Genomic DNA, 70,292 nt, shown 5'->3' with positions numbered 1-70,292 from the left:
AGATGACGTTGTCAGCTGATCAGAGATCACGCTGTCAGCTGATTACAGATCCCAGCTGATCACAGATCCCAGCTGATCACAGATCTCTTTGCCAGCTGATTACAGATCCTAGCTGATCACAGATCCCAGCTGATCACAGATCTCTTTGCCAGCTGATCACAGATCATGCTGTCAGCTGATCACAGATCCCAGCTGATCACAGATCACGTTGCCAGCTGATCACAGATCCCAGCTGATCACAGATCCCAGCTGATCACAGATCCCAGCTGATCACAGATCACAGATCCCAGCTGATCACAGATCACGTTGCCAGCTGACCACAGATCCCAGCTGATCACAGATCACGCTGTCAGTTGATCACAGATCACGCTGTCAGTTGATCACAAATCACATTGCCGGCTGATCATAGTTCACGCTGCTAGCTGCTGCTGAAACTAAATCTGGACCAGTCCTGTCTGTGTACCCCCCCCACCCCCCCCAATATGCTGATAAAAGACGTAATCTGCAAGGCCCATTTTTATATTTGAAAGTGGAGAAATTGAATTCTAGCCTGCTGATTTCATTAACACCTTCTAAATATACGCGTACCGGCGAAGCACGGTGGCGCAGCGGTTTGGCACACAGCTGCGCCATGAACCCGGCGTTGTGACCTCAACCCCAGGGTCACGGATAAACATCGGTGGGTGAGTGATCTCTCCCCTCGCTCCCCCCCAATTCCACCAACCCACGCTGACCAGCGTGCTGAAGGATGGTCAAACAAACCCCGTGACATGACTTCATCCTGGAATTGAATTGACAAGGGCCTCTGATTAATTTGTGTGTGCTCAGTGATGCGGCAGTGGGGGGCGATAGCGGTGCCACTTCCCCTAGGTCGACTCAGCCTCGAGTGAGTGTACCCGGCGCGGTATGTAAACATCGCCACTAAGCGAGACGGAGGCGGCCGGGCGTGGTGACGTTGGCCACACCACCGCCTCCGTGTGCCGGTGTCGTCGGCATTCATTGGTACGGTACACGCTGATGGGCGGCGCTTTGCCCCCTACGGTCTGTTAAGGCTATCCGGGGGATCTTTGTCTTTGTGCTGGGAGAACTGAATTTTCTGAGCGAACCTCCGTGGTGCTAACGAGAAGATGACTTAAAACAATCCATCGAGGGGGTCGGGAAGTCCCTTGCCATCCATGCTGTGAGCACGCGGCAGTCCTGCTGACCGGATGCATCAGGGATATGGTAACCTCTGTGGACGTAATCCATCAACCCTGGCTTGCCTCCACCAGGCCTGCATCGATAGCCAATTAATTGTAACGATAATAACAGCATTCGCTCGCACTCGGTGTACGTTATCACACTGCGATGTGTGTTTATAAAGAGGAGCTGGTGCAATGGAGATGGAGCGATGAATTCGGTTAGTGCGCTAGATGGAGTGTTACAATGCAGCTTTTGGGGGCGCATTCATCCAGCAGTGGATTGACCACGGCTGATGATGACGACGAGGCGTGGAATGACGAGTAACTTCCCTCGAGCGATCATAAATTGTCGGTAATCAATTCAAGAATTGGTATTTTTTTTTTCGTGAGGCCGCGTTAAATGTAGCAGCCTCCAGTTGCGCTGGAGGATTACGTTAACCCATCACAGATACCACATTATCGCCCATGATCGAACCACCGCTGGTTGATGGGCAGCGGAGGATCGGTGTCGCAATTCATCTGGCACCTACGCACGAGCCGATCTCAACGTTCCATCTCCACGGCGGACGTCGCCCGCGGGCGGAATATGCCACCTTTTCATGCGGCGTACATTCTCACACGCGTGCTTGGACACACACATTGCAATCTCGGGGAATCGATATATCATTACATCGCTAAGAGGCTCCCCCGCAATTACGGGACTCGCTCGCTCCACTGCTGTTAGAAGGGTCTCCACTGGAGGGAGATCTATGTAGAGAGAAACGCACCCCTCCTCCTCCTCCTCCTCCACACCGGCCAGACGTCTTGGACCAGGTGGGAGTAGTCACACTTTACCCCACCACACTTGACCTGCCGATCGACTCTCTTGTGGGCGTAGACAGCGGGAGGGTGGTGGCGGAGGGTTGGGAGGAGATTCAAGAACTTTGCACCGCTGTTGCTACTGCCGCGCCAGGAGATCGAACTGGACCGGCGATCTGCGGAGACTGCAAGTCGAGTGCATTCCAGGGCAGCGTCCCTTCCCCCTGTGAACACCCATCACCAAGACAAGCGGTTCTTAACCTTTACTGCAGCCTTTTCAATTTCAGTTTTATTTATTAGGTATAACCCTGCAGAGCCATGTGGCTCTTGACTCGGGTGCAACAGCAACAAACAAAAACATGAACAAGAAACATCTTGAAGTGACTACACGCAACAGAAAAATCGTGGAAACAACAGCAACGTCTTCCAGAAAAAACACCGTATTTCAACGCTGTGTGCAAAAATCCCAGTGGGATGCAAGTCAAACAACAACAACCATAAGACAATGTAACATTAAAGTTATCAGGCTAACTCTGTACTACAACAAACAAACATGGCTAAACCAAAACGTTTTCAAAATCACCAAAACATTTATTTTTACGATGTTAATAAATACGTAGGGTTTGACGAGACAAAGTCGTGCTTACGATGCCCGTGCTTAATTTGTGTTTCGATTATTTACCTTCTTAAAACAAAAATCTGGCAATGTCTCGCACTCCCCGGGGGCGCGTGCACTCCAGGTGAAGAACCACTGATCAAGAGTATAAGTACGATCTTCTAAATGTGACTTTAGTCACGCAACATCGCTCCACACACTCTGTCCTTATAACAACAACCACTGCCGTGTACCACTAAGTGGCAGTGACGGCACCACGGTGCTCGTGCCAGGCTAGGTGCACCTTTTAGGCCACGTGAAAGTGTCCAAGGCTCAGCTGGTAAGGTCGGTCACAGAACACACCCCAGGTGCCGTGGGTTGAGCGACTCAGATGACTGGCAGATGCACCAAATCACAGAAAACAACGAACACCATTCACCACTAAGTGGCCGTGACATCACGGCGCTTGTGCCAGGCTAGGTGCACTTTAGGGCCACGTGAAGTGTCGAACGCCCGCTGGCAGGAGGTCACGGGACAGACCCAGGTGCCATGGGTTGACAGACTGAGATGACTGGCCGATGCACCAACTGTGCCCCCTTTCTATGCCAACTTGCCGTGTTTTAGCCGCTCGTTGTTGTGAGCGTCGCTCCAAATCACAGGCGCGCACACACACACAATTGTACAACGAATTTTGAGAATTTTTCGTAAAAAGATTGGATATATGTCCTATCTATCAATGTACAATTGATAGGACCAATATGTGATTTAATTTAGTTGTTTTCATTATTTTATTTATTTTATTTGTGATATAATTTAGTTTTCATTTTTATTATTTTTAACCTACGTGACTTTACCGAAAAAACCAAAGAGTATGGATCCTTGCAGTCACGAAAACTTCAAATCTAGGATTTGAATATAATTCTGTACTCCTCGATAATGGGCATATGATAGGCATGCAACGTCACCCGATCCCTATGCAGTGCGATGACTCAAGCTGTGTTCGCTCGGGACACTAATCGCTCACGACGTATTGCATTGTCGAAACTTTCCTCTCATTTCATAAGAGTACGTCAAACATAAGTAGACGAGACAGGCCTGGTATTAAAGGCATGACCCAGAAGGCCACGAGGGTCTGGAGAACAATAACAAAAGGACCGAACCGAATGCCATTCCGATTTGGCTCCTTCGCAGGAGTGCAGTGTAAAAATGTCACGTCGCAAGTTAAACGATATTAGTGTCACGGGCTATAATCTCGCGTGCCCGTGACAACCCCGAGAAATCCAGGCCTACTGCACATCCTGACTGGCAACTCAAATCAACTATTGTGTTGCAGTATCAGGCAAGTATAGATTATGAACCATTTTTTTTTTTTACCAGCTAAAGCAACCTGGCCACAAATGATAGCTCAACGAAGCGGCTTATCACGTGGTAATGCATAGCAGCCAAACGCTCTAAATGCATGTTTCTAAATGTGGAGGGGCAAAAAGGAGGACCTGAAGAAAAATGCACGCGACCACGGGGAGAGAGACACGCAAACTACAAATATACAGCAGCAGGCGTCAGGGTCGGGATCGAACCCACGACCTCCTGTATACCAGGCGAGGTAGTTAACATCTCTTAGCCACCGTGATCATGGTGAGAGAGAGACACGCAAACTCCATGTATACAGCAGGCGTCAGGGTCGGGATTGAGCCCACGACCTCCTGTATACCAGGCGAGGTAGTTAACATCGCGCCACGGTGCATAAGAGATTCCTAACCTGCACCAGGTTGAGTCAACATTGCATTTTACACACAGGACCTGCCCATTGACTAACCACGATGTACCCACTCGTTCTGCAGGGTGGACAGAAGAGGAGGAAGGGATTCAAGAAGGCTGCGCCATCGTTTCCAGTATTTTGCTGCTGTAAATGTCCACGTGATAAGCCACTTCGTGACGCAATCGTTTGTGGTCAGGGACCGTCCATAAATGACGTCACGCACCTAGGGGGGGGGGGGTCTGACTTTTTGTGACGCCGTGTGACGAGGGGGGGGTAAACAATCGTCCAAAGTCACGTGACGTCATTTATGGACGACCCCTTAGCGCGGGGCCCATAGCTACTGTTGCTATTAGGATAATCCGGCACTGCTACAAGTCGAGGCTTATTATGACCTGAATAAAACACATGACCCTGATAAAAAAAATAAAGTTACTCTCCCGTGTCATTTTATAAAAGCCAGCCAATGTGTGCCTCGTCAGTATTCACGACACGAGTACACAACTTACACAATGACCGGTGGTGCGCGTTCATTTAACTTGAAATCGTTGAAGTGTAATTGAATTAGTAATTTTTTTTTAGCTATTACTCATGTCACATTTACCGCACTGTAATTGCCATTGGAGGCTTGAGTGGTAAAGCAAGCGGCTTCTGCAGTCGGTTGAAGCGATTGACTCAGCCCATCATCATCTCCGAGTGAGATAAAATTAGCACCACTTTGTGTGGTGGTCAACAGTTGGCAGAGGTCGCAAACGGGTTTTGATTCCTTACCCGGCCGCACCAGGGTCGCAAATGGGTACCCGTACCCGGCCGGGTACGGGTAGCCGGGTATCGGGTAGGGTACGGGTATCGGGTACTCGGTTGCGACCTCTGGCAGTTGGTTGTCCTATGTGTAGACTCGCCCTCGCCATAGGAACGTGGAATTGCCACCAGTGGCTATAGCGGGGCTGTAAATTAGGAGATCGAACACCAACCAATGGAAATGACTTCGATGCTACACAACAACAACATGATGAGTGTCCCGTGTGCTCCCAAACGGGGGCTATTGAACGCGCAACCACTTGTTTGATTTACAAGCCGATCAATATACTGCTGTGCCACCTAGCAGGAACACTCAACCATGATAATAACTGTGGCCACGAGAACACGAACTCTCTCTCTCTCTCTTGCAGTGCTAAGCTGTAGAAGCACCGAATTCAGCGTTAAAAAAAACACGTTTTCAAAACACGCTTTAATGAAATGTACCGTACTAGTAATGGAAGAACTCCATGACTCCAGGACGTGGCCCTGAAACTTGCCACAACGCAAGGGACCGTGGTCATTTATAGCCAACGTCAGTTTACCGTGGACAATTAGAGCCAAGCCGAAACATAACATATAAAAAAGAATGTTTTAAAATATATGTTTTTATTTTTTTATGATAGAATATAGTATTGTCATCAGTATCACATAAGTATACCAAGTTTGCAGTCGATAGCACATTGGGAAGTGGGTAAAAATTTAGAAGATTTGAGGATACAACAACAACAGACAGAGTGAGTTCATAAAAAGCGTGTAATAAGTTTCATTGGAGATGCCGCTGTCGTGTGTAATGGTGAACACTTTGCCGGACTTGCAATCCCCAGGTCACAGGATAGATTCTACATCACGGCGTAGCGATTGAACCAACGGTGAGAGAACGGTACGGCACACTCACTGTGCAGTGATTCAATGGCAGTCCAAAGTAAAATTTCGATTTAAAGCTTTCGTGACTGCAGGGATTCATCTTGGTTCTTTCGGTAAAGTCACGTAGAAGGGAAATAATAAAAATAAAACATAATAAAATACAATTATTTTATGTTTTATTTTTATTATAATAAATAATATTTTTTAATAATAATTATATTTTATTATGTTTTATTTTTATTATAATAAATAATATTTTTATTATAAGAAAAATAAAACAATAAAATAATTTTATCTTATTATGTTTTTATTTTTATTTTTTTATTTCCCTTATACGTGACTTTACCGAAAGAACCAAGAAGATGACAGCCCAAAGTTACTCACCCGACGTTCTGGACACGGCGTGCGTGACACAGACAGTTAAGAAGTTGAACAAAGCCCTCTGGATTGGTACTTAACGGGCCTAGCAGAAGGTCAGGGAACCAAGCGGTAGGTCAAAGAACCAAGCGGTAGGTCAAGGAACCAAGTGAATGGTCAAGGAAACCTTCGGGAAAGGGGGTGTGAGGGATATACACAAAGTTTGGGGGGAAGCGAGGGAGTTCGGGACGCTTGGAGTGAAGTGAATATTTGCAAACCTGCGTGTGTCTCGTGCTGGAAGAAATGAAGACTCCTACCACTATTGAAGAGTGCTGTGTCGAGTGGCACTACAAATGCATTAAATCTCTTCTGGGCTCGTCTGTGTTTAGCCAGCACAGGGGTCGGCATCCAAAAGCACAATGAGAGCTATGTTAAAAACAAACAAAAATATCGGTAAATATATAACAAACAAAAAAACTCAATATTTCAAGAGGGCCGCCATGCAATGCGAGTATGAGACAGACGGAGGTGGTCATCGATAAATGAACGTCACCAAAGAGGGTCACAGCTAGATTTACTGTATCAAGTCTAGCTGTGACGGTCCCACCTGATGACGGAGACTTGTGTTGCCTCCGAAACGTCGTGATTTATTATTTTATTTCTATTATTACTTTCATTAATTTTAATTTTATTTTTTACCTACGTGACTTTACCTAAAAAACCTGAGAGTATGAATCCTTGCAGTCACGAAAGCTTCATTTCAAGTTTTCAAGTTCATTTATTAGGTATAGCCCTGTGAGCCATTCGGCTCTTGAATCGGGTGCAACCGCAACAAGCAAAAAACAAAAACATGAACAAAAAACATCTTAAAGTGAATATGTGACTGAGTGCAAACAGAAAATCCAAGAAAATATTGCAGAAAAAGCACCGTACACAAAAATGTGCAAAAATCCCAATGGGATGCAAGTCAAACAACAACAACAACCACAAGACAACTTCAAATCTAGTCACCAAAGAGGTTCAGCGCCGCAAATTTCCGACCCGTGACCCAGCAGCACAAGAGCAGGGGGCAACAGAGTCGATGGGCAGGTGGGGCGAAGCGTGGGGTACCCCCCACCCGCCAGAGGCCGCAAACGGGTTTTGATTCCTTACTCGTACCCGGCCGCACCAGGGTCGCAAATTGGTACTCGTACCCGGCCGGGTACGGGTACCCGTTCCCTACCCGTACCCGTAACCTACCCGAAATGAGTGATAAACGCTTACTCACCAGTGACTCACGGCCTACCCGTACCCGTACCCGGCCGCACCAGGGTCGCAAACGGGTACCCGTACCCGACCGCTTGTGTTGCGATCAAAACGTCGTGATATTTTATTTTAATTTTATTTTTTCTACCTACGTGACTTTAACCGAAAGAACCAAAGAGTATGGATTCCTGCAGTCACGAAATCTTCAAATCAAGATTAAACACCCCCCGTTACTCGATCGGGCCACGAGGAACTCGTTGACCCCGAGGAGACATCCGAGCCGGTATCTTTCTTCTTTCTTTTCTTCCTCCTCCTCCTCTGTGGTCCGTCACGCGCGTTGGATTCCTTTTCGTCTTTTAGTTATCACCAACCCTTTCGCCCCGACACCAGAGGTCGCAAACGGGTTTTGATTCCTTACCCGTACCAGTACCCGGCCGCACCAGGGTCGCAAACGGGTGCCCGGCCGGGTACGGGTAGCCGGGTATCGGGTAGGGTACGGGTATCGGGTACCCGGTTGCGACCTCTGCCCGACACTCCTCCTTTTTTATTATCAACCACGCTTGGGGCTCGCTCAGATATCCACTGGATTGTGGACCACGGAGGCGGAGTGTAAAGCTTCAACATACTTCCTTACGTGCGTACGTACGAAGAAAATCGCGTCCCCTTTGATGCGAGGGGCCGTGGAATTGTGGAATGTAATGTTTATTATATCTCGGTGGGATGAGAGGTCGCGAGGGGGTGGGCGGAGAGACCGATGGGTGGGTGATGAAGGTGGACGTGGGGAGGGTTTGGGGACTGCGACCACCCCCCAACAAGTGAGGCCAGAAGATGTTAACTACCTCGCCTGGTGTACAGGAGGTCGTGGGTTCGATCCCGACCCTATCGCCTGCTGCTGTGTATTTGTAGTTTGCGTGTCTCTCTCTCATCATCATCACGGTGGATAGGAGATGTTAACTACCTTGCCTGGTCTACAGGAGGTCGTGGGTTCGATCCCAACCCTATCGCCTGCTGCTGTGTATTTGTAGTTTGCGTGTCTCTCTCTCATCATCATCACGGTGGATAGGAGATGTTAACTACCTTGCCTGGTCTACCGGAGGTCGTGGGTTCGATCCCGAGCCTGACGCCTGCTGCTGTATATTTGTAGTTTGCGTGTCTCTCTCTCTCATCATCATCACGGTGGCTAGGAGATGTTAACTACCTCGCCTGGTATACAGGAGGTCGTGGGTTCGATCCCGACCCTGACGCCTGCTGCTGTGTATTTGGAGTTTGCGTGTCTCTCTCTCATCATCATCACGGTGGCTAGGAGATGTTAACTACCTCGCCTGGTCTACAGGAGGTCGTGGGTTCGATCCCGAGCCTGACGCCTGCTGCTGTATATTTGGAGTTTGCGTGTCTCTCTCTCATCATCATCACGGTAGCTAGGAGATGTTAACTACCTCGCTTGGTATGGAGGAAGTCGTGGGTTCGATCCCGACCCTGACGCCTGCTACTGTATATTTGGAGTTTGCGTCTCTCTCTCGCAGTGGTCGTGTGGATTTTTCTCCAGGTCCTCCGGTTTCTTAGAGCGGCAAAATCACCTCGATGATATAATGATGCGACTCTCAATCCAGCGGTCGCCGGCTCGTACAGCGTGTGGATGATGCCACTGAGATCTAGAGGGTGTGACTGTGGGAAGGATCTGAATACCCTAAAACGATACGGAACGCAAGAAGATCGATGAATTCCCGCAGTCACACCCTCTAGATCTCAGTTCGCTCTCGGACTGCATTTCATCATGAAGCCTTAAGAAGGGCCAACCTGTGAACTAAAACTCACGCTGATGATCAATGGCCCACAGACATCACAACATTCAAGTACCGTACGCATATTTACTCAGCTGCCGCGATAAACCATCGGAGATTAATACCGCGCTCACGTCTCCGCAGGCCGAAGGGCCTCCACTGTCCAGGGTATTTGGCCTACTCGTCCATGCTGGCCAGAGGTCTTGGAAGAGGCGGGCGTTAGGGGCCGTCCATAAATGACGTCACACGATTTTGGACGATTTTTGACCTCCCCCCCTCCCCCCTTTGTCACACGGCGTCACAAAAAGTCAGACCCCTCCTCTCAAATAACACAAAGCTCTGCCCACCCCCCAAATAAACATGCTTCAAATCGCTTTAAACTATTGTCATTGTAGTGCGTATTTAATGTGGCGCTGCACTCTGCTGTTGTAGGAGAAAACATTTATTACAAAGTCTATTTAATTAAGTAGAACGTGTTGTCTATATTGATTTAAAGTTGCGCATTTTGATGTGACGTCCCATTTCTCAACACCCCCCCCCACCTCGTCACACATCGTCCCAAATGTCTGACCCCCCCCCCCTAGGTGCGTGACGTCATTTATGGACGGCCCCTTACCCACACTTTACCCCACCACGCGTGACCTATCAGCCGATGAGAGACAAACTCCGGTGTCAGCCACGTTGCGTTTAGCTCTGTGGTCCTGCCCCCGCATCTTCCGATCAGCACGATTGACTACGTGCGGTGCAAAGGAAGTTCAACGTACACGCTGCTGGACGGGACGGCAGTGCAGGGGACACGCCACCGTAATAGACACATCTGCGGTTATTGTACACACACACACACAGAGAGAGAGAGACACGCATGCAGTCTATTGCAGAACCAGCAACAACAACAACAACAGCAGCAGCAGCAACAACAACCCAGAAAACATCAGCGAGACCGAACAAATGGCAACACGGCGGTGTGTTGCGCTGCGCTGCGAGCACGATCGCTCGAGATGACAGCCGCACGGAGAGCAAAGACGCAGCGAGACAGAGAAGTGCCTAAAAAAAGGAAGAGGAAAGAAAAAAAGAGAAAAACAATAGAAACATGAGAAATAAAAAAATAACAATTAACGAGAAAAGAAAGTAAAAAAAAGAGAGAGAAACGACGACAAACACGCCGCACAAAGCCACCGGCCGCCGCGTTAAGTACTGGGCAGGAAGCGACCCTGGCGAGAGATGCGGCGAGGAAGGCGGGGGGAGATCGGACGGGTTGTGTGGGTGCCGATGTTTGGGCACACTCGCTGCTGCTGCTGCTCATCTCTGTCCAATGACATTCTGTCCTGCTCAGTGAGACCCCCCCCCTCCTCCTCCTCGTGCTTATTCCTGTGCATTTCCACCCCCCCCCTTCCCCAGCCAGAATCTTGTATTTAAATGTCAGGGCAATGCTTCCCGAGCCTCCACTCACGGCTCGTCACCGTATCTTAGAGCAGCGTTATAACGGGCGGAGGCTCCGTTTAAATGGCCTGCTACGGAGTGCTTTAGAGTTTTAAAAAGAATAACCTTCATCAGCAGTAGCGGCTGAATGAGCATCAGCAGCAGCGGCTTTTTAATGCCAGTTCGCAGTGTAGGCTTGCTGGCGGGAATAAGTGTAAAATTGTAAATGGCAGTGTTTTGTAATGCTCTGTAACATATACACGGTTTGTTTATCTATATCGCGAAACAGATTACCAACAATTATGCCGTGTGCGGCAAATATGAAGTAGAATGTTTTACTTTCACTGAAAATTAAATTGGATATTGTGAATTATATGGTTCTGTAATTATCATAAAAATTATCACTGAAGAAATTAGCTTTCATAGACGAATGTATAATCGCTGTAATTTTAAAAAGCATAATTTAAAGACTGCGTTGGTAATTCTGGAGGCTTTCGAATAAGGACGTTACTTTGTTTTGCACACACACACACACAGCACACACACTGCACACGCCCCAATCCAATCACACACACGCACCACCACTCCAACACACGCACTAAAACACAAAATACACACACACACAACAACACACAGCCCAACACGGATGCACACGCAAACACACACACACACACTAAGATCCATCGCACACATCGCATTGGCTGCAAACTGCACAGACACACACACTCGCACTGACATACACACACACCGTATATATATTGCATTAAAGAAACTACATACACCAACACGCACACACCAACACACACAACCCAGTACACGCCGCGTTAGCTACAAAGATCTCCCGTACAGCCGTCACAAACTGTTGGGGCAAGTGCCGTTAGCGAACAAGTGCTGTACACACATCACACACATCAATACAAAACAACCCCGTACATAAACCCATTCGCGACGAGCTACAAAACGCGCGCACACACAACAAATACGCGCGCTTATATTCAACACGACATCAGCAGCAGCAGTAGCAGCAGCATCATCAGATCGACGATGACCGAGTACATGCGGAACACCGTCCCATACTTTCTCAAGATGCTTCAGAGAGTGGACTTCACGACGGCGCGCGCCAACAGGAGCGCCAAAGCGCCACTCGACATCGGCATGATGATGTTCAACGAGTCGCATCGAGCCTTCGTGAACAGCACGCTGGTCTTCTCGTTCGACAACATGACCGGATCGTTGCGACACGGAGCCGAGGCGCAAAACTTCACCGTTCAGTCGCTGCTCATCGTCGCCTACTCGGTGATCATCGTCATCTCGCTGTTCGGCAACGCGCTCGTGTGCCACGTGGTGATCAAGAACAAGCGGATGCAGTCGGCGACCAGCATGTTCATCGTGAACCTCGCAATCGCCGACATCATGATCACCACCCTCAACACGCCCTTCACGCTGGTGAGCGAGGCGAGCAACGCGCGTGCACGCGGCTTGCGGCGTTCCCTCGTTCGTGCACCTTTGCGCGTCAGCTGAGTCGATTGTATCTGTCAGTGTGTCTGTCTGTGTGTGCTTGGAGGAGGGGCGGTGGTGTAGCGGTTAGCGCGTTGCGCTATGGACACGGGTTAGATTCCCGCTCACGGCCAACACCAGTGACGATTATCTGAACCGGTCCCGGGCCCTCCCCTAGGTCAACTCGGCCTCAAATGAGTACCTGGTGCGGTGTGTAATCATTGCCACTAGGGAGACAAAGGCGGTCGGGCGTGGTGCTGGCCACCCACCCCCTTGTGTACCGTTGCGGCCTTCATAGGTGCTCGCTAACAGCACTTGCCCCTACAGTCTGTTAAGGCTATATGGGGGATCTTTGTCAGTGTGTGTGTCAGTGTGTGTGTCAGTGTGTTTGGGGGGGAGCGGTGGTGTAGCGGTTAGCGCGCTGCGCTATGAATCCGGCGATACGGGTTCGATTCTCGCTCACGGCCAACACCCAGTGACGATTATCTGAACCGGTCCCGGGCCCTCCCCTAGGTCATTATTAACTCTTATTACAATTATCCACTTTGTATCTTCTGCTTCTATGTGCTGTGAAGAAGAGCCATTGCCCGAAACATCGCCTATTATATATTTGACTTGGCTGGCATCATCACCTCCTAAGCCTTGAAAACAACCCCAGGGGTTCCAGCCACCCATGATTTAAAACCAGACGTTGAAGCATTACCAGTTTTGATTAATATATATTACGATAAAAAAAACACACACATAAACAATACCGTAATATAAAATTGATATTTAACCGAACTGTGGTCCAGCACTGTGGGGGTAGCAGCTGCACCGAAGGTTGGTGGATCACACACAGATGGTAGGAAACTCCATTCCCGTGGGCGTTCAGGAGGCGTCGTACCCCTGGTTCGCCAGGAGACGGCGGTGCAGCAGAAATGCCGACCCCACCTTTTGCGTCCGTATAGGAATAGCGTGTTGCCCCTTCGCACGCGTGAAATACCCTCCGGGCGCGACGCGTTCCTGCCACGTGTATGAACACTCATTTTATTGACCAGGTAAAGCCCACTGAGCTATGAGCTCTTATTCAGAGGCGATCTAGCCCCACACGATGATGGCTCGTCGAAGTGGCTTAACATCAACTACCCTTCTTGGTTCTTTCGGTAAAGTCACGTAGAATGGAAATAATAAAATAAAAAAAACTAAAATATGATAAAATATTATTATGGAAATAATAAAATAATAAAAATTCAACATAATAAAATATTATTTTGTTTTTTATTTATTACTTTATTATTTCCATTCTACGTGACGTTACCGAAAGAACCAAGAAGATGAATCCCTGCAGTCACGAAAGCTTTAAATCGAAATAAAAATCATCAACTACCTCGATGTGAAGCTTTCGTGACTGCAGGAATCCATACTCTTTGGCTCTTTCGGTAAAGTCACGTGGGTAGAAATAAAATAAAGCATTGAGGTTAATGCAGACATGATTCCTTGTGAAAGGTTTCAGTTTGGTGTTTTAACATCTTAACGCCTGTTTTGTTGCCAGAAAAAAATGGGAAAACCTATTCGCATATTTTGGTATTGGCAAAGGAGGACCCATGATGTAGCTGAGTAACCATTTTTCGCTCTACCGCTCCGCAAACAAAACAAATACAGTAGTAGGTTTTTACCCTTTAAACTGGTACAAAACCAACACCTTTATACAAGGCATCATGTTTGCAATAACCACCAACACAAGCAGTCAAAATGCAAACAAAAAGAAACAACTCTGATAATGGTAATGATATGCACTGTCGTTGAAGTTGATTGGTCCACACCCGAGACAGCTTTCCTTAGAGCCTAGTCTCCATTGGTGTTGGACCAGATGATTTAGTGTAAATGCTTACCCCGAGCTCTCAATACTCTGATAGTGCGCTGTTTTTGAGTTGTACGCCTTTTGGCGTCATCTGGTCCAACACCAATGGAGACTAGGCTCTAAGGAAAGCTGTCTCGGGTGTGGACCAATCAACTTCAAGGACAGTGCATATCATTATCAGAGTTGCTTATTTTTGCTTGCATTTTAACTGCTTGCGTTGTGGTTATTGCAAACATGATGCCTTGTATAAAGGTGTCCGTTTTGTACCAGTTTAAAGGGTAAAAACCTACTACTATATTTTGCCACTGGTAAAGGAGGTCTCATAGTGTAAAACAAATACAAATATACAAACCCCCTAACTGTCTTGTGGAGTTGTATTTGCGCGAACAGGCGTAACTCAATGCACTTTCGTTAGACGCTCCTGTGATAATTTTATACTTTAATACGGGGACACCGGTTACAACGTAGCCCCATGAAGAGTTTCGAAGGAGGCTTTCTCCGGTGGCGACGCTTTATTCCCAAAACACATTTAACTCAAATGCAAGGTGGCTCTCGGCGAGAGGGGGCTCCGATGGTGATAACACTTCTTTTGGGAGCTGGTTTTTTTAAAATCCCAGACATTCGCCATCTCCAAATAAACCCGACGCTGCATCGCTGAGCATGCAGGCGGATTTTAAACGGTGGCTGGGTTCAAGTTCATTCATTAGGTGTAGCCCTGTGAGTCATTCGGCTCTTGAATCGGGTGCAACCGCAACAAACAAAAAACATGAACAAGAAAACATCTTAAAGTGACTATGTGACTAAGTGCAAACAGAAAATCCAAGAGAAGACAGCAAAATATTGCAGACAGAACACCGTACACCAACGCTGTGTGCAAAAATCCCAGTGGCATGCAAGTCAAACAACAACAACAACCACAAGACAACTTAGATTAAGGGGAGGGGGCTCAGGGCTCAGAACTCTGAGTCGGAACCTCTGGGTATCCTGGTTTGCAATCGTGGATTTAAGCCTCCCCCCACCACCTCCCACCGATGAAGCCACGGCTGTCTCAAAAGTGCAGCGGCGTTTTTTGTTGTTGTTCAGATATTCATTCGGTGTTTTAATAATAATAATAATTTTAATTGAAATCATCCTTATACACGGGAAGTGCCATGTTGAAGGGTAAATATGTAAACACACACAACGCATCTCAGCCATTCTCAATCCACCAATGGACGATGAATGCCTCCCCCATGCCATGTTGGCCATTGTAGTGTTTTTGTTTATACATATATACATAAAATACCATACTTCACCACGCTGATTAAGGTCGGGTGGTGCAGTGTGGCGGTGGGGGGGGGAGAGATCAGGAGCGTTTACCACTCGCTACTGATATTAGCCGTGGCCAGGAATCAAAACTCGTGTGGTCAGGTTGATAGCGCTGCGTGCACCAATGCTCCACCTCGCATGGTATGTGCGGTGTGTTGAACTTCTTACACGCCGTACGTAGCCAAACCGTGCTCATCGGCGGTGCTGGGGGAAGGACAACAAACTCTTCTTCCTAGCATTGTTCCCGCTGTGGCACAACAAACTAAACACACAAAAAGTAGTTCTAAAGAAACGAGTTTGTGAATCTCGAGGGTTTAAAAGTGGATGACGCCCAGTGGCTTCCTAATATCGGAAAGGAGAGCGTTCCAGACGGCCGTAGAAGCGCATTTGAAGGCGCGTGTTTTGTTTCATCACGCGGGCATCATAAATGCAAGGTGGCTATCAATCTTCTTGGTTCTTTCGGTAAAGTCACGTAGAAGGGAAATAATAAAATAATAAAAATAAAACATAATAAAATACAATTCTCACGATGTCAATGGGTGTCAATGTTAACGTGACCAAGGTCACTCTTGCGAATGAGACTCGAAGCTGTTCGAGTGGGTTCATCACCGCCTGGGATAAACAAAAACAAACTTGAAACTTGACGAGCAACGGTCACCAATGACAGCGCACACAGCAACACCAAACAAACACAAAGTCGTAGCTTTGAAGTTTTTAAAATTAAAACTAAATAAATAAATAAAAAATCACTGTGATTTGTTTTTATTTAGTTTTCATTTTAATTAAAAAGTTTTCATTTTAATTAAAATGAAAACAACTAAATCATTTTAATTACAATGAAAACCACTAAATAAAAAAAAATCACAGTGATTTGTTTTAATTTAGTTGTTTTCATTTTAATTTTATTTAGTTTTTTTACCTACGTGACTTTACCGAAAAAAAAAGTCGTTCAAAATTTTGTCTCAATTTGGCTATCAGAATTTAAAAAAAGTGCGTTTGTTTAAATGAGCACGTGGTTCAATCACAGCTGGCTTTGGCGTTCTGGTATTTACCTCGTGAGCTCCCTGAGTCACTCGACTGAGTCATTACAGACGTGTTGATCGTGACATTCGGCCCGTGAGGCATCTGTGTTTACTTTGTATAATATCGCATGTCAAACACGTGACAATCGGCACTTCATATCGAGCCAGAACACTGTAGTTTGGCTCTGGCCATAGATGCCTTTTCAAAGGGGGTGAAACGATGCACAGATTCGTCAATCAATATCGATTTTTATGGAGCATGAAGATCTTTAACCGCAATGTGACGAACACACACGCACGTCACGCGCAGTGTGTGGATACACGTGCTCCCTCGTGCGTGGATCGATATATATATCCATATGTACATCACTTGAAGGGATCTTGCAAGTAGTTCTATGGCATCCAGTCTCTTAGCACTGGTTTGCGAGGTCTGTGATTGGACGCTCCACCTAAGTGATGCTGATCGAACTGGAGAATGAAAATAATTTGGGGTTAAAATAATACGCGCATGGATTTGCAATTAGATCGTGTAGGTCGATGTTCGCAACCAATATTATGATTCGTAATTAATGATTTTTTTTGGTTGGACGACGTACTGAACGTCTGTGAAAAACAGTTTCGCAACTCATCGGATTCCTCCCGCAGTCCAAATAAACGATTCACATTCTGTCATCACCATGTTGACTTCGCGGATTTTTTTTTTATTCTGCTCTGGATTTGTCTGAAGACGCTTGGCGAAGTTTCGAGAGTAAAAGTCACGCGCGGTATCTCAGCTGCTCAAACCCGCTGGGTTATTGGTAACGGTGCGCGGGTCCCAAAGGGTTTCCGATCACCCTTCAATCTCGACCCGTGGCGCTTCTCCCACCTCGTCATTCCAAGGCACGGGCGGGCGGGCAATGTCGAGCCTGCTCCGATCTTGGCGGCACACCGAACCAAAAACAAATCAATCAACTACCACCAAGTTGCCACGGTGGCTAGGAGATGTTAACTACCTCGCCTGGTGTACAGGAGGTCGTGGGTTCGACCCTGACGCCTGCTGCTGTATTTGGAGTTTGCGTCTCTCTCTCTCATCTCTCATCACGGTGGCTTGGAGATGTTAACTATCTCGCCTGGTGTACAGGAGGACGTGGGTTCGACCCTGACGCCTGATGCTGTATTTGGAGTTTGCGTCTCTCTCATCATCACGGTGACTAGGAGATGTTAACTACCTCGCCTGGTATACAGGAGTTCGTGGGTTCGATCCCGACCCTGACACCTGCTGCTGCATATTCGCAGTTTGCGTCTCTCTGTCCCCCCGTGGTCGCGTGGATTTTTCTCCAGGTCCTCCGGTTTTTCCGCCTCCACATTAAAAAATCAACATCACGAGTTCTAGTTGGCTACCGCTAGACATTTCCACGTGATGATTATATCAGACACTTGGTTAAGCTTGTAATTAGTGATAACCAGGTCGCTTCCGGAAAAAAAAAAAAGATGTACGTGGCTCAAGCGAAGCCTTGCCTGGTAAATAAAAAATAGTTTAAGTAACTTTTAAAGTGCCACAGACCTGAATTCCCTGGAGCCCGGCCGCTCTGCTGAGCACAATCTTCCCATGCCCTCCCGCCACCCTCGGCTGGCTGGTGTGCGGACCGACGTGACCGTCAATCAGCCGGTCAGAACACGCGCTTAGTGGCAGAGGGGAGTGGGGCGAGGGTGGGGTGCACGGGGGGAGGGGGTGGGGGCACATGGGGGGGGGGGGGTGTGGGGCGAGGGTGGGGTGCACGGGGGGAGAGGGTGGGGGGCACATGGGGGGGGGGGGGTGTGGGGCGAGGGTGGGGTGCACGGGGGGAGGGGGTGGGGGCACATGGGGGGGGGGGTGTGGGGCGAGGGTGGGGTGCACGGGGGGAGAGGGTGGGGGGCACATGGGGGGGGGGGGGTGTGGGGCGAGGGTGGGGTGCACGGGGGGAGGGGGTGGGGGCACATGGGGGGGGGGGTGTGGGGCGAGGGTGGGGTGCACGGGGGGAGAGGGTGGGGGGCACATGGGGGGGGATGTGGGTGGGGGTGCACGGGGGAGAGGGCGAGGGATACATGGGGGGGAGCGAGGGGGGGGGCTGCACGGGGGGAGAGGGGGGGCACATGGGAGGGGGGTAGGGCGAGGGTGGGGGTGCACGGGGGGAGAGGGGGGGCACATGGGGGGGGGCGTGGGGGGGTGCACGGGGGGAGAGGGCGGGGGATACATGGGGGGGGGGGCGAGGGGGGGGCTGCACGAGGGAGGGAGCGGGGGGCACATGGGGGGGGGGGGGGGGGAGCGAGGGTGGGGGTGCACGGAGGGGTGTCACCTGGGACTCTGCTGCAGACGATCAACAACAACAAAACAACCGCCAGTTATTATCTGCAACGCACTGGGAGTTGAGATTCGAATACTTATTCTATGGTTCTTTCGGTAAAGCCACGTGATTTATTTGTGTGTGTGTGTGTGATTTATTTGTGTGTGTGCGTGTGTGTGATTTGTGTGCGTGTGTGTGTGTGTGATTTATTTGTGTGTGCGTGTGATTTGTGTGCGTGTGTGTGTGTGATTTATTTGTGTGTGCGTGTGATTTGTGTGCGTGTGTGTGATTTATTTGTGTGTGTGTGATGTATGTATGTGTGTGTGCTACGCCGCTGTTGCGTTGTCACGACAATCAACTTCTGCCCCAATGCCAATTTACTTTTTTGCTTTTTGCAGCGACGTGGACGGGGGTGGGTGTAAATATATATATAGTGGTATAAAATGAAAGGGTGAGTCACGAGCCAGCACAACGTGGGACGAGGCACTTGAAGGCTCAACTGAAAATAAAATAAACAATGTAACAAATGGGTCGACTGAAGCCACACTTGCCAGACCGATGACTCGCTCGCTCGCTTGCGTGTGTGTGTGTGGGCATGTGAAGTGTCGAATGTCTGAATCGTCGGTCCTGAACCCTGCGCCTTGCGTTGACTCAGCCTTGAAATGAGTCACCGGTGCGGTGTGTATAAGAGTTGGCACTGGGAAGACAAAGGCGGCCGGGCGTGGGGCTGGACAATACCAAACGGCACTTTGGTGCGGTGCCCGCTTTCACGGTGTGTCTGTACAAATATACGGGGGGTGTTTGTCTTCAGTTTCGACTTAAAAAACTTTCATGACTGCAAGAATTCATAGTCGTTGGTTCTTTCGGTAAAGTCACGTGGATATAAAATAATAATAAATAATAAAGAAAGTGAATAAAAGTGAAACGTCGTGATATTTGTATTCACTTTATTATTTATAAAAATCTGTTTCTCTCTACGTGACTTTACCGAAAGAACCAAAGAATATGTTTGTCTTTATTTATTTTTTTGCACTGATAAATAAACGTAATGTGTAACCTTGATAACACATACGCATGCATGCGCAATGTTTTATTTATTTTACGAAAACATATTGACACAATTTATTTTTCGTAACAATCTTTTTGTCTCTACGTGACTTTACCGAAAGAACCAAAGAATATGTTTGTCTTTTTTTTTTGCACTGATAAATAAACATAATGTGTAATCTTGATAACACATACGCATGCATGCGCAATGCTTTATTTATTTTATGAAAAAATATCGACACAATTTATTTTATTTAATGCGTTCTATGCTTACAATCATCTCTTGTCAAGGCTGCTACAATTTGTGAATTGCACATCATCATCATCACCAACCTCCTCTGTGTGGCCCTCTTGGCTCTGCTCACGACGAAATCTTCCCTTCATTTAGTTTTGCGTTATCCAATGATTTGTCATTCCAAATCGTGTGCACATATGTATGTTGAACTTCTTTCACACCGTACGTAGCCAACCGTGTTAATCGGAGGTGCGAGGGAAGGACAACCAACCATGGGTCTCTGTGTGAGTCTGTGGGTCTCTGTGAGTCTATGGGTCTATGTGTGAGTCTATGGGTCTCTGTGTGAGTCTATGGGTCTCTGTGTAAGTCTATGGGTCTCTGTGTAAGTCTATGGGTCTCTGTGTGAGTCTGTGGGTCTCTGTGTAAGTCTATGGGTCTCTGTGTGAGTCTATGGATCTCTGTGTAAGTCTGTGGGTCTCTGTGAGTCTATGGGTCTATGTGTGAGTCTATGGGTCTCTGTGTGAGTCTTTGAGTCTCTGTGTGAGTCTGTGGGTCTGTGTGAGTCTATGGGTCTATGTGTGAGTCTATGGGTCTCTGTGTGAGTCTTTTGGTCTCTGTGTGAGTCTGTGGGTCTGTGTGTGAGTCTATGGGTCTCTGTGTGAGTCTATGGGTCTATGTGTGAGTCTGTGGGTCTCTGTGAGTCTATGGGTCTATGTGTGAGTCTATGGGTCTCTGTGTGAGTCTTTGGGTCTCTGTGTGAGTCTGTGGGTCTGTGTGTGAGTCTATGGGTCTCTGTGTGAGTCTATGGGTCTCTGTGTGAGTCTACGGGTTTCTGTGTGAGTCTATGGGTCTCTGTGTGAGTCTATGGGTCTCTGTCTGCGTCTATGGGTCTCTGTGTGAGTCTACGGGTCTTTGTGTGATTCTATGAATGGTGAACTTCTTTCGCACCGCACATAGCCAACCGCGCTAATCGGAGATTTGACGAGCGTCTGCAATATTCGCCGTCGAATAGGTGTGTGACCGTTTCACTTGAACGCGGTGGTGGGGGGCGGGGAGGAGTGACCCGTTCATCCTTTAATTTCAGGTGCGATTTGTGAACAACAACTGGGTGTTCGGCAAGACCATGTGTCACGTGAGCCGCTTCGCTCAGTACTGCTCGCTCCACGTGTCCACACTCACGCTCACGGCCATCGCTCTCGATCGATACCAGGTAACAGCGGCGCTTGAGCAACCGGGAGAACAGTGGCAATGCCCCCCAACCACCTTGCACACACTACACAAAGACAAAGATCCCCCGTATAGCCTTCACAGACTATTGGGGCAAGTGCCGGTTGAGCAGCACACACAACACAAAGATAAAGATCCTCCGTATAGCCTTCACAAACTTGCGGTAAGTGCTGTTTGATCAGTACACACTACACAAAGACAAAGATCCCCCGTATAGCCTTCACAGACTTTTGGGGCAAGTGCTGTTTGAGTAGCACACACTACACAAATATCTCCCGCATTGCCTTGGACCAGATGACGCCAACCCATGTGAGACTAGGCTCTAAGGAAAGCTGTCTCGGGTGTGGACAAATCAACTTCAAGGACAGTACATACATTATCAGAGTTGTGTTTTTTGTTTGCATTATGACTGCAGGTATTGTGGTCTATGCAAACATGACTCCTTGTAAAAAAGGTGTCAGTTTTGTTGCCAGATAGAAGGGTAAAAAAACAATTATCATATGTTTTACTGGCAAATGAGGTTCCAATGTATCTTTTATTCTACCAGGCGAGGCCCCATTGAGCGATGCAGCTCTTTTTCAGAAGCGACCTGGCCACAAATGATAGCCCAACGAAGTGGCTTGTCATCGTTGTGCGGAGCTTTACAAGCAGCCAAATACTCAAGACGCGTGGTGATGTTGATTCTAAATGCGGAGGGGAAAAACTGGAGGACACGGAGAAAAATTCACGCGACCGCGGAGACAGAGACACGCAAACTCCAAATATACCGGCATCAGGGTCGGGATCGAACCCACGATCTCCTGCATACCAGGCGAGGTAGTTAACATCTCCTAGCCAGCGTGATGATGATGAGAGAGAGAGACACGCAAAATCCAATTATATAGATGTCAGGGTCGGGATCGAACCCACAACCTCCTGCATACCAGGCGAGGTAGTTAACATCTCCTAGCCACCGCGGTGCTAAAATTGAATGAATTGCAAGTCATCTTTCAGCACTGAGATATTTCGGTCAATTCCGCTTGTATTGTGTGTGTTTTATGGGTAGGAAACCGGAGATTCCAGAGGAAACCCGTGCAGAGCAGGGGGGAGAGAACACGCCAAACCCCACGCAAAAGCGAAGCCCATGCAAGTGTTGCGTGGTAGAAAAGGACGCTGAAGCCGGTCGTGTGGGGGCTGACGCCAAACCGTTTATTCAGGGCTCACGCCTAACTCGGGGGAAGGGGTTAACACAACGGTTCTTAACTAAGCTCCCCAGGGGAAGGGGTTAACACAACGGTTCTTAACTAAGCTCCCCAGGGGAAGGGGTTAACACAGTTAGTAACTAATCTCCCCAGGGGAAGGGTACTGGGAGTTCCCTACAACCCACCAGGCTACCGGGCTCTTCCCACAGCAACTGATCGAGGGTTCATCCAAGTCGGCCAGCCGGGTAAAGTAGCCCCCCTTAGCCTGGCTCTCTACCCTCTATCCCGGAGCCCCCTACTTCCTAACCACTCACTCCTCTGACTCTTGGCGAAGACCCCGTCCACGTCACGGGTCTCCCCTCAAATACCCCCGGGGGGGCATGACGTCACTTTACCCTGACGGCATTCCCCCGAGGCGAGTGTGACCTGACATCAGCACTTCACTCCTCAACACAAGGAATCGAACCCCCCCAGGTGCCGCTCGCTGCGAGGCGTGTGTGGTTACCACGTGACGGGGGCCTTGTTGTTCCTCCCAGGTCATAATGCATCCGCTCAAGCAGAGGATGTCCATACTCAAGGGCATCCTGTGCGTCGCCATCATCTGGGTGCTGGCCACCGTCTTCTCTCTGCCGCACGCCGTTTTCCAAAAGATATTCCGCTTCCAATACAGGTACTGGGGGGAAGGTGGGGGGGGGGGTTAGGGGGGGTTAGGGAGGAGGGGGGGGGTGTTGGCGGATCACCGCACGGATATCGGGAAACTCCCTGCACGAGTTGCCGTTACTCCCCGCTCGCCAGGTAAAAGAGCGGTGCCATCAGCTTCCATCTGTGCGGAGATTCATAATCAACGTTTTTGGGTTTAGATCGCGTTATTTATAAATGTGTCGTAACCCTCCACCACCCGACACGGCCAATCAGTAAAAAAGTGTCACGTTGAAAAAAGACAAATTAGTTCACTGCTTTAGCCCACCGGTGTGTTGAAGCGCGAAACCACAACATTTACAATTTGAGTAGTACGACGTTTCGCTGGTAATTGCATCCAGCATCATCGGGCAATTCGCCAGAATGGTGAGGCTCTGCTGTGTCTCCAGTTCTTATATAGAGCAGCAGCAGGGTGACGTCATCATTAACTCATTACTGATTGGCCGTGTCGGGTGGTGGAGGGTTACGACACATTTATAAATAACGCGATCTAAACCCAAAAACGTTGATTATGAATAATATTGGTCGCGAAAGCCTACGTGTTAAACTGTGCGGAGATGTCGGGATGGTGTCTACCAGCCGCATGCACTCACGGGCGTGGCTTACCCGGACACGTAAATAATTGATGACATGTGGTGTTGTGGTAATCGTTACAGTTGACTTTCAGTTATTTGGTTGTTCCGATTTGCGGATTAACCACACACCTGATATTTTGATCTTCTTTATCTGTGGTCCGACGAAGACACCGGCTTTGACCTTTGCCTCAGACAGCCGAAATATACCTTGTAGGCCTCACACATCTTAGAAGATGCTTCCACAGAATACTTTTTCGCTCTTGTCTTGATAAATTGGCCGCAGACATAGCAAAATGCGTCTGCCAGATGCTTGCAGCCTCTTGATACCATTTCAGAAAAATGCAGATATGTATCCACTTAGACAGCTGGAACTAAACTGAATTGGTGGGTTTAAGGCCCTGTATTTATACTACTATTTTGCTTACTGGAAAGTTCTAGAATGTTCTAGAAGTTACTCCATGTTTACTCAGCACTGAATCTATCTGGAATGTTCTAGAAAATCGGCAAATTTCAAAATATCACTGTCTTGGTCACAAAAGCAAAGTTTGCGGGGAATAATAGCCATTTTCTGTACCTTTGAGGCATAAGCAATTCGGAAATAACACTTACTACCCAGGGAAAAAAAATTGTTACTGTTATCACTGAGCACGCGCACCGATCGTTAGTATTCCGCGGAAATATTTTTTTTTAATTACCGTTGATTTTGAATTATCCGCGGCGTGGATAATCGGGAGTCTGCTGTGTTATTGAAGGCAATGGGGTAGCCCCACCATTGCCAACGAATGCCACTGCTGGCGACAAGGCCTCTCACTCAACTAGAGCGGGCTCTAGACAGCCTCCCCTTCAGAGGGGTGTTCGACATACCTCCACCATCGTTAACATCCTGGTATAATAATAATAATGATGATCTTCTTGGTTCTTTCGGTAAAGTCACGTAGAATGGAAATAATAAAATAATAAAAATAAAACATTATAAAATAATATAATATTATTCTTATTTTATTATTTCCATTCTACGTGACTTTACCGAAAGAACCAAGAAGATGAATCCCTGCAGTCACGAAAGCTTTAAATCGAAAAATAATGATGATGTTGACATTTATAACGCCCCAGATTTTATAGGAAAGTCATCAACTCAGAGGCGCGGAGCCAAGCCAATGGCTGCTCGAAAGCCCTGACCCAGCACAGATATAGGAGGGCTTTAGGTGTTTCTTGAAAGTCAGAGTGCATTTGATGTTGCGGATGTGCAAAGGGATTGGAGAGATTTTTTTCGATTTAAAGCTTTCGTGACTGCAGGGATTCATCTTCTTGGTTCTTTCGGTAAAGTCACGTAGAATGGAAATAATAAAATAATAAAACATAATAAAATAATTCTCACGACGTTTCGGCCACAACGCAAGCAGCCGTACTCAGGTGAAGAACGTATCGACAGACCTGTTCTTCACCTGAGGACGGCTGCTTGCGTTGTGGCCGAAACGTCGTGAGAATTATTTTATTATGTTTTATTTTTATTATTTTATTATTTCCATTCTACGTGACTTTACCGAAAGAACCAACAAGATGGATTGGAGAGAGTTCCACGTCGAGGGGGGGGGGTGGGCGACGCCAGACAACCCACGTGATGCTGCGGCAGTTCGAGACCTTTACAAATTATTAATTGGGAGCGTGCACACTTGACCTCACCGGACGCGGCCGTGTGGTTAATGCCACTGTCTCAACTGCGACCTCCCTTGTCACACCACCGTGGCAGCAGCATCCCTCCGCCGGTCGACGCACGTGAGCGTACGTACGCTGAACTTCTTTCGCACCGTACGTAGCCAACCGTGCTCATCGGAGGCGCGTGATAGTCACGTAAGCCTGCCAGCGGGCCAGAGTTTAACGTCGCTAGAGTGCCAGGTTCATTTTTTCCCTTCCAAGTCGAGTCTCGCTTTTTTCCTCGTGAACTGAAATGCACGCACAGCACAAACAGATCAGCGAAGTGGAATCTGTCAAATTCTTAGGTTTTTTCGGTAAAGTCACGTAGGTAAAAAACATTAAAATGTAAAATAAAATGAAATAAAAATCACGACGTTTCGGAGGCAACACAAGCTTCCGTCTTCAGGTGGTACAGCTTTCGTGGCTGTGACGGTACCTACGTGACTTTACCGAAAAAACCTAAGAATATGAATCCTTGCAGTCACGAAAGCTTCAAATCTAGATGTAATCTGTCAAATTACGCCCAGGTCGTGCCAAAACCTCTCAGATATGGGATTTCTCATTGCCAGCACGTGAACAGCTCTCTCACCCAAGTACGCCTTTTTGTCTGTCTCTCAGTGTCGTGCATCCCTCCAGACGTGGCGTGATGTTAACTACCTCGCCCGGTATGCAGGAGGTCGTGGGTTCGATCCCGACCCTGACGCCTGCTGCTGCTGCTGTATGTTTGGAGTTTGCGTGTCTCTCTCTCTCATCATCATCACGATGGCCAGTAGATGTTAACTACCTCGCCCGGTATGCAGGAGGTCGTGGGTTCGATCCCGAACCTGGCGCCTGCTATTTGTTTGGAGTTTGCGTGTCTCTCTCTCTCATCATCATCAGGATGGCCAGTAGATGTTAACTACCTCGCCCGGTCTGCAGGAGGTCGTGGGTTCGATCCCGATCCTGGCGCATGCTGTATGTTTGGAGTTTGCGTGTCTCTCTCTCTCATCATCATCACGATGGCCAGTAGATGTTAACTACCTCGCCCGGTATGCAGGAGGTCGTGGGATCGATCCCGACCCTGGCGCCTGCTGTATGTTTGGAGTTTGCGTGTCTCTCACTCTCATCATCATCACGATGGCCAGTAGATGTTAACTACCTCGCCCGGTATGCAGGAGGTCGTGGGTTCGATCCCGATCCTGGCGCATGCTGTATGTTTGGAGTTTGCGTGTCTCTCACTCTCATCATCATCACGATGGCCAGTAGATGTTAACTACCTCGCCCGGTATGCAGGAGGTCGTGGGATCGATCCCGACCCTGGCGCCTGCTGTATGTCTGGAGTTTGCGTGTCTCTCACTCTCATCATCATCACGATGGCCAGTAGATGTTAACTACCTCGCCCGGTCTGCAGGAGGTCGTGGGTTCGATCCCGATCCTGGCGCATGCTGTATGTTTGGAGTTTGCGTGTCTCTCTCTCTCATCATCATCACGATGGCCAGTAGATGTTAACTACCTCGCCCGGTATGCAGGAGGTCGTGGGATCGATCCCGACCCTGGCGCCTGCTGTATGTTTGGAGTTTGCGTGTCTCTCACTCTCATCATCATCACGATGGCCAGTAGATGTTAACTACCTCGCCCGGTATGCAGGAGGTCGTGGGTTCGATCTCGACCCTGACGCCTGCTGTATGTTTGGAGTTTGCTTGTCTCTCTCCCCGTGGTCGCGTGGATTTTTTCTCCCCGGGTCTTCCAGTTTTTCCCTCCGCATTTAGAAACGTGCATTGAGATTTAATTTAGATTATTTTGCCTGCTTTAAATGTCCAAATGATGGGCCGCTTTGTTGAGCTATCATTTGTGGCCATGTCGCTTCTGTAATGTAAATTCATACCTCAGTGGGCATTGCCTGCTAGGATGGGGATGGTTTAGTTTCATTTGTTTGTGTGATTATTTATCTTCCTTGTACTTTACACTTCTATCAAGATTGTGTAATTGTTTGTTGTAGAAACGTTCTGACCCGCACCGACCGGACATACGTGAAAAAGAGCTTAATAGCTCATCGGATTCCTCCAACGTGTCGGCCTTTTGTTCCGTGCGATTTTCCAGAGGCGGTGTTTTGTGATTCGTACGATGACAGTGGGATGTGCAATTCATGAACAGCAGTATCTTCTTCGGGGCACATTGCTATCTTACTTTTCAAAATCAAGTTCCATTTGTCAACAGCAATCCATTCTGCTTTCTCTCTCTCTCTGACGTCTTTATTTGCCCTAGATAAATATCCGAATCGGAATTTCTATTTTCCTGGAGGGATGCGATGAGCTACAAAGCATTTTTTCACAGCTGAAATGTACACCTATACTGCATGGAGATATACAGGATAGATACGTTTTAACACGTAGGCTTTTGCGTGCAATAGTATTCATAATAAAGGTTTTTTGGGTTAGATCGCCTAAGTATAAATGTGTCGTAACCCTATTCTGGAAATTGCCCGATGATGTTGGCTGATGTAATTGCCAGCGAAACGTCGTACTACTCAAATTGTGAATGTTGTGGATTTACTCTCCAACACACCGCTGGGCTGAAGTAGTAACTAATCGGCGTTTATGTTTACGTGACAAATCCCTCACTAATTCTAGATTTGAAGCTTTCGTGACTGCAAGGATCCATATTCTTAGGTTTTTTTCGGTAAAGTCACGTAGGTAAAAAAATTAAATAAAAATTAATAAAAGTAAAATAAAAATGAAATAAAAATCACGACGTTTCGGAGGCAACACAAGCCTCCGTCTTCAGGTGGAACCGTCACAGCACGATAGCTGATACAGCTAAACGTCGTGATTTTGATTTAATTTTTTATTTTACTTTTATTGACTTTAATTTAAATTTTTTTACCTACGTGACTTTACCGAAAAAACCTAAGAATATGAACCCTTACTAATTGGCTGTGTCGGGTGGTGGCGGCTTTAACGGCACATTTATACTTACGCCATCTCACCCAAAAACAACCTCTGTTATGGATGACATTTGGTCGCGAAAGCGTCAAACTAAAGGCGCAGCCCCTGCAATTGCTTGCAGACGCCACTGCTGCAGGAAAGGGCACCTGCGCTCGAGAGCAGCTGCTGCTGCTACTGCTGCTGCATCGACTTGAGCGTATTTCGCCAACTCCCCACGTTGTGACTCGCTGCGGTGACTTCATCGCCGCGTCTCGGTGGGCCGATGTGTTTGAAACCGCGACCACCCACCCCGAGATGGAGTCGAACCGGCGCCCGCTGGATCGCAGGTCCGGTGCGCTGCTCCGCTGTGGCAGCGTGATGGACACATCAATAAAGGCCCCGCGACTACCTTTGCCAATCCGCTGCTGGATGAATGTTCTCCCCACACGGCGTGTGGGCGGTTGTTGGGCAGGCGTGACCCCACTTGTGTTATCCGCTGCGATCGTCTTGGTGCATTCACCAACCCCTCAAGGAGCAACATTACGAGGTCTGCGGCTTGAATATATATTTTTTTAATCATACATATTATACATGCGTATATATAGCAAGGAAGAGAGACGTCTCGTGAGCTGTCATCGCTATAATTTGCAACAAAGGAGAGAGATATCAAGTGAAGCATTAGCAAAGACGTGAAATTGAGCGTGGCTCCATGCCTCGATTGGGAGCGTGGCACGGTAGTTATTAGAACTGCACACATCGCTTCCTCGCCCACGGCTCGCATACGATTTCATCGTCCGCTCGACGCTAAAATTGCGCACGGAACATTTCGGGTGAACGACGCTCGCTCGCACACTCGCCACCGGTGAGAAATTACGGAGCTCAAGGGCCCTCTATATATATATAAAAAAATGGTATTAAATAATTAAATTTCCATTTGGATTCAGATCTAAGAGCTTCGTTCGGTCAAAGTGTATTGCATTTCAAGGCGTACAGGTTTTCACAGACCAATATTATGATTCGTAATAGACTTTTGTTTTCAGGCCGTCTGGCTAAGCGATAGCCGTGTAGCCCGTCCACCGGCCGAGCCAGCCAGACGGATGAAACTGTCACACGGATCGCAATCGGATCGCAATCGTTTGACAACGCACACAATTGTGATTTTGTTGAAGCTCGCTCGCCGGAAGGTTGAAGAGGAATTCTCGCGCGAGAGAATTTAGCGGCGAGACACGCGGCGCTTTGCTTGCAACTGCGTCCAGCACCGTCAGGGCGAATCTTCTGACTTCATGGTCCCGTGTCTTCATCGCTAAATTCGTTTGCGAGAATTGTTTCTTCAACTTTACCGCCGGGCGAGCTGAAATAATCATAATTGGCGCGTTGTTGTTTTTGTTGCTGTGCGCTTGTACCGGACGTGACACATTTTTTTCAAATATTTATTTTTATTCAGGCAAATGTGCGGGCCCGATACATCACGCCGTGACGCACGCACACGCACACACACCGCTAACATGAAGCCAAACCCGTGATGAAAAGCTGCGGTGGGGTGTAGAAAGATGAGTGAAGCAGGCTCACTGCCCCAAAGCAGACAAGGTGGGCCCTACCGAAAGGTGAAAGTGCAACTTTTTGTTATTGTTATAATCATAATGGGGAAGGGATGACAAGAGGAGAGAGGGATGTAACCAAAGCACGCCTGACATCTCTCTATATATAAGGGACATTTGTGAATGTGTGTCTGTTCAAAATGTTTAGCATACTTCCCGACATGCAACAAACTTGAAATTTGCCATGTGGGTACTTTCCAGACTGTACACCATGCAAACATTATAAAATTACACTTTTGTATTTTTTGGGGGGGAGGGGGGTGCTCAATAATGCATATTTTTTGCACGGCAAGTGAGCTGTGACGTCAAATCTGTCACGTAACCCGCGCATGTGGAAGCGTACGGAGTAAAGTGAAATACAAATGTGTTGCAGGTCTAAGGCGTTCTGCGCGCAGCGTTGCTTTATTATTTTAGTCATTTACTGCCGTACGCACCCTGAAAGTTGCGTGTGTCTGCAGCAAGCGCGTGTATGTGTACCTATGGACGTGTGCGCGCGCGCGCGCGTGTGTGGGGGGGAGCGGTAGTGTAGTGGTTAGCGCGCTGCGCTACGAACCCGGCGACCCGAGTTCGATTCCCGCTCACGGCCACCACCGGTGACGATTATTTTAACCACCACCGGTGACGATTATTTTAACCGATCCTGGGCCTCCCCTAGGTTGACTCAGCCTCAAACGAGTAACTGGTGTGGTGTGTGAACATCGCCACTGGGGAGACAAAGGTGGCCAGGCGTGGTGAATCCAAGTCCCGGGTAGTAAAGCTAGTTGAAAAAAAAATAAAAACACAAGAGGCGACCTCAAAGAGCATTTTTTCTTTTAAATCTTTCGCACCCTTCCGGAATCCGGTTCCACGTCTAATCTTGCCGTGGCGATGGCCTCCTTGGTCCTCGGTTGCCTGCCTCCCGACCCTCCGTCCCGCGAACTTGGTTGGCTGTGTCGGGTGGTGGAGGCTACCACGACATAAAAGTTTGGTTTTGCCGTGATGCGTGGCACCGCTCAACCTCCTGTCACTTGCTGACCACAGCCAAAATCAAGACCTTATCCGAAGCGTTCGCTCTCAGAACGTAATAACACTGGTCAACACACTTTTTCTGGCACAAGGTATTCCAACGGTTTTCATGTAATTTTGGGGTGCTGATTCCAAATCTGGCATCAGTTTTTGTCTATCACATTAGGTTTTTGAGATATGAAATATTGCATTTTCAATAAAAACTGCAGAAGAAAAATATTAAATAAATGTGGATATCTACATTAAATTATATTATAAACACACTATCCTAAAAATACAGCACCATATTATAACACTAAAGCAGTCACTGACTCGCAACAACTTGCAATCATAAGTGACAGAGTTCATTTCGGATAAAATCAATGAAAATGGAGTATGCCGATAGCATAAAAATGAGATGTGATAGAGCAAATCTGAGATTTGGAATCAGCACCCTGAAATTAGTCTAAAACAGCTGCAAAAGTCCAGGCCAGAAAAAAATGTTTTTTTTTTGTTGACCAGTGTTATTTTCGAGACTCATGACATATTTACGATGCTCGTCGTTTATAATACTTTGAATGCATTTAGATGCATGTGTACTGTAAGTGCAAATCTTAATGGCATTTGCAGTGAACGTAATTTACAATGAAAACAGTACAGTACAGCGTGGTGGTGTTGCAATTGTATCCGTTTTATAAAAACCTAAATTATTGATGACATTAAAAAAACTTGTATGGTTTATATCATTATTTAAATTATTGTACCATTCTAGATTTTAAGCTTTCGTGACTGCAAGGATTCATATTCTTAGTTTTTTTCGGTAAAGTCACGTAGGTAAAAAATAAATAATAAAATTTATAAAAGTAAACTTACAAAAATTAAAAATCCTAAGAATATGAATATTGTACCATTATATTAATGTTATATTCTTTATATAATTATCTGTGTTATATTTATATTATTTACGATCCGCAGACTCATCGTTATGTCATTGGACGGACGTCCCACCGTTGATGCGGAGGGCATTGACTGCTTCCGTGGGGCTATGGGGCCGTCCATAAATGACGTCACGCACCTAGGGGGGGGGGGGGTCAGAGATTTGTAACGCCGTGTGACGAAGGAGGGAAGGGGTCAAAAATCGTCCAAAATCGCGTGACGTCATTTATGGTACGGCCCCTATGTGGTGGGCAACAGAGGGCAGTGTCGCGATCTCCATTGTTGGAGCGTACTTCCATGCTCCCCACGTCTGGTACTCTCAGCCTGCACAATCCCGCACTGACCGGCGTGGTGAAGTATGGTCAAATGAGTCCCGCATGACACGAACGTTGCATGTGGCGTGCTCCCCTTCATCCAGCAGTGGATTAGTCGGTTGTGCCTTGCACGTGACGCATTGAATCGTGATCCAATGAGTCATTGGGTATTTGTAACGAAATTATACATACACACACACATACACAAGGGCCGTATTGAATTAAGCATTTGCGGTGCTGGATTAAGGAATCCCATTATGTTCGTAATTGTGGGGAGAATTTTAATTAAAACCTAGCAATCATTAACCTCGTGTGAATATTATGGCCTTCATCGCAATCATTTTTGTGAGGCGGGGGGGGTCCTTTGTTATTTAAAACAAATTACGCGATTGGTAAAATTCCTGCGATGAATACACTGTGTAACGAAACTAGTCATTTTTGTATTACTTTGGTATAGATACGTTAATTTTGATGAATATGTTGGGGTTTTTCTGACTTTATGTGAACGAAAAGACACAAGTTCGCCCGTTTTATCATTGAAAATAGCTACATTTCGAAATATGACTGTCCTGGTCACAAAAGCAAAGTTTGTGGTGAATAACAGCCGTTTTTTAAATACTTTTTAGACATACGAAATTACGAAATAACACTTACTACCCAGGATAAAAATTTGTGTTACATAGTGATATATAATTTCAGGTGTTGTTGTTGTGCTAACTATTGTTTTGATTATTTAGCAGAGAAGAGGTCAATGGTGGTGACTCGTTGCATCCATCGGGGACAGAGACAAAGGCCCCCCCCCTCCCCCGTGTATCTGTATCAGACTGTGGAGGCGAAGGTTCTGTTAAGCAAGCGCCTGTAAAGTCCCGCACGGCACACACACACGCGCATGGATACACACACACACACGTACATGTTTATTTGTTAGGAGACAGAGGGTGGAGGTGAGCCAGGGAGTACGGGGGATAGAGGGAGGTGGAGGAGAGAGGTAGGAGAGGGAGGTGAGGGAGGGAGATACAGGAGGGAGATGGGGGGATATGGTGAGAGAGAGAAAAAAATATGTACATAGAAAACAGGGAGAACATAGACATTGAGTAGGGAGAGAGGGGGTAGAGAGAGAGGTGGTGTAGAGAGAGAGGGGGTAGAGAGAGATGGGGGTAGAGAGAGGGGGGTAGAGAGAGAGGGGGTAGAGAGAGAGGGGTAGAGAGAGAGAGGGGGTAGAGAGAGAGGTGGTGTAGAGAGAGAGGGGGTAGAGAGAGGGGGTAGAGAGAGAGGGGGTAGAGAGTGAGGGGGTAGAGAGAGAGGGGGTAGAGAGAGAGGGGGTAGAGAGAGAGGGGGTAGAGAGAGAGGGGGTAGAGAGAGAGAGAGGGGGTAGAGAGAGAGGGGGTAGAGAGAGAGAGGGGGTAGAGAGAGAGAGGGGTAGAGAGAGAGGGGGTAGAGAGAGAGGGGTAGAGAGAGAGAGGGTAGAGAGAGAGAGGGTAGAGAGAGAGGGGGTAGAGAGAGAGAGAGGGGGTAGAGAGAGAGGGTAGAGAGAGAGGGGTAGAGAGAGAGGGGGTAGAGAGAGAGGGGGTAGAGAGAGAGGTGGTGTAGAGAGAGAGGGGGTAGAGAGAGATGGGGGTAGAGAGAGGGGGTAGAGAGAGAGAGGGGGTAGAGAGAGGGGGTAGAGAGAGATAGGGTAGAGAGAGAGGGGGTAGAGAGAGATAGGGGGGTAGAGAGAGAGGGGGGTAGAGAGAGAGAGGGGGTAGAGAGAGAGGGAAGGGGTAGGAAGAAGGACCAGAGATTGAAATATTTCGAGAAATATTTCATTTAAACAGGGGGGGGGGGGCACATGAAGCAAAGCATTGAAAAAAAAAACGAAATGATGAACGAAGCAAAGTGCCGACTACACCGAGCATCTTCTTGTTTCCTCTGATCGGAGGAAGGGAGGGAGATAGATGAGGGAGGGAGGGAGAGGCGGGGAGGAACGGAGAGGAGAGGGTGAAGAGAGGGCGTGAAACGGAGAGGAAAGAGATCGAGCGACAGAGAGCGACAAACAATGGGGGTGGGGTGGGGGGAGGATTCGGGAGACGCGAGGGAGATTTAAACGGGAAAGGGAGAGGCTGGGATAAGGAGAGCGCGGGGTTAAAGGTGGGAGAGAGACACGGGGAGAGACACGGGGAGAGAGACACGGGGGGAGAGACACGGGGAGAGAGACACGGGGAGAGAGACACGGGGAGAGAGACACGGGGGGAGAGACACGGGGAGAGAGACACGGGGAGAGAGACACGGGGAGAGAGACACGGGGAGAGAGACACGGGGAGAGAGACACGGGGAGAGAGACACGGGGAGAGAGACACGGGGAGAGAGACACGGGGGGAGAGACACGGGGATGAGAGACACGGGGAGAGAGACACGGGGAGAGAGACACGGGGAGAGACACGGGGAGAGAGACACGGGGAGAGAGACACGGGGAGAGAGACACGGGGATGAGAGACACGGGGAGAGAGACACGGGGAGAGAGACACGGGGAGAGACACGGGGAGAGAGACACCGGGAGAGGAGTGGGTGAGATGCCGCGCAGAGAGTAGAGGCTGGCTATGTGTGGTGCGAAAGAAGTGCAACATACATGCAACATACATATAACATATATACATTGAGGGATGAGAGAAAGTAGAAGAGGGGACATCGCTCCTCCATTACTCCACCATCACTCCATCATCACTCCACCATCACTCCACCATCACTCCACCATCACTCCACCATCACTCCATCATCACTCCACCATCACTCCATCATCACTCCACCATCACTCCACCATCACTCCACCATCACTCCATCATCACTCCATCATCACTCCACCATCCCTCCACCATCCCTCCACCATCACTCCATCATCACTCCACCATCACTCCATCATCCCTCCACCATCACTCCACCATCACTCCACCATCACTCCATCATCACTCCATCATCACTCCATCATCACTCCACCATCCCTCCACCATCACTCCATCATCACTCCACCATCACTCCATCATCCCTCCACCATCACTCCACCATCACTCCATCATCACTCCATCATCCCTCCACCATCACTCCACCATCACTCCACCATCACTCCACCATCACTCCACCATCACTCCACCATCACTCCATCATCGCTCCACCATCACTCCACCATCACTCCATCATCACTCCATCATCACTCCACCATCACTCCACCATCACTCCATCATCACTCCACCATCACTCCACCATCACTCCACCATCACTCCATCATCGCTCCACCATCACTCCACCATCACTCCACCATCACTCCACCATCACTCCACCATCACTCCACCATCGCTCCACCATCACTCCACCATCACTCCATCATCACTCCATCATCACTCCACCATCACTCCACCATCACTCCATCATCACTCCACCATCACTCCACCATCACTCCACCATCACTCCACCATCACTCCATCATCGCTCCACCATCACTCCACCATCACTCCACCATCACTCCACCATCACTCCACCATCACTCCATCATCGCTCCACCATCACTCCACCATCACTCCACCATCACTCCACCATCACTCCACCATCACTCCACCATCACTCCATCATCGCTCCACCATCACTCCACCATCACTCCACCATCACTCCACCATCACTCCATCATCGCTCCACCATCACTCCACCATCACTCCATCATCGCTCCACCATCACTCCACCATCACTCCACCATCACTCCACCATCACTCCACCATCACTCCATCATCGCTCCACCATCACTCCACCATCACTCCACCATCACTCCACCATCACTCCACCATCACTCCACCATCACTCCATCATCGCTCCACCATCACTCCACCATCACTCCACCATCACTCCACCATCACTCCACCATCACTCCATCATCGCTCCACCATCACTCCACCATCACTCCACCATCACTCCACCATCACTCCACCATCACTCCACCATCGCTCCATCATCGCTCCACCATCACTCCACCATCACTCCACCATCACTCCACCATCACTCCATCATCGCTCCACCATCACTCCACCATCACTCCACCATCACTCCATCATCACTCCACCATCACTCCACCATCACTCCACCATCACTCCACCATCACTCCATCATCGCTCCATCGCTCCACGTGACCATCGGCCCGGCCAGCAATTCGCGTCCTTCCCGAGTCTGCCGAGACGTTTGAACGCCTCCTTGAACCCCGGGGGTCAGCGTGCGATCTCTAAAACTCTGATCATCGTTCTGCCAATCCACGTGTAATTGAAAGCCGCGCGTCTCTCTGTGCTGCTTTGGCGCACTTTTAAGTTTTTGTTCAAACAATGTTTTTAACTCCCATGTATTTGTCTCGTTCGTGACCGTGTTTCTGAACGATACGAACGCACGTGCGTACGTGCGTTGAACTTTTTTCGCAGACGTACGTCACTCAAAGCGTGCTCGTGGGAGATACGGGGGAAGGACAACAAACTAGACACACAAAAAGGAGTCCTTAAAGAAACGAGTTTTCAACCAGGTAGCAGGCACATGGCAGAATAAAATGAAAAGGATTGTTCGTAAATAGAGCATTCCAGGGACACTTTGCCCTATATTTTGGATAGCCATTCGTCTTCTGGACAAATGTATACGTGTCACAATAAGACATTTGTCTCTGTTTTTTCACGACCCAGTGACGTCTGCTGAAGGATTGTTACTCACCTATCAGAGCAGGAATGGATTTCTTTTCTCGCGTGAGTTGAATTTTAATGCCCGTGACTCATGTATAGGACCAACCTCTTTTAAATCCGGTCGTGGAGTTTTCGATCATCCTCTCTCCGTATTGATGAGCGCTTCCAAAATGCGCGAACGCGAGATTTTAATTGTCTACTCTATACAAAACAATTGCACCCGTTCGCGCAAAAAAAATTCGAGGCTTTCCACCTCATCTCCGAGGCATGTGGGTGTGTGTTTACACACGTTTAATTTAATTGAAGGATAATTCGCGAGATACGGACATGGTACGCCAGGTGATAATTGCATTTGTAATAGAGCCGTTTGGTTTTTGTGGGGGGTTTTTTCTAAGACATGACAGCGATGCACGTGCATACGCGGTCAAATTCCCTCGACTGATGAGTGGGATATCGTGTGAGACAGCGGGGCAGTTGTTTGGCGCTAAGCGCTAAGGAACCCAGCAACCAAAATTCGATTCCGGTTGCTATGCCTGGCCTAGGTGATGGGCGATATCTGAACAGGTCCTTGCAACTGCATATATATATACATTTTTATTGATTGATTTCTCGGCCAAAATACATAGCTTCGAATATATTCAGAACAATAATACGTTGAAAAAACTTTCAGGGAGGGGTACAAACGATCAGAATCAGAATTCCTTTTTTTATACTGGAGGAGGAATCCGATGAGTGGTGAAGCTCTTTTCCACAGATGTCGAAACAGCAGTAGCATCGATGTGTTGGTGCCGGGCCTCCCCTAGGTCAACTCAGCCTCAGACAACATCACAACATGGATGTTTTCCTTGTTTTCCACGATGTATTTTACAAGCCTCTGAAACGAAAAAATCGATGATCAAATATTTTTTGGCTAAGCTGAAAATACAAATGGTCTCCCTCCACAACATCGTTCGCAGCAGGTGTGTGTGTGTGTGTACACTGCAGATGGTTTTACAGTGAATATTCTGGATGGCAGACGCAGGTTTGACGAACGTGGAAGAGTAGGCCAAAATACACAGCTCCCTCTAGTCGAGGCCCCCTTCAATAACAGCAGTGGCGGCAGCGAGCGTTTGCAGCGCAGCACCTTTGCCACTACCTGCCCGTGCGCCTTTCGCGAATGAACATCGGGGCAAATTAACAGACGCCATGCTCGAAGAGCTTTTCTATTGTGCGAGATGAAAGAGAGGGGGGTTTCAAAGTGCGTTGTTCACGGTTCATGAAATGTAACCCTGCGTGGGGCTTTTGTCGTGGAAATTGTGAGCGATAAAGGCGGGCGACCGGCGGGCATAAAAGTACGTTGCGTTACACATGCAAATCGCGCGTGCGAAACTTTCCATATGAACACAGAAACAAAACAACAGATTTAATTATGCATCTGCTTTCATACCACGATCCACTGGAATATTTACTCCGTGTTTATAATTTTCTGGACAAAGTGACTGCCCACTTTTGAAACCACTTAAATGGATTACAATTCAGAGGGTCTGACACGTGTTCGTAGTTTAAAATATTAATCACTAAACCGTATTGACGTTAATTTACAGCCCCGTCTCAATCTACTGCGGGATGAACGAGGCTTCTCTCATGTCATTGTCGGCCACAAGGCCCCACTTTGGCTTGCGTATTTCACGGCCCATTGTATGCGTGTTTGTTGAACTTCCTTTGCACCGTAACGTAGCCCAACCGTTCGCGAGGGAGATGCGGTGCGCATTGGCCCGTTCGTCAACTTGTTGGCTCGCCACTTTTGTTTTGCTCATTTTGTCTCGAGGCCCTCGACTCTTGCAGCATCATTCCTGCAAGGCGTTTTATCATCCGTCATTTCCCGGCAAGTCAAAGGCGTGCTTTTATTGCCTCCGTCTGTTTGCGCTCGCGAAACATCGAACTACTTGGAGAAGAAACCTCTTCTTGGTTCTTTCGGTAAAGTCACGTAGAAGGGAAATAATAAATTAATAAAAATAAAACATCATAAAATTATTCTCACGACGTTTCGGCCACAACGCAAGCAGCCGTCCTCAGGTGAAGAACAGGTCTGTCGGGAAGACAGCGTCTTGGAGAAACGCCGACATTGGGATGAAAGTCTTAATTTGAAGCTTTCGTGACCGCAGGAATCCATACTCTTTCGGTAAAGTCACGTGGGTAGAAAAATAAAATAAATCACCTGATGACGGACGCTTGTGTTGCGCCCGAAACGTCGTGATTTATTTTGTTTTATACCTACGTGACTTTACCGAAAGAACCAAAGAGTATTGGGATGAAAGGTTTGCATTCATAGGGTGCCTGTAGCTCAAAAGCACCCAACGCCTCCTCTCAACGCACAGCGTGGCCCTATGGCAGTCCAAGCCAAGGGGACCCCCCCCCCCTGTGGCAACTGTCCTGATGCATCTCAAGACACATTCAGCACCTCCAACGCTACGGAGTGTTTCCTCCCGTAATGTTGTAAATCTTCCTGCAAAAACACATCCCGCGGCAGAAGATCGGTGCTGGATGCGGCGAGCAGTCACATTTGCAAATGTGATTAGTAATTTGGAGGATTACCTGTGGCTATTATCGATAGCTCAATGTGAACGCACCATTTTGTCGAGGGACTGCTCATGCGTGGTGGTATCTCGGCGTGGTCTGGGGGGCTGCTTTGTTCTTAATTCTAGATTTGAAGCTTTCGTGACTGCAAGGATTCATATTCTTAGGTTTTTTCGGTAAAGTCACGTAGGTAAAACATCAACATTAATGAAAATAAAATAAAACAAAAATCACGACGTTTCGGAGGCAACACAAGTCTCCGTCATCAGGTGGGACCGTCACAGCCGAATTAGCTGCATCAAGTGAGGCAATGATTCAATATGTAATCCCTCTTCAACTTGCTTATAAGGGATTACATCTTGAATCATTGCCTCACTTGATGCAGCTAATTCGGCTGTGACGGTCCCACCTGATGACGGAGACTTGTGTTGCCTCCGAAACGTCGTGATTTTTGTTTTATTTTATTTTCATTAATTTTGATGTTTTACCTACATGACTTTACCGAAAAAACCTAAGAATATGCTTTGTTCTTGTCTTTGAGGATGTCCATAAATGACGTCACGCACCTAGGGGGGGGGGTCAGACATTTGTGACGATGTGTGACGAGGGGGGGGGGTTGAGAAATGTGACTTCACATCAAAATGCGCAGCTTTAAATAAATATAGAATTGTTATAACAACACTACTTGTTATAACAACACTCCTACAACATCAGAGTGCAGTGCCACGTTAAATACGCACGACAATGACAATAGTTTAAAGCGATTTGAAGCATGTTTTATTTTCAAAATGGAAATATGGTTTTGGGGGGGGGGGGGCAGAGCTTTGTGAGGGGGTCTGACTTCTTGTGACGCTGTGTGACGAGGGGGGGGGGGTCCAAAATCGCGTGACGTCATTTATGGACCGCTCCTTTGCTGCCTTGCACACGCTTGATAAATGAGACTTGTACAATGCGCATATTGTGTATTCGTCTTTAATAACTGGCTTACCCTTTTCCTCTTTCGTGCACTCCTATCGTTTTCGATGTTTGTCCTGTGTTGCTGTTGTTGTTGTTGTAACTCACCCCATACTGGACATCTGTGAGAAGAGATCTTCGCAGTTTATCGGATTCCTCCTTCCTGCAGCCTAATTGAACATTCTGAAATGCAGCATCGGCCTGCGAATGTGTGCGGTCGGAAGCAACGTTGCTACGTTGTAGAAGCGGGCGTGCGGGCGTGCGGGCCGTTGGGAGTTTCTTCCAAATTAGGCCACTGGCTGCTTGTAAATTCAAGCCGGCCCGCCAGGGTCTTATATCCGGGGTGAATGGCGTGAGCACGCGGATTGCTTAGAAAGGTTCTGCGCTGCGGACCGCACGAAGTGGCCTCTTCCGCAGAGGCGAGGAAGCGTGACGCAGCCTGCGGTCTCCCAGCCACCGCATGCCCTGAATCGCCCAACCCTGGAAACAGCATTCGAGTCACTTACTCAACGATGGTCAGTCCGTCTCTTTTCTTTTTCACGATCAGTGGAAACAAGAAGATGCTCGGTGTATTCGGCACTTTGCTTCGTTCATCATTTCGTAATTTTTTTTTTTTTTATAACTTTGCTTTATGTAAACCCCCACCTCTCGCTCACTCTCTCGCTCACTCTCTCGTTCACTCTCTCGCTCACTCTCTCGGTCACTCTCTCGCTCACTCTCTCGTTCATTCTCTCGCTCACTCTCTCGGTCACTCTCTCGCTCACTCTCTCGCTCACTCTCTCGTTCTGCACGCAGCCCTTCTCGCAGTCCAATGGCCTCCGACGGGTAGCTCATATCAGCATGCAGAGCTCCCCGTCATCTGCCACCGAGCACACGGCCTCCTCCATCGCCCACTGCTCCTTGAAGGCCGGCACGGCGTGGGTCAGCCGCGCATGGCGGAACTCCAGCCCACACACCCTGGCTCCGACCAGAGCGCGGAAGATGCCCAGGCTGCTGGCCGGACGTTTCCCCTCCAGGGCCACCATTCTCGCCCTGTAAATGGCGAGCTTGGCATAGCCGACGAGCACGTTGACCAGCCCCTGAAGATCCACTCTGATATCGCTGCTACTATGGTTGCTGTTCCTGTGAACGGGCCTCATTGATTCCTCCACCCATGTTGATGACTCGGGTCCAGCAGACTGACTGTTTCGGTTCATTCACCGTCACAGCACGATTGCTGTATCAAGTAAGATACAGCAAGCGTGCTGTGACGGTTCCACCTGAAGACGGAAGCTTGTGTTGCCTCCGAAACGTCGTGATTTTTATATTATTTATATTTTACTTTTATTAATTTAAATTTTTTACCTACGTGACTTTACCGAAAAAACCTAAGATTATGAATCCTTGCAGTTACGAAAGCTTCAAATCTAGAACTCTACTTTGATCTTTCCGCAGTAGTGCCCACGTGGTGTGTATCCTTCCACGTTTTTGGACTTGCGCATTTCCGAAAATAATATTATTCCGAAACGCTGCAAGGCGGTTCTGTGTGACTCGTGTTTTCTTAAGTGGCCGCTCTTTGTCGGAGGGGGCTGCAATTCCGCAAGCGCTGATTTTGCATGAACACGCTGAGTGGGTTGACCTCGCAATGAAAGGGCTGCCTCAACGAGGGCTAAATAAAATATCCAACTCGATTGCTAGAGAGAGGCGGCTCAAAAAACTAAAAAACAACATAAACCCCTTCTGTTTAACACGGAGTAGCAAACTTTCGCGACTAAATATTATCCATAATAGAGGTCTTTGGGTTAGATCGCGTAAATATATAAATGTGTCGTTAAACCCGCCACCACCCGACACAGCCAATTATTAAGGTCTGTCACGTAAACAGAACGTGGCAACTCGTTACTCGTACAGCACACCGGTAAATGTTGTGGATTTGCTCTCCAACACACCGGTTAGTGCTGTACTAGTGACGAATTGGCCACGTTCTGTTTACGTGTCAAACCTTACTAGTCGGCTGTGTCGGGTGGTGGAGGGGTTTAACGACACGTTTATATTTACACGATCTAACCCAAAAAAACTATATTATGGATAACCCCTTCTGTTCAAGCACAGAAATTCGAACACTGATAGTTACACATCCTGACAACTGCATAAAAGGCAATGCCCCTCCCCTCCCCGGTTTACGTCGAGGGATGCGTTCCTGGAAGGCGTTATGACGAATAATTGAAACGACGTGAATCGAAGCGGTTTTCAGGGTAGCGGTCGAGGTGGTGGTGGTGGCAGAGTTCGCAACCGGGTACCCAATACCCGTACCCAACCCGATACCCGGCTACCCGTACCCGGCCGGGTACGGGTACGGGTACGGGTACCCGTTTGCGACCCTGGTGCGGCTGGGTACGGGTAGGCCGTGATTCACCGGTGAGTAACCGTTTGTCACTCATTTCGGGTCGGGTACGGATACGGGTAGCGTACGGCTACCCATACCCGGCCGGGTACGGGTACCCGTTTGCGACCGTGGTGCGGCCGGTTACGGGTACGGAATCAAAACCCGTTTGCGACCTCTGGGTGGTGGTGGAGGCTGAGAGGCAATGGATAACGAGGAAGAAGGGGACGAGGCTGTGAGCGACGTGAGAGCGAGTCGTGCAGCGGCGGTGTTCATCATTAAAGCGACGACGTAGTTTGAGAAACGACGTCAAAGGCGGAGACGTCAATCGGGGTATTGCTGTACGTATATAGCAAAGGTACAAATCCCCCGTGTAGACTTTACCCGACCGTTGGGGCAAGTGCTGGTAGCAAGTAGCACCTACGAAGGCCGACACAGCAAAATGAGCGGGTGGGTGACCCAGCACCACGCCCGGCCGCCTTTGTCTCCCCCAACACACTGCTCCAGGTGCGGTACTGATTTAAGGCTGAGTCGATCTAGGGGAAGCGCAAGACCAGTTCCAATATATCGCCCCCTGTTATTGGTCGCGTGCGGGGGAATCGATCTCGGGTCTGGCAGCTTCGTGGCGTGAATCGCGGCGTAGACTTTCGCCTTGGGGACCGATTGACTCTCAGCGGATTTCAGAGAAACGGAGGGAAACTTTTTTGCCTTTCGCCTCAGCGCTGTGCGTGAGATTAACGTTTTTTTTTCACTGTCATATCATTTTCATGAAATGGAAAGAGCAATTTATTTTTTTTATTCCTCGATAGCGGCTGCTTATTGATGCTCGGTTTTTTTTTTTCCTTTTAAAAGGCAAGAAATTGTGTTTTGCTTTCTCTCTCTAATACTCAATCGCCTTCAATATACACTTAAAGAAAATACATGGCGATGTGATGAATTATGTATCTGTTTGTGCAACGCTGCGTGTTGTGTATTATAATGATAATAGCGGGGATCGGGAGTGTAGCAGTTCATGCACCACGCTAGGAAGCCGCTCACAGCCACCAGCACCAGTGACATACTGAACCAGAACTGGGCCCACGCTAGGTCAACTCAGCCTTAAATGAGTACCTGGTGCGATGTTAATCATCGCCACTTGCCCCAACAGTCTGTTACTGCTATATGGGGTTGATGTTTGCCTATACCTGTGTAGGGCACAGCTGGTGCATCTGCCAGCCATCTCAGTCAGTCAACCTGTAATGTGTGGATATATCAGGCTCAATGACGTATCACAACTTGTCATGATGATTGGCTCTGCCGGTCCTGGTCTATAGCCAATGGGGGGAAGCCTAGGGGCGTGGCCCTGACGTAATGGAAAGGTGACAGCTGGAAGTAGGGGATTGGTTCTGCTGGCTTTGGCCACAGCCAATGGGGAGATGAGTCAGGGGCGTGGTCCCGGCAGCTTACGAGGGGGCCTAGAATATTCCATGGAGGCTAGCCAGGATTGGGGGAAACGTACCACGTGACCCGGGTATTAAATAGGGGTGGAGACGAATGACACGTGGTCAGAACGGGAACGAACAGAGGAAAGGGGCCACACGGGAGCGGGGCTCCGGGTTGCCACGTGGCAGTGTGTCTCTCTCGCTATCTGTCCCTCTCACGCTGCCTGTCAGCAGCGTGAAGGAAAAGCTGTAAACAAGTTGAATAAAAGACGGATTCCAGAAGTCGTCTCAACGAGCTTTATTACAAACCCGTGGCACCTGCTGGGTCTGCCCCGTGACCTCTTGCCAGCGAGCCTTCGACACTTCACGTGGTAGCCTCAACGTGCACCTGGCCTGGCACAGGCACCGTGGTTTCGAATTGCGGCTGTTGCTGTTGTTGCTGTGTACAACAAGCCGCAGCGGACGGAGCGCTAGCCCGGCGGGTTAGCGGCCCGCGCTCAGAACCTGGCGGCGACCCCAAAATTCGACTGGCCGCTCGCCAAACAGGCGGACGAGCGAACGAGTTCGCAACGAAATTGAGCGAGCGAGCGAACGAGTGACAAACCGAGCGTGCGCGCGTTCTCTCCCAGCAAGGGCAACTTCAGGAGCCTCTGCGTGCTGTCGTTCCCGGAGCCGGCCGACGTGGTGTGGAAGGCCCTGGACCAGGCGACCTTCGTGCTGCTCTACGTGCTGCCGCTGCTCATCGTCTCCGTGGCCTACGTGACCGTCGCCAAGAAGCTGTGGCTGCGCAACGCCATCGGCGACGTCACCACCGAGCAGTACGTGGCCCACCGGCGCAAGAAGAAGAAGACCATCAAGATGCTCATGCTCGTGGTGGTGGTCTTTGCCGTCTGCTGGTTCCCGCTCAACTGCTACGTGGTGCTGCTCTCCACCCAGGCCATCCAGACCAACAACGGCATCTACTTCGCCTTCCACTGGCTGGCCATGAGCAGCACCTGCTACAACCCCTTCATCTACTGCTGGCTCAACGAGAGCTTCCGCTCCGAGCTCAAGGCCCTCGTGACCATCTGCACCCCGCGGGGGGGGGGCGGCGGGGGGGGGAGGCCGGCGGTAACCCGCTGGGCGTGATCCCCCGCGCGTCGCGCCAGGCGTGGGCCGAGCGTAGGAGCTACCGCCGTGGGGCGCGCATGGTGGAGAGCCGGCTGACGTCCAACCCGGCGGTGGTGGCACCGGAGGGGGGCGAGGGGGAGGAGAAGACGGAGGAGGCGTCGTCCGATCTGGTGGACGCGGTGAGTGGGAGAGGTGGCATCCCGACATGGCGATGGTGATCGTTTTGTAACGTGGACATTTTTGGGAAATGTGATTTGTTCGTATCAGCCGATCAAGTCATTGTTTTTCGATAGCACTATTTCGTGCAAAAGATGCAATTCTAAATGCTTTACAGGGAAAACCAAACATTGTTAAAATACTACATCGCAAGAACAATCAAAGCAATTGCCATACAAAACAAAATCGCATTATAATAAATTAGCTAGCGAAGGCATATTAAAAAAAAAACTATAAAAGTAAAAGCAAGTAAAAAAATTTCGATTTAAAACTTTCGTGACTGCAGGGATTCATCTTCTTGGTTCTTTCGGTAAAGTCACGTAGAAGGGAAATAATAAAATAATAAAAATAAACATAATAAAATACAATTCTCACGACGTTTCGGCCACAACGCAAGCAGCCGTCCTCAGGTGAAGAACAGGTCTGTCGGAAAGAAAGCGTCTGAATGAGCACCACCACGCTTGGCAGCGATATGCAAATTCCTTTGTCAAGGCGTCCTTCCCCCTCTAACCCAGCTTAAATATACGCTGCCAAGATTGGTGGTGCTCATTCAGACACTGTTTTTCCGACAGACCTGTTCTTCACCTAAGGACGGCTACTTGCGTTGTGGCCGAAACGTCGTGAGAATTGTATTTTATTATGTTTTATTTTTATTATTGTATTATTTCCCTTCTACGTGACTTTACCGAAAGAACCAAGAAGTATGCTGTTCTATTCACCGCTGAATCTCGGCACGCGCAGGCGTTTCAGCGGTTATTTTACTCAGAGAGGCATAAGTCGAGGCGTTGTTTTTAAAGACACTTATACTCACCGCAAGGAACCGTAGTGACGCGAACACGCTCTGATAGCTGGCGCAAAAACTGTGCCACACACACTCCCGCACGGCCGTTTAACTTTTCGATTCCGTTCCTTTGACGTACACCTACGTACTCTTGCTATTTTTGCCACGTACGTACGTCATCAAAATGGAATGAGAAGAACAGCTGATGACGTACTTGTACGTCATCGGAACGGGAAAGGATTGGCCGATAACACCTGGAAACATCGAGGACTGAAGAGCTGTGATCACATCGGGAAACTAATCAAGCCGAGTATATTTTCTGACGTCGAGTTGTCATCGATGTCCAACGAATACATTATCGTCCCTCTCTTTCAAAAAAAATAGATGAAACTCCACACCTACTCCCGCGAGATGTGTTGTTCTTATTGTTGTTGTCATTGTTGTCGGGCGGTGCCGCTGTCAGTTGGTCCGCGCGATGTCCGACGTTCCGCTCCATCGCACTGGGAGCTACGTCTCCAGGAACTGAATTTTGTTGGTAATTTCTACTCCTCCTCCAGCGGTCGCGTTGACGGAATCCACCGGCTATTGAGACGTTAAATAAAGCTGTATTCGGACCCTGAAGAAGCTCCCCCCCCCCCCCCAGCGAGCACTTGGAGCAAAACGTCGGACATCGTGCCGATCGGAAAACATAAAGACAACCTACGCGGTCGTAAAAGAAAAAAAAACATGAAATAATGAAAAAAATGTCGCCCATAAACCGCTGTTATTTTTCATCTCTTAACCGTCACCGTTATCGCCGCGATTGCAATCAGTTAATTACGAGCAGTAATGAGAACCCTTTCTCATTATATCGATGCCCCCCACCCCCGCCCCCTCAGGGTTAAAGGGTTTTTTTTTTTACAAAGACGCGTGTGAATTATTATTTTCTTGTGCGATTGGGGGGGGGGGGGCAAATCAAAAACACATCAGCGGAGGGAGCTGCCAATGTCCTTAATCTGTGATGAGAGATCACACAGCATCGCAGCGAGAATGTTAATGATGAACTCCGGAGAGGGACCTTCGCCTGCACGCATTGGTTGAACAAAAAAATATATTTTTTGGAGTATATATATTTCATTCCAACAAAAGAATAACAAGAGTTGTTATACATTTTGATTTGAAGCTTTCGTGACTGCAGGGATTCATATTCTTGGTTCTGTCGGTCAAGTCACGTAGAAGGGAAATAATAAAATAATAATAATAAAATATATATTAAACAATTAAATTCTCACGACGTTTTGACTGCAACACAAGTAATCCTCATCAGGTGTGAAATCCACAGCAAGAAAATGTTATTTTATTGTTTTATATATATATCTTTTTTTTCTCTTCTATGTGACTTTACCGAAAGAACCAAGAATATAAGAGTTGCTATAATTTCTCTTCGGAGGCGTCGTCAGTCTGAAGCCTGCAGGTTAGTTTTTTTGTGTCGAAAAAAAGGTGAATCTTAACGTCGCTGGTGCCTCGAGAGGCTTGGAGCGCACGGTCCGAAACGTCGGACATCATGCCCAAGCAACGCCGCGGTACGACCCGAAAATCACCGAGCCGTGCAGCGCCGCCACGGAAACAACAACAACAACAACAACAACAACCGCCATTCGCCACTAAGTGGCGGTGACGTCACCACGACGCTTGTGCCAGGCCAAGTGCACCTTGAGGCCACGTGAAGTGTCGAACGCCCGCTGGCAGGAGGTCACGGGGCAGACCCAGCAGGTGCCACGGGTCGACTGACCGAGATGAACGAGATGACTGGCTGATGCACCACCTGTGCCCCCTACTGTACCAACTTGCTGTGCTTTAGCCACCCGGCGCTCCGCTCGTTGTTGTGAGCGTCGCTCCTCCGCCCTCCGTTGTTGTTGGAGGGCGACTGCCTCCAACTTCCCAGTAGCGTCCTTCACGAGCCTCCTACCACAGAGGCCGATCTTGACACCGCGGAAACGCACACAGTCGGACCAACCATCGCATTTAACCCCCCGTAGGCTTTCACGAGCAATACGACTGCTAAACTATTTATCATTTTGAACAGATAAGGCCCCCACTGAGCTGTGTAGCTCTTTTTCAGAAGCCACCTGGCTATCGCAAATGACAGCGCAACGAAAGTGGCTTATCATCATCACGTGGGGAATTATAGCGGCCAAATGCTCTAAATCCGTGATGTTGATTCTAAATGTGGAGGGAGAAACCGGAGGGCCCGGAGAAAAAAATCCACGCGACCAAGGGGAAAGAGAGAGACACTCCAAATATACAGCAGCAGCAGGCGTCAGGGTCGGGATCGAACCCACGATCTCCTGTATGTCAGGCGAGGGAGTTAACATCTCTTAGCCACCGTGATCATGATGAGAGAGAGACACGCAAACTCCAAATATACAGCAGGCGTCGAACCCACGACCTCCTGTATGTCAGGTGAGGAAGATAACATCTCATAGCCACGGTGATGATGATGAGAGAGACACGCAAACTCCAAATATACAGCAGCAGGCGTCAGGGTCGGGATCGAACATTCCCTAGCCACCACGGCGCCAGTATTGGACCATGATTTATTTTTTAGCGTGATGTGTTGCTCAGATGAGCTTTGAGGCATTCACAAAAAATCTCCCACCTACATCCCTGACGCCAGCGGTGAAAATTCCACCTTTCTATGGTGCGTGGCCGAGTCAGTCTACGAGACGACCGCTGTTGACGTCCCCCTCGAAGTGGTTCTCATTTAATAGCCGCAGAGCCGATGGTGGCCAGAGTCAAACACCACCAACCAGGATTCGAATTTGCAACCTTGTGTGTATGTGTGTACGTTTGTATGTTTGTATGTATGTTTGTATGTGTGTACATATGTATGTTTGTATGTTTGTACGTTTGTACGTTTGTATGTTTGTATGTTTGTACATATGTATGTTTGTATGTGTGTACATATGTATGTTTGTATGTTTGTATGTTTGAATGTTTGTATGTTTGTATGTTTGTATGTTTGTATGTTTGAATGTGTGTATGTTTGTATGTTTGTATGTTTGTATGTTTGTATGTGTGTACGTTTGTATGTTTGTATGTTTGTATGTGTGTACATATGTATGTTTGTATGTTTGTATGTTTGTATGTGTGTACATATGTATGTTTGTATGTGTGTACGTTTGTATGTTTGTATGTTTGTATGTGTGTACATATGTATGTTTGTATGTTTGTATGTTTGTATGTGTGTACATATGTATGTTTGTATGTTTGTATGTTTGTATGTTTGTATGTGTGTACATATGTATGTTTGTATGTTTGTATGTTTGTATGTTTGTATGTTTGTATGTTTGTATGTTTGTATGTGTGTACATATGTATGTTTGTATGTTTGTATGTTTGTATGTTGAACTTCTTGGACATTGCACGTGGACAACCGTGCTAATCGGAGGTGCGTGGAAAGGTCGACAAACTATGGGTCTCTGTGTGAGTCTATGTGTGAGTCTACGGGTGTCTATGTGAGTCTATGGGTCTCTGTGTGAGTCTCTGTGTGAGTCTACGGGTGTCTATGTGAGTCTATGGGTCTCTGTGTGAGTCTATGGGTCTCTGTGTGAGTCTACGGGTGTTAATGTGAGTCTACGGGTATTAATGTGAGTCTATGGTTCTCTGTGTGAGTCTATGGTTCTCTGTGTGAGTCTATGGTTATCTGTGTGAGTCTATGGTTCTCTATGTGTCACTGTGTGAGTCTATGGTTCTCTGTGTGAGTCTATGGTTCTCTGTGTGAGTCTATGGTTCTCTGTGTGAGTCTATGGTTCTCTGTGTGAGTCTATGGTTCTCTGTGTGAGTCTATGGTTCTCTGTGTGAGTCTATTGTTCTCTGTGTGAGTCTATGGTTCTCTGTGTGAGTCTATTGTTCTCTGTGTGAGTCTATGGTTCTCTGTGTGAGTCTATTGTTCTCTGTGTGAGTCTATGGTTCTCTGTGTGAGTCTACGGTTCTCTGTGTGAGTCCATGGGTCTCTGTGTGAGTCTATGGTTCTCTGTGTGAGTATGCACGTTGAACTTCTTTCGCACCGCACGTCGCCCACCGCGCTAAACGGAGCTTGCGGAGCCACCTGGCCGGATCGACCATCGCGGTCTGTCGTGATCCCTTCGCACCTCGTGCCGACTCCTCTCTCCTCCCCCCTCTCTCCCCGTGCCCCCTCGCCGCTGTAGAGGCAGAGCAGGAACATCCTGAGGAGAGCCCGGGACATGCTCCACCCCGTGCACTTCCAGAAGGAGGGAGAGGCCGTCAAGGTAGAAGAGGACCTCATGACGCTGTGAAGGAGCCGCCCCCCCCCTCGTCTTGCTCTCCCGGACATCACCGACCCCCTACTGGCAGACAAATGCCCCCTGGAGGGCAGCTGCGTTCACCATGGGCTAACTGCCTGGGGGGGGGGGGGGGGTTGTCCCTTGGCTCAGACTCCCTGGGGGGGGATCCCCCTTGGCTAAGACTTTCCTGGGGAGGGGGTCCCCTTGGCTAAGATTCCCTGGGGAGGGGGTCCCCTTGGCTCAGACTCCCTGGGGGAGGTCTGCCTTGGCTCAGACTGCAGCAGGGCACTGGAACGTCTGAGATGATGATGACGATGACGATGTCGCTGCTGCTGCTGTTGTTGCTGCGATGCTTCAAGGCGCGTTGTGGCTGGCGAGGCGTACCGGCGGGCGTCCTGTGACTACAAACGCTTCATCGTGCGCCGCTCTTCCTCGTAGCGCTGGGCCCAGCTGCAGTCCCCGGTGCAGTTGCACCGCCTGCACACGCAGCCGGCAGCAACGCCGCTGCCTCCGCTCGTCGCGGAAACGCTTGCACGGACTCGACATTGGGCACGCGCTAGCGAGCAAGCATACGTGTGTGCAGGTCACTGTCGCTTAGATAAGTGCGTTCGTGTGTGTGTATATATATATAAATATAAACGAGCGTGCGCACGTGTGTACATTGAACTTCTTTTCGTACCGTTCGTTGCCAGCCGTGCTGACGGGAGGTGCGTGGGGAAAGGAAACGAAACTAAACGCACGACACAAATGAGTATTCTTTGGTTCTTTCGGCAAAATCAAAGAATATGAATTCCTGCAGAATATGAATTCCTTGCAGTCACGACAGTTTTGAGTCGGAAAAACGTGAGTTCACCCACACAGAATCGGGAAATTTCGCTGGTGGTGGTGAATGGGTAGCGGAAGTGGTGGAGGAGGGGGGGTGGTTGCAGAGATGACGCAGCGATTGATTCAATTCCCTGAGGGTGGACAACACTGGCGTCGAGGTGAACAACTCGCCAGACACGCGGCGGGGCTCTCGTTTGCCAGGGTGGCCTGGGTCGTCAGTCTGCTCGCCTGCCTGCCGGCCGGTACGACGGGCGATGCGATGGCTGCCGTTGCGTTCCGTCGCAATCGAAGAGAGTTTGCGGCTCGCAGAGTTTTTTTTTTGCGAGTTTGGCAAATCTGCTCAATGGCCCCACCCACCAACCGAGTCTCTCTCGCCAGCGCCGTTGACGTCCACTTCGAAGCGGATGGCGCGGTCGCGTCGCCGTTCAAGTTCAAGTTCATTTATTAGGTATAGAGCCCTGTGAGCCATTCGGCTCTTGAATCGGGTGCAACCGCAACAAACAAAAAACTAAAACTTGAACAAAAAACATCTTTAAGTGAATATGTGACTAAGTGCAAACAGAAAATCCAAGAAAAGACAGCAAAATATTGCAGAAAAAAACACCGTACGCCGTTACACACACACACACGCGTTTGCAGCGCAGCGTTGACCGGGGCGGCCCCGTGGGTTCCAACCGCGACCCTCTGCGACAGGGTCGCGCGTGCCACGCCGCCGCCAGGCCGAGGGCGCTACGATTTGCCGAACGCCGTGGGGGGGGGGGGGGTGGGGGGGAGCTTTCCACCGTTCACCCACGTGACCTTGCCGTGGTCGAGGTTCTAACGGGCGCAGTGACCCACGCGGCAATGTGATGGTGGAGGCCTTCATCCAGCAGCGGATCGACAAAGGGCCGCAAAATGACACGGGGTTTTTATTTTCTCTCACGGGGGAGGAGGGAGGGGGAGTGTGGAATAATTCGTGCACTTCTAAAGTAAGGAAATAAATAATGACACAACCGTGTTACGCCTTTTAATCGCCAAGGGAACATTCAGCCCATCGTTGACGCGCGCACGGCGTGAAATGTTTCCTTTAGCCCGAGCGTGCGCCCATCTCGTCGGATGGCAGAATCCGAGGCGGGTTTGCGGCCGGTTCGCGCGCTTGGATGGGCATCGCCCTGGGGCACTCGGGAGATGTCGCGAGGGGTGCTGGCTGCTTGGTGATGGATGGTGCCTGCGGTGGTGGTGGCCTGGAGGCGGCAGTGGACGACCAGAGGTCGCAATCGGGTACCCGATACCCGGCCGGGTACGGGTAGCCGGGTATCGGGTAGGGTACGGGTACCCGTTTGCGACCCTGGTGCGGCCGGGTACGGGTACGGGTAGGCCGTGAGTCACCGGTGAGTAACCGTTTGTCACTCATTTCGGGTAGGGTACGGGTACGGGTAGCATTTGCGACCCTGGTGCGGCCGGGTACTGGTACGGGTAAGGAATCAAAACCCGTTTGCGACCTCTGGTCTCCCGGCACGTGACGATCGCTCGTTCGCGGTATTTGCCAAACAAATCCCGTGGCAGGGCTGTCTTGAAAACGAGTCTCGAGACTCGGCGAGGCTTTTGCTGGATTAAAGGGCATTATAATCATTGTTAAAGTCATTAACCGCTTCTTTAAGCAATTACTGGAGTGTACAACTCCTGACGCATTATCTTCTGCGTTAACGTGACACGGCATTAATTCAGTTGCCGAGTCAGGGATTAATATCTCGCCAAATATTTCCCCGGGTCACTGGTAGACTTGAGACTTGCAGTGGGCACATGACGAGTTGTCACCGCCGTCGGCAAGAGGTGTCGTGGATTTTGCTTGTCGCCCTGCTTCTAATGCAGTGACGAGGTGGACCGTGCAGGAACTCCTGCGTTAAAGATCCCCAATGCCCGAATATGTCCGGGCAGCGCTGAGTTTCCACCGCCACTTTCGGAGTCATCTCCGAGGGGGCCTGTGGCAGGCAGTGAATCTCACCGTGTGGCAAACACTTTGTGGTGCCACTTCCACGCGTCATGCTTACAGCTCCGATGTTTGACCGATGGATTGAGCCACAATATAGGTTTTTCGAGGTTAGGTCGCGTAAGTTAAAATGTGTGTCGTTAAACCCGCCACCACCCGACACAGCCAATTAGTCAGGTTTGCAGCGTAAACAGAACGCGCCAACTAGTTACTAGCTCAGCACACAACGACGTGTTGGAGAGTAAACGGGCTTCACGACAAATTGATATTGTGGTCGATCTAACCCAAAAACCTGTATTGTGGATGATATTGGTCGCGAAGCCCACGTGTTACATTGATGGATGGATCTTTACTACTGATCAATGGATGGTGGAGGGATGATTGATGGGTGACTGATGGATTACGGGTGATGGATGCGTGAATTATATTTGATGGATGGAACATTGATGGATGATGGTAACAATGATTGACAATGATGGATTACTGATGTTGATGATGGGGCTGAGATAATTCCAGCTGTGATATAAACTCACAATATTTAAATTGAAACTGCTGCTGCTTCTATCATCTGAAATGTATGTTGGATTATATATGTTTTTCACTTTAATGCACGGCACTCCAGGGGATGCTTGGATTTTTCGGCTTGAACTGGAATAAAAAGAAACCAGAGTGGATATTATTTACATAAATATAATAAATGCATTTTCAGAGATGGTCACAAGGGTTTGAAAAAGAGGTGTGAAAAAAACCATCGCACAAATCCAACAATGGACTTATCTAAAATCCCATCTGAATTCATCTCTCGGTGACAATTTTACAATTCCACAAATTGAACCGTGTAATATTTTGTTTGCAAGTCTCTCTATAGATGTTTTTTTCATGTTCGATTCTGCTACGTGCCTACCAGCAAATGGGCCGGAATGTGCCCAATATCGGCGTCTGATCTAAGAAGCCCAAAGCAAGATTTTGAGGCTGTCTGGCAGTGCCGGCCCGAGCCTCTTGGGGGCCCTAAGCAGAATTTGATTTGGGGGCCCCCCTCCCACCACGCAGACTCATCTGTGCTAGAAGATTATTGACACAAATGTCACACTATAATGTTATAGCGAATATTATAAACGAATACAGTGAGGTTATGTATTAATAAAAAATAAAAACAACACTTAAAATACTTCACTCTTTTATTAAAACTTCTGAATACAAACGGTCACAAAAAACATATTAAATAAATTATTTGCAAATGTGCATTAAATGTGCAATCTTTTAAATAAAACCAAAATAGACAAACATTAATCTAATCAAAAATAGAATGTTACAAAAAAAAAGATACTTAAATAATGAAAGCAAACATAAGAACAGCAAGGGTTCAACAATGTCAACTGTACAACAATGACCTCAAAATCGTTCCTTCCTAGCTTTTCTGGAGGCAAAGTCACTAATGACATCATTGTATGGTATTGCTTGGCCAACTTTGTTATTAATACTAATGACTGCAAGTCCACTTAGTCTTTCCTGGGCCATTGATGATCTCAAATATGTTTTTATCAATTTGAGCTTGGAAAAGCTCCTCTCTGCTGAGGCAACTGACACAGGCAGAGTGCAGGCTATCCTGAGAGCTACCCAAAGATTTGGGTAAAGCTCACACATCTCATTTTGTGAGAGGTATGTGAGAAGCTCAAAGGCAGTCATCATAGTTTGGGGAAGTTCAGGAAGACTCTCTATCTCTACTGCCAGTGCGCTACCATCAATATCAGCCTCCTCTCCACAAGAGAGTTTTTCCCCAAGAAGCTCACATTGTTCCCTCCGGACCTTTTGATCTAGCTCCCTAAAATTGAGCAGCACTCCAAAGTTCTCTTTAACCTCACTTAGAGACTTAAATCTATCCTCCAATGACAGAATACTACGGTCCACTACAGCATTAAAAAATGACACTTCCAGCCTCTTCATAGCGTCCACTATCGGCTCATCTGCAGCCTCATAAATAATAATGCAAACATACCTTTATCTCGCTCTTTTTTCTCCTCCTCGGTCCTTTTCTTTTTTCTTTTTTCGGCACCAGAGGGATACGTCCTTTTTTGTGACATGGCTTAGGCGTATTTATTATCGTGACGTACAATTGCGCGCACCTGCCCGCGCCCGCGCCCGCGCCCACGCGAATTGTCAATGAGCCGTGACATCCGTGAGCCGTGACAAAGCAGCAGTTGTCGACAGAATTTTCTTGTCTTGAATCATTTATTCATTCATTCATTAATTCATTTATATCACTTGTTTAAGTTATTTAATTGTAAAAAAAAAAAAACGATTCGGGGGCCCCCTGGTGGCCAGGGGGCCCCAAGCAGCCGCTTAGTTCGCTTATGCCTCGGGCCGGCCCTGCTGTCTGGCTCTTGGCTTGGGGTGATCATCACCACGTATGATAACACCGTTCCATTGCAGGCTGCTGCGTGGCGCTCCAGAGAATAAAAAAAACAATATCCATTGTACCGTAATACGTGGGGGAATATTCTTGGGTTTTTTCGGTCAACTCACGTAGGCAAAAAATTAAAATTAATAAAAGTAAAATAAAAATAAAATTAAAATCACGACGTTTCGGAGGCAACACAAGCTTCCGTCTTCAGGTGGAACCGTCACAGCACGATAGCTGTATCAAGTGAGGGAATGCTTTCCTGAAATGTTGCGGTGGCGAATATCGAAACGACGTATTACATCGAAGCGATTTACAGGGTAGCAGTAGTCGTAGTCGTCGTAGGTGGTGGTGGAGGTGAAAGGCTGAGACGCGACATATAACGAGAAAGGAGGGACGATGACGTCAGCGACGTGAGCGTGGGGACAACAACAAAGAGACGACGTCGTTTGCGGAACGACGTAAACGTGGGGAAACGTAAATCGGGGTATTACTGTACTGTACTCCTGCACTCTCACATCTATGCTCCCCCCGCCTTCCCCCGACCCACGCTGGCGAGCGCGGTGAAAATGCGACCGAGAAATATAAATAAATAAATAAACAATCCCCCCCGCGGTCCGCCACGATGATGCCCTCCAAGATCCTTCGCATCGAGCGGGAGGTTCTGCGAGCGAACGAACGCCGGCATGTCCACCCACTAACCCACCCACCAACCCATCCACCGACCCACCGAACGAACCAACCCACCCACCCACCCACCGACCAACCGACCCACCTACCGACCAACCGACCCACCCACCGACCAACCGACCCACCCACCCACCCAACGACCCACCGACCCACCCACCCACTGACCCACCCACCCACCCAATGACCCAACGACCCACCGACCCACTCACCCACCCACCAACCCACCCACCGACCCACCGTCCAACTCCCCCACCGACCCACTCATCCACCGACCCACTCACCCACCGACCCACCCACCCACCCAACAACCCACCCACCGACCCACCCACCGACCCACCCACCAACCCACCGACCCACCCACCCACCGACCAACGCCCCCACCAACCCACCGACCCACCCACCCATCCACCCACCCACCCACCGACCCACCCACCCACCGACCAACGCCCCCACCAACCCACCGACCCACCCACCCACCAACCCACCGACCCACCCACCCATCCACCCACCCACCAACCCACCGACCCACCCACCCACCGACCAACGCCCCCACCAACCCACCGACCCACCCACCCACCAACCCACCGACCCACCCACCCATCCACCCACCCACCCACCCACCGACCCACCCACCCACCGACCAACGCCCCCACCAACCCACCGACCCACCCACCCACCAACCCACCGACCCACCCATCCACCCACCCACCAACCCACTGACCCACCCACCCACCGACCAACGCCCCCACCAACCCACCGACCCACCCACCCACCAACCCACCGACCCACCCACCCATCCACCCACCCACCCACCGCAGTCAACCGCACCGGAGCGGACGTTGTGTGTGCGTTGTGTGCGCGCGGGATGCCAGATCCTGCTTTATAGAGGGCTGTGTTCACACTTAAAATAAAGTGTGATCGATCGATCGTCTCCCCAAACGATCCCTCTCTGCTGCCAGCTCATCCATGGTCAGATATCCTATTGTTGTGTCGGTGGTGTTGGTGGCGGTCAGATCGGTTCCTGGGCCTTCCCTAGGTTGACTCAGCCTCAAATGAGTATCTAGGTGTGGTGTGTCAACATCCTCCGGACGTGGTTGCTGGCCACCCACCCCCTCGCGTGCCGTTGCGAGCCTTCGCCGGTGCTGCACCTGCCCCGACAGTCTGTGCAAGGCTACACGGGGCATCTTTGGTGGGGGGGAGGGCGGGGCAGATCGTTGCACGGCACCGCGCGCCGATTTAGCAGCACCGCACCCTCTGCCTTCAATTGTGTGACCCTGCGGTCGGATTGCCTGCCGCAATGAACCTGCCAATTTATTTTTCTCAGTGTGCCTGCCCCAGGTGCTGGTGGGCGTTGGGGGGGGCGTTCCAAGCTGCGCCTCAAATGAGCCTCGTAGTGGGAAGAGAAACGAATGGGGGGGGGTGGTGTGTGTGTGTGGGGGGAAGAGAAAAAAAATAATAAAATAAAAATATATATTTTAAATAAGTGGAGCCCCCCCCCCCAATCTGCGCGTGTCCACTGCCTGTCGGGAAAGGAGTCGTCGCCTCTCTCTGAAGTGGAGGGGGGAGGGGTCCATGATGCCCCCACCAAACGCGTTGTCAACTGCCGCGCCAGGAGATCGGAATCGAACCGGCGAAACTCTCCGGGTCGAAAGCTCCACAGCGTGCCCCGGCCATCCTGGTGGTGACGCGTCGCTGGAATGGAAGGAACACGATCTCCGACATTCTCTCTCGCTCCACTGCTGGACTAGACTCTGTGATGGCAAAGCAATATTACAGTCACTCACGCGTCTCTCCCCTCCCCCCTTGTCCAAACAATTTGGACGCCGCCCAGTGAACGAGGCCACGCTCACGACTTCTGATTGTCATACGCTGGTGACATTAATCACCCTGAATCACGCAAGCCGCGCTGGTGCGTTCCCGTAGTCCGGTGTTAGGGTGTTGATTGAGCGGCGTTCAGAGCCGTGCTCGCGATCAGGAGGAGTAGCACACGCCTCCCCGTCACGCATCACGTGCGTGCCAGCCTTGTCGAGACCACCAACTCGATAGAGCTGAACGCGCGGCCGGGTGTCTGTCGTTGAGGCCACCAGTTCACGAAGAGCTGTTGAGTTGGTGGACTCGACAAGGCTGAGAGCTACTGTACATACAGTGCGGTGGTCACGTGACGAGCGTGCAAAGCGTGCGGATTTGAGTGGTGTCTCCCAGCTGTGTGTGAACGGCAACACGTTATGGCTGGCATCGAACCTATTTGTTTTTTCCAGCCTGCAACGCATGCGATGATGGATTTTCTCAGAATTGACGGAAAATGTTGGATTTGAATTACGTACAATATTACCTTTGCAGTGATGTACAGCGCAGTACGTTCTAAGCATTTTCATTTCTCCCAGAGATGGAAAGGTCATGCTTTTGAGACATTATTAATGTTTGTAGATGATATGCAGAATATGATTTACAATGCTGTCAGAGACTTTGACGTTGTGTTTTTTCAAGTGGGGAAAAAAATAAACTCCCGTCGTATTTATATATTAAATATATCCTGTTTTTAATAACAAGGCAGCGACATGAGTCATGCGTTCAATAGTTGTGTGCTCTTAAACATTGTCTTAAAATAAAGTTATATATAAACACAATGACGAATGGGAGCGCTTCTGTTTATTTAAATGAACAAAAAGCTCGCGAGAGCGGAATTAGAATCTTTATTTGAACGTATTGGCGGTAATAATAATAATAGTTCAATTTGTAACGCGCGCAAATTTGCAGACGTAGTGGCCGCAACTCAGAGGCGCGGAGCCAAGCTCAGAGTCGCTCGAAAGCACGTGGCTGTAGAGGTGAGTTTGTAAGTCTCTCTTGAAGGAAGCGATTGAGGTGATGCTGCGAATGTGCAGAGGGATATCGTTCCAGACTGTTGGGGCTGCCACCGAGAAGCGGCGCATAGACACGATGACCATCCTGGATCTTGGTATCAAGAGGATGTCGTGAGTCGCGCTGCGCAGGCATCTGGCGTGTGCTGAGCTGCAAGTTGTCAGTAATGAAGAAAGGTACGGCGGGCAGGCGGATATGAAGGCATTGTAGCAGAGGCAGTTGAGAGCACGGAGACAAGCTAGTGAGTCGAGACGGGGATGAGTGTGGGTACACAGGCGATGCGCGGTCTGTAAAAATAAAATAAAAATGTTTCGCAGTCGGAAGACGAATATCAGTTAAAATTGTGATGATATGACTGTTTTCAGAGGAGCCGGTGTGTAGTGCTGCCTCCGGTCTACCTCCAATACGTCCATTTATACTGGCTGGACAAATCCGATGAGCTCTGAAGCTCTTTCCCAGAGTCGCCCAGTCCAAGTCTTCTTGTCGTGTCGCGGCTGATGTAGTTGCAGAGCAACGCGACTACAATTGCACGTCCAGGTGGTCAAGCTCAGACAACCGTGCAGGTAGCAGCGGGGGAGTGAATCGCCGTGATACCCAAGTAGGGGGGGCAAGGAGTCAGAAAGCGATGACGAAAACACGATAGGAGTGCCCGGTAAGAAAATCACTAACACAATTTAAAATCCACTTTTTTCTTTTACCAGGTATAGCCCGCTGAGCTAGCAGCTTCTTGTTCAGAAGCGAGTTAGCCCCAAGTGACAGCTCAACAGAGTGGCTTGTCGCGTGGAAATGCACAGCAGCCAAATAGTCTGAACGCGTGAATGTTGATTCTAAGTGTGGAGGGAAACCGCGGAGGACCCGGAGAAAAAAACACACGCGACCACGTGGAGAGGAAGAGAGAGAGAGACACGCAAACTCCAAATACACAGCAGCAGGCATCAGGGTAAGGATCGAACCCACGACCTCCTGCATACCAGGCGAGATAGTTAACATTTCCTAGCCACCGTGATGATGATGAGAGAGAGACACGCAAACTCCAAATATCCAGCAGCAAGCGTCAGGGTAAGGATCGAACCCACGACCTCCTGCACACCAGGCGAGGTAGTTAACATCTCCTAGCCACCGTGATGATGATGATGAGAGAGAGACACGCAAACTCCAAATATACAGCAGGCGTCAGGGTCAGGATAGAACCCACAACCTCCTGCATACCAGGCAAGGTAGTTAACATCTCCTAGTCACCGTGATGATAATGAGAGAGATAGAGACACGCAAACTCCAAATATACAGCAGCAGGCGTCAGGGTAAGGATCGAACCCGCGACCACATGTAGTAGTAGCTACTACACATGTGGTAGTAGCTACTACACATGTAGCTACTGTTGCTACTACGATAACCCGTTACTGGCCTGACCCAACATGGTTCTAATAAATAAATGTACGAACAGTGAATATCGATACCTTAACCTAATTGTAAATTTTGTGGGTTATACCTAAAGTGGCTGCTAGTGAATTGCAAGCGAATAAAGAAAAGACATTTTCAAAGGACGCTCCGCATGCGTTGATGTAAGTGGTTCGCGTTCGCATTGTCAGCGACCAATGAGTTTAGAAAGGTATTTTAAATCGTCCACGGGTTAGCGTGTGGACTTTTCTCTCTACATTTTTATCGCAGTCATTTGCATATTGGCAGATTCATACAGCGTGATTATTCACCGATGACTCTCACGCACGATGTAATTTCACACAATTTATGAATTGCCTAGTGTACCCCCCTGGGACATTGTCCATTGCCATGCACGCCTAGGCAACGGGGGGGAGGCTATGCAAGACCCGACTGTGCCCTCCCCCCCTCCTTTCTCCCCACTCACTTTAACTGGATGAGCTACAGATGTTTTGTTTCTAACCGCGTATACACAATACTATGTAAGCTCTTTGGTTTTTTCGGTAAAGTCGCGTAGGTGAAAACTAAAATAAAATATTTGTATTTTTATTTTATTTTGTTGGATTCTTGCAGTCACGAAAACTGCAAATCTAAAACTATGTAAGCTATAACTATACAGGGTGGTTACATTTTTTTTACACTTCTGAGAATTTGCAACAATCCCACGAGAAAGGTTTTAGGGTTAGATCACGTTATTTATAAATGTGTCGCAATCCTCCACCACCCAACACGGCCAATCAGTAAAAAAATGTGTCACGTTGACAAAACGACAATTAGTAACTTCTTCAGCCCACCCGGTGTGTTTGAAGAGTGAATCCACAAAGTTTGCACTTTGGTGTCATCCTCGACTATTTAAGAACGGACGCAGGTGGATGGCTTCACTATTCTGGCAAATCGCCCGATGATGCTGGATCTAATTAGCAGCGAAACGTCGTACTACTAAAAAATGTAAATGTTGTGGATTCACTCTTCAAACACACCGGTGGGCTAAAGCAGTGAACTATTTGTCTTTTGTCAACGTGACACATTTTTTTACTGATTGGCCGTGTCGGGTGGTAGAGGTGTTGCGACACATTTATAAATAACGCGATCTAACCCAAAAAACCTTCATTATGAATAACACTGCTCGCGAAAGCCTGCTACGTGTTAGACCGAGTGGAGACTCTTTAAAATGTTGAAGCTATTAGCATTACATGTTTAAATTTCGATTTAAAGCTTTCGTGACTGCAGGAATTCATCTTCTTGGTTCTTTCGGTAAAGTCACGTAGAAGGGAAGTAATAAAATAATAAAAATAAAACAATAAAATAAAATAATTCTCACGACGTTTCGGCTACAACGCAAGCAGCCGTCTTCAGGTGAAGAAGACGGCTGCTTGCGTTGTAGCCGAAACGTCGTGAGAATTATTTTATTTTATTGTTTTATTTTTATTATTTTATTACTTCCCTTCTACGTGACTTTACCGAAAGAACCAAGAAGCATTACATGTGTTATCACGTTACAGTATGTTATTTTCCGTTCTATTTCCATTAAAAACGATATTCCCACGTAAGTGTTAAAATAAATTGAAGCACCCTCTACTGTATATATAGTTAATTTCTCTCGTGTATTGGGTTTAGACACTTTAGAGAAATAAAGTCTCGTAGTGACGGTATGAACAATTACAACATCTAAAGGTACCAATACTCACAATTAAGTTACCGTGCGTCTTGCTTTCATACCCCCCCCCCCCACCGGTCTAAGATTCCCTCAAAGGGGGCTGCATCACGACATCTTGACGCCGCTCGATCGACCGTGACAGCCAGACGCGTTAATCGGGCTTGGGCCACGCCACACCGCAGGTACTTTTTGAACGAGCTATTTTTCTTCACATTTTTGTTGCTTGTTTCATCTGTTGATTCGGGGGGCCGGGGGGAGGAGGGGGTCGGGTTGCCCCCCCCCCCCTTCTGGCCGATGTATCCACCTATGCGTCGCATAACGCTGCCCCCCCCCATCGTTGCACCCCTGCCCCCCACACCCCTCCAATGAGTCGGCGTACCCCCGGCTGAGAACCACTGCTCCAGAGGGCTTCTCGCCACCACCGCCGCTGGCAACCCTCTCGAGCGCGCGCCCCCCTTGAGTGGCGGAGTGGTCACGCGGTTGCAGGGCCTGCGCCTGGACACGGAGGGGCGATTGAGAGGATTGAGTTAGAGGGGGGGGGGGGGGTTAGGTGGGGAGGGGGGGAATGGGGGGTCAGTGGGGGGTCCAGCTTGGGGTGTGTTGCTAATGCATCTCCAGACGCTTTGCATGTCAGTCGTGTCAACATGAATTATTCAGCGTCTAATCCTCTGCTCGAAGCCGCCGCGCGTTTTATTTCCCACCGTCAGATGGAAATCTCCACTGGAGAATAAACACGTGTGTGTGTGTGTCGAGAGAGAGAGAGAGAGCGAGATAGAGAGCTCGTTAAATATCTGCGTAGCTGTGTGAAATTTCGTGTTTTTACTTTCGTGTCGAGGCAGAGGGTCGCAAGGAGCACGTTCACCCGGTCACCTTTCCTCACTCCACCTTGCACTCGATTAAACATTCCGCGCGCTGGGAAACTTCTTCCACAAACTTTCAGCAGCGACTTGACATTATTGCATCACTCCATAACCCTCCCTGGGCTCTCTGTGTGTGTGTGCTGTGAAGAAGAGGAGCGGGAATTGGCCACGATCTGCGGTCTTATATAAGTGTGTTGTTGTTTGGAAAAATGGAAGGTTCTGGAAAGATGGAAGACCGAGCAGAGAACGGGTTGACGACGACTTGAAAGATTGGCGCCAGAAATGTGTGCGCACTACAATGAGCGCATTGGCACTACAAGACTTATTGATTTATAAACAACTTTTATTGCCGCCAGCAGCAACAGCACTGGAGGCGATTCCGATACGAAATACACAAAGTCACCAGCAACACATAAATGGATTTCAGTAGCAAATTGGCCTTGTGCCATTGGACCAAAAACGCCCCACCGGTAACTACCCGTTGTGCAACAAAATTGCTAACAATGATTTTATATATATTTAGATATACAATATATAAAATACATATTTTGCCAGTCCAAAGACGGGTGTATTTCAGTCAAGGCCGTAGCCATGGAGTCAACATTAGGGGGGGGGGGGGTGGGGACCAAATTTTTCAGGGGGTCTGGGGTCCCCCCCCAGAAAAACAAAAAAATTTGAAAACTAATTTCCTGCCTAAAATATTTAAAAATTCACTAACACACGGGATGGACTTTTGATTTGTTTTTGACAATGTCTAATAGTGTATTATATTACATTGCTCTGTTTTTACTTTTTTTACCATTTCTTGTTTCATTGTATGTAATGGCAGAGATTAGGAATTAATAAAGTACAACCACAATCATATAAACAGAAATCTATACATTGATTTATATGAAAACAAGCCCAGATATTGTGGCCAAAGTTTAGCAAATTGTTCTTTTTATTTACATAGCATAGCAATTATTTTCTTAGAGCAATATATTGAGCATATTTAAATATTGGGGGGTGGATGCGCTCCGGCGCTAAAAGCACCGCGCACAACACGAAAGAAAAGCCACGTGGTGGTGGTGGTGGTGGTCATCGCGCACGCCACGGTGACGAGCGAGCGCTTCAGAAGGTGAACACGAGGGTGCCGTCCACGCTGGTGCAGAGAGGGGCTTGTCCGGCTCCCCAGCGTTCGAAGAAGACGAGCACATCACCGACATGTGTGTGGTACGCGTGCTCCAGCCGGAGCCGCGCCTTAAGCAGGCCCCTGGACACTTAGAAGCACAGTCTCTCTCTCTTTCTCGAGATCTCTAACTCGCTCCTTCTCTCTCTCGAGATCAGCTTCGAGATCTTTCTCTCTCTCCTCTCTCGAGATCTCTCGCTCGCTGCCGAGAATATTTCTTCGAACTTCTTAAAGATAAAAAATAAAAGTCCCTGCGGGTGCCTCTCTCCGTTCATCTCGGGGGGGGAGGGGGGGGGTAAACGGAATTAATATTTCATTTAAATATTTAGCCTCGGCATTCATTTCTCTCAAGGGGTTGGGCTTTTTGTGTTTTAAAATGCGCTCAAGGAGAAGAAGCGCTTTAATGTCTGACATTTTATCTCGCCTCGTTTAATCATGAATATGAAAACAGCATTTTTTTTTTTATTTTCTAAAGCGAAGTCCATGGCTTCTGATGACCGTGCCATCAACGTGTCCCTCTTCTTCAGCGATCACTCGGGTCGAGGGCGATCTCTTTCCCGCGTTTATTGTTTCACTCCCCTTCGATGATCCACGCACGAGTGACGGCTTGAGGGAGAAACGCTCGCGACCCCGTCGACGAGACGGAGCGATGAAATCACGGAACCGGTTCGTGTCGCAGGTGCCGGGCGGATCGCTGCCTCGTAGCGACCGTGAGAGATGGCGACATATCATCCAGCAGTGGATTGAGCATAGCAGGTGGTGGTGTCGGTGGTAGTGATGCTGGTGCTGGTGACATTGGAGTACCACGGTGACTAGGAGATGTTAACTCCCTCGCCTGGTGTACAGGAGGTCGTGGGTTCGATCCCGACCCTGACGCCTGCTGCTGTATATGTGGAGTTTGCATGTCTCTCTCATCATCATCATCACGGTGGCTAGGAGATGTTAACTCCCTCGCCTGGTATACAGGAGGTCGATCTCGACCCTGACGCCTGCTGCTGTATATTTGGAGTTTGCGTGTCTCTCTCTCTCTCTCTCCGTGGTCGCGTGGATTTTTCTCCGGGTCCTCCGGTTTTTCCCCTCCACATTTAGAATCAACATCACCACGCGTTTAGACTATTTGGCTGCTGTACATTACCACGTGATGACCACAAGCCACTTCGTTAAGCTATCATGTGTGGCCAGGTCGCTTCTGAAAAAGTGCTACATAGCTCAATGGGCCTTACCGGGTAAAAAAAAAATAGTTTCTTATTTTAGTTGAGATTAGTTTAAAATGCAATTCATCAGCCTTAGCCCGGTGTTGCTGGATTGAAGGGCATGCACTGCCACGTAGAACGAGAGGTGTTTATGAAATTCAATCTCCTGCCTCGCTGCAAATTTGCAAGTCGTTGCATGGACACGACCTTCTTGCCAAGTGAGAAGGTGTGTGGTTAAAAGATGTTGGTGTAAATGATTGCCAATCTCTCCGCCCCCCCCCCCCGGTCGGCTCGCGAACACGAGGAGAAGATGTCAAAAGTGCGCGCGAGTTTGCGAGTCCATCGAAATGCACGCGAGGTTTGGCCAAGCGGAGAGAGAGCGTGGAGTTTGCCCGCGGTGCCCAGATCGATTCGAGCCGCAAGCGCGGAAGTTGGTAGCGCAGTGCGATCGTCGCGTTCGGGAGTCGTCGAGTGGCTCGCAACGACTGCGGAAAAAAACTTAAAAAAAAAACTCACCCCTGGTTAAGCCACGATACAGGTTTCCTGTTGGGTTAGATCGCGTAAATATATAAGTGTGTGTCGTTAAACCCGCCACCACCCGACACGGCCAATTAGTAAGGGTTGGCACGTTAACAGAACGTGGCCAATTCGTCGCTGGTACAGCACCACCGGTGTGTTGGAAAATAAAGCCACGACATTTACGATCTCGAGTAGGACGCACTCACGATTGTAAACAGGCTTCGTCAGTTTCGATTTAAAGCTTTCGTGACTGCAGGGATTCATCTTATTGGTTCTTTCGGTAAAGTCACGTAACTTTACCGAAAGAACCAAGAAGTCACATGACTTTACCGAAAGAACCAAGAAGGAAAAAAAAGAGAGGCTTCATCAGGCAACAGGCAGAATTGTGGAGAAATCCTCATCCTGTTTCGTTCCTTAAATAGAGTGGTAGATGTGATGGCGTCACTTGTGAGCCATTATCAAGTGGAGGCCACAACGGCGATCATCTTCGACAGCGACGACGACGACGAGGAGGGGATCCCCTTTTATCCTGTTAGGGGCCGTCCATAAATGACGTCACGCGTTTTTGGACGATTTTTGGACTCCCCACTCGTCACACGGCGTCACAAAAAATTCAGACCCCCCCCCCCTCAAAGATGACGTCACAAAACCATATTTACATTTTGAATATAAACATGCTTCAAATTGCTGTAAACTATTGCCATTGTAGTGCGTATTTAATGTGGCGCTGCACTCTGATGTTGTAGGAGAAAACATTTATTTAAAAGTCTATTTAATTAAGTAGAACGTGTTGTTTGTATTTATTTAAAGTTGCGCATTTTGATGTGACGTCACATTTCTCCCCCCCCCCTCTCTCGTCACACATCGTCACAAATGTTTGACCCCCCCCCCCGCCAGGTGCGTGACGTCATTTATGGACGGCCCCTTATGCTGCCGTGTGGTATTGGGCACTGTGTCCCGACGTTTGCGCATGGAAGATCCTTCTGATGAAGGTACCCGGCACGTGGGGTGAAACGTCGGACATCGTGCCGTACAACGCGTCCGTGAGGTGGTAATTTGTACGATTCGGGTTTGCAATGAATTCTGTCAAAATGACATGTATCCGAGGAATATTTGAAGTTTATTGTTCGCAAATGTTACGTGCATCGCATATCCATCTGGAATCTTGGCTAGAACTGTTTTGTCAATGAGATGTGAATCTGGTTTGCAAATATGAAAACCAAATAAAAACTTAAATGTATGGTGGTCATGCGACCATTGCAATTATTTTGTACTACATATGTAATGATTGAAAAAACAAACAACTCGTAAAAACCATCACATTCGTGAGTGTTTTGCAATGTATATGGAAATTTGTTATTTCTTAAAGTGCAGTATTCGGAAGAAAACAACATCTGTAATATACAAGATTTGTTCAAATCTAACTTGCACAATTTGCTCAGCGATGATCGTTTTAAAATGAAAACTACATTTTATGCTGCTGCTGCTGCGTTAGCGGCGGTGTTGTAAGCACAGCCAACAACGCAACCCTGCTCGTTTGTCAATACTCACACTGTGGCCTTCAAGAGACAAAGTACATACGGTAATAGGCAACGTTTCGGGCAATGTCCCTTTTTCAGAGAGACAGAGTGGATGTTAAGATGAGAATTATAGTACTTTTTTTTTAAGATTGCTGATGGACAGTCTTTTTTGCATGCAATATGAATATAGCACTGTAGTCACCTATTTAAAGTGGCAAGGTTGGCTACGTACGGTGCGAAAGAAGTTCAACATTCGCACATACGTGACGACTCAGCGATGAAGTCACCTATTCGTATCGGTAACTATGCATATGCTGATTGTAAACACTTCATCAGCTAACCCCAAAACATACATCTGGCAGATTAATTATGTTTTTTTTTAGATATGTATTTAATCTGCCATAGAATAATCCCCGTCTGCTCTCCTACGGGAAATAATAAAAGCAGCTGTCATCATGCTATCCACGCGATCCTCCTATACCCGTAGCACTGCAAGCAATCTGCGTTTTGTTTTTTAATGTATTCATAGAATGCCAAGATGATACGCATTGTGAGCATTTCCATATTCTCGAAGATTTTAAAGAAAGATAATTCTGGCGAAAGAATTACATTAACAGCAGAGCAAAATATTCTTGGTAACGTAGAAGGGAAAAAATAAAATAATATAAACATTATATAATATTGTTTAATATTTATATTATTTTATTATTTCCCTTCTACGTGACTTTACCGAAAGAACCAAGAATATGAATCCCTGCAGTCACGAAAGCTTTAAATCAAAATTTAGCAGAGCAAAATGTAACATTTTGGAGTAATTTTAAATGAGCCGTGGTCAGTCTTCTGCATTCGTTTCTTCCCCATCTCTGCCGTGTCGCTCTTTATGATTCACGATGATGTCTTCCCAACCCTTTTCTGCCGCCGTTTCAACTCAACCCCCAGTGTGCATTCGTCACGCGGACAACCCCGTGTAGCCAGTTACCCAGCGAGTATCGGTGGCGACTGCCACGCTGCGGACACGAACGACAGAGTGACCGTTGGGGTGGAGAGGGAGCCCAGCCAGCAGCCAGCCAGGTAACTCAAGACATTTGGAATGTGAAATGAAAAAAAATCTCCCCGCGATGTTCCACAAAGTTCATGTCTCTGAAAAGGGGCCCTCCATAAATGACGTCACGCACCTAGGGGGGGGGGGGTCAGACATTTGTGACGATGTGTGACGAGGGGAGGGGGGGTTTGAGAAATGTGACGTCACATCAAAATGCGCGATTTTAAATAAATATAGACAACACGTTCTACTTAATTAAATAGACTTTTTAATAAATGTTTTCTCCTACAACATCAGAGTGCAGCGCCACATTAAATACGCACTACAATGACAATAGTTTCAAGCAATTTGAAGCATGTTTATATTTTGGGAGGGGGAGGGTCTGATTTTTTGTGACGCCCCTCCCTCCAGCCTAGTTGGGTGGACGAACCACTTATTTTCGTGACAATGTGTGTGTGCAATTGTCATGCCGCCGCCACGAAGCCGTTCAGCAGGCGCCCCATCTAAGACCTCGCCACCACCAAGCGACGGAGCCGACCCCGCGTCCCCCTCACCTCACCTCGCACGGACACACCCGCACGCATTCCCCCCCCCCCCCATAGAGCTCGTGGGGAGGTCTGTCATGCCGCCGCCACGAAGCCGTTCAGCAGGCGCCCCATCTAAGACCTCGCCACCACCAAGCGACGGAGCCGACCCCGCGTCCCCCTCACCTCACCTCGCACGGACACACCCGCACGCATTCCCCCCCCCCCCATAGAGCTCGTGGGGAGGTCACCTGGCCGACCGGTTTTTATCCGAGAAGCCCTTATCGGGATTAAACTTTCACGGTTTCCGGCGATCAGGGAATTGGACGACCTCCCCCGTGCTACGTGGCGCCGCGGCGCTGCGACCAGCCTTAATATGGTGGGGTCGCGGCATGGGGCATTCGGCCACCGCGGTGGAGGCGCATTTTCCCCCCACACACACCCCCACGGGTCGACGAGACAGGCGGAGGAGGGAGGGGACAGCATGAATAGCGGGACCGCATGGACTCTTGCGCATAGTCATGGAGGGTTGGGAACATTATGCTTGAGCGCACAGGCCCCATTGTTAGGAAGGGTAAGGGAGTAATTAGGATGTACGCCGCCAACGCCGCTCACTGATTAGCATATCAAAAGCGCCGGAACCGCCGTGCGCGGGCTCGAGGTGCACGAGCCCATTGTTCAGCGCAGCCTCCCTTTGATGTAGAGAGGATAAATAGTGGGGCAAAAAGGGGAAATAGCTCTCTTACTCCAGCGCAAGGCGACGAGACACAGCTCCAGCCAGCGACCCGGACGTCCGTGCGACGCACCGAGGTACGCTGTTAGCACAAGGATCAGCGGACCGCCGTGGACCCTTAACAGTGAGTAAGAAGGTGAATTAGAATCATAGCAGATAAATCGGGAATAGGTATAGAGGTATCAGCGTAGGCCAGCCTCGTCGACTCACTGATTTAACATCTAGTTCCAGGTAGCGGATAATAAATCATTAATAGCTGATCGTGGCCTCGTGTGATCTCGTGTTATAAGTGTGAACGCGTGTGGTACTGTGTATGCGTAAGCTCGCGGCGTGCGTAATCAGCGTACTCCAGGTGCGCGATCATAACGTGAGC

The 70,292-nt window shown here is 48.7% G+C and overlaps 2 protein-coding genes across 2 annotated transcripts in view; both read left to right on the top strand.

Annotated features, from left to right (window-relative positions):
• Window positions 1-10,902: 10,902 nt before the first annotated feature.
• Window positions 10,903-50,617, top strand: LOC144950082 (G-protein coupled receptor 83-like). Its single transcript, XM_078880102.1, is given in 6 exon segments — window positions 10,903-12,243; window positions 21,137-21,262; window positions 22,997-23,130; window positions 44,763-45,225; window positions 45,228-45,422; window positions 50,430-50,617. Coding segments are annotated over 6 exon segments (1,428 nt in total). The 5' UTR covers window positions 10,903-11,841; the 3' UTR covers window positions 50,538-50,617.
• An 18,669-nt stretch (window positions 50,618-69,286) lies between these two features.
• LOC144950123 (retroviral-like aspartic protease 1) overlaps window positions 69,287-70,292 on the top strand; it is a 14,225-nt gene continuing 13,219 nt past the window's right edge. Inside the window, exon 1 of the mRNA XM_078880183.1 lies at window positions 69,287-69,996. The gene's annotated coding sequence lies outside the window, so the exon portion shown is untranslated. The remainder of the gene's footprint in view (window positions 69,997-70,292) is intronic.

This window comes from Lampetra fluviatilis, chromosome 56 (genome assembly GCF_964198595.1).
Source record: "Lampetra fluviatilis chromosome 56, kcLamFluv1.1, whole genome shotgun sequence".
Lineage (NCBI taxonomy): Eukaryota > Metazoa > Chordata > Hyperoartia > Petromyzontiformes > Petromyzontidae > Lampetra > Lampetra fluviatilis.
Note: the sequence above shows the minus strand (reverse complement) of the source record. Positions and strands in the feature narration are given on the sequence as shown.